Genomic DNA, 60,180 nt, shown 5'->3' on the forward strand with positions numbered 1-60,180 from the left:
TTTGTGCAGTTATGGAGGTAGGGCTCCTCTGCACTTAAGCCCAGTGAATATTTCTGGTTAAATTTATACCCTCCAATAAATACCTGCCACATCGGTGCAAGAAAAAGCAGGACCCAAATTTGTACTTATTCACCTCAGCCTTTTTCTATGCTCACACGTGGATTGATTTTATTGGTCTTTCCATCTTAACGGGATAATAGGTAGGTGGTTGTGTTGTACTCTGTGATGGTGATGCTGGAGGAAAACGACCACGTTTTGATAGTCAAATGGAATTGATGAACCCTTAATTATAATCGGTGACTATGACCCACCGAATTTAGTGGCATATAGTCCGTGCAGTATTGAAGTGTGACGTTTGCTATGTTACTCGTAGATCGGGATTTTAATTTGGTTGGTTTGGTTTGATTGTTACATTTAATTAACTTTAATTTTTGGTTTGATGAAACAGTTGAAATGGAAGACATTTGGGGGGAGGCAATGTGGGGAGCCGAGTCCGAAATCGAAGACGGGGATTTCATCTATGTATCGGAGATCCTTCGGGTTTCCAATTACTTACCGGAAGACTCCGACATTTTCCTATTACTAGAGAAGAAGCAACATTTCAAGGGAAAGGACACCTCCAAAGAGTCAACACTCGAGAGAAGGCTCATTTTCGACACCGTCACCGAAATTCTCGACCGAAACCGCCGATTGCCACCGTGGAAGGCGGTCTCGTGGCAAATTTCGTTGCCCGAAATTTGGTCGGAGCTTCGGAGAATCCGAGAGAGGGACAAGTCCGAGGACTTGTTCGAGGTCATATGCGGGGTGTTGAGAAAGGACCTTGCAGGCGACTCGATCAACGGTTGGGGAGATTGTTCGATCGAAATGTCCGACGCCGTTTTGGACATCGAACGGCTCATTTTCAAGGACTTGATCGGCGAAACGATCCGAGATCTCGCTGCTTTTCCCACCAACTATAGTAAAGTTTCGGCGCCTTGTAGGAAGTTGGTCTTCTAAAAGCATAAAGTTTCCATTTCGCGCGCTTTTTAAATTGTAATCAAAATTAAAATATCATCTTTTAGTTTTGAATCTTTTTTTTCGTATTTTAGATTAGAAAATGTTTGTCTCCGTTGTTAAAAACCAGGCAAAAAAAATCTAACGGTCGATCTGCTTTTGTAATCTGTAAAAAATGGTTTGTTTATTCTAATTTGTACTATTATATTTCGGGACATGTTGTTGAAAGTTGGAAGTGGGTTGCTCTCATGAAGATATTTTTTGCATGCCGAAAATATTGCATGATACACCAAGTAGCATAATACAAGTGCTTTGATACTTAAGAAAAATTTCAACTATTTATATTATGATATTTAATATATCGAATTATATTTTTGACCGACTGCAAAGTTTCTCGCTCTGGCATGTGAAAAAAAGGTAAAAAGTAAAAGTTGGGAGGGTGAAAAAATGGACAATGTTTTCCGCGATTGAATCAAAGATTGATTACACATGTTTTGTCTCAAGTGATGAGTAAACATTCCCATCATCATCATAATTCCACTCCCATCTTAATCAATAATCATTCCATACCCTAAAATTTTGGATCTTATTGTATAAAAAAATTCATAACGTTTTCCTATTGTAATACTTTTCTATTGCTAAAAATATAGAAAGAATTGAAAAGACTCGTTTACATCGTTACTCAAGTAACATGATGCTATGCGTTTCAAGTTTTTTACATTAAGTTGCATAATTGGTTAGAGTCTCTGTTAGACTCAGTCATGCACCATGACGTCTATATTTCATGTAATTTTTTTCTTGAAAATGGAACGAGGTGTGTGTTGAGTTGGCTCTGTCTCTTAATTAATTTGCGAGCTAGAGTTAGTTGCACATATTGATTATTGTTGTTGATAACGACGGATCTTGAAAGAACTCTAGGTGGAAGGATTAAGTCTGCACGCCACTGCAGTTAGCTGCTCTCGACTATTTAACCCTACCTCAACTTCTTTGAGACATTTTGTCTTTCATAGCATTCACGCTTAAGGTGAACATCAAATGAATTTTGAATAATTTCATGTGTAGAAATAGTGGACATTGAGAGAAACTGTGTACATTGATCGTTTTGTTGACCACCCCGTAACTTCTAATGCGTATAAGACGCCAACGAACATGATAAAACTATGCAGACATGCTCGCGACTGATCCTAACATCTTCCTAATTCGTTATATGGTCCAAAAGGAAGTGACTTAAATGAGGAAAAAAAAAAAAAAAAAGAGAAGGAATTAGATTGGACTATCTGGTTAGTAACAAACAAGCAACAACTAACAACTAACTAACAACAGTTAAGACCGTATTTATACCTATTTTTGCCTTTGAGCCTATGAAACCCATCTATCATTTACCTCATGTGTCTCCAGCTCCAATCTTTAAAATGCACAAACACACCATTTTCAGGACCTACTGAAAATGGTCCATCAAAAAGTCCTTATTAGAATATGGTCCTCAAATTTTGTTAATTATTATCTGGATCACATGCTTTTCTTCATGACTTCATTATTGTCACTGTTTGTATATACAGGTCGTGTTAATCTACAGCAACAAGCCGATACCCTATTCAATTATGTGGTCCATCAATCATACAAAGTCAAACAGTATTTTTCAACTCTTTATATTATTTTTCTGGTTTGCCAAAGTTTTGGACCGGCTGGTAAGTCTGCTTGATCAGACAAGTTCTCACATTGGCCAAACTCGGAGGAAACTAGGTTTATTGAGATCAGAGTCATATTTTTACGACTGGTGCTCCCTATCGATAACATGGTCGTTTATTCCTACCTAAGTTCTTCTCTGGTAGGCATGCACTTGTCAATAATGTAAAGGTTATCTATTTTCCTTCTCTTTCTTGTATTATAAATGGTACTTATTAGGTTCATATGGTTTGTGCATTGTATCATTTCAATTTGGAAGATATTTATAGAAAAAGAAAAAGGTTCGAATTTGGTGGGGTTTGTTAACACATAAGGGGGTGCCAATTTTTTTTCCCTCTCAAAATTATTGTACGAGCTAAGAGTAATATATAAATTCTGATTCATTCATACTGTATATATACACTATATATTAGTCTTCTGGTACTTTTATTCTTAAGGTTGGGAGACGGTAGATGTTTAAACTCTCCATCCACTAAAGTGGTCTATGACAATTTTATACGGTTTGATCAGAGTTTGGTCACCGTCACCTAAAAACGTTCTCGAATTTGATAAACTACTAAATCAGATGTCGAAACAACAAGAACAATGGATTATATATAATGTGAAGGGGTTTGTTTTGTCTCTCAGAACACACAAAAACACACACACACACACACACACACACAACTAATAGTGAGTGTGTGTGATGTGTTAATCCCACCAAACAACTCGTTTTCTTGCCTCTCGTATTCATTCCAATTAAATTCCCTTGCTCCCTCCCTAAGCACAAATGAATCAATCTCCTGAACCCTACGTACAAAGATATAGAAAAAAACGAAGGGGTTTTACTCAAAAACAAGGGAAAGATGGGGTCTTTGTCATGTGAAAAGGGCACAAGCTTATCTATGAATGTGTAAGAGATGTGGATGGGTGCTCTGGCAATGCCCACATGCCCATCATCTGCCATGGACTTCTCCATCATTTTCTTCTCTTTGATTGAGTGGTGGCTCTCATTCCCTCATAAATCCACCACATTTGCCCAAACTTACTTAAATCTGTCTGTGTTTTGGTAGGCTGTCATCGTCATCCCCATCGCTGTCTCCTCCCTAGGGTTCTTAGCAGATGCAAAATTTCTATTTTTCTGAAATATTTTGAGTAGGTAACGTGAGTACATTATTGGCTTTGGCTATTGAGTTGTACTTGTACACTACTGAATCTGCATACACCAATCAAGATAAACCCTAATACCAAAAGGGTCGGAGTCGTATGCGTAAAGTTCCCTTGGAATTCGTCGTTGGTTAATGTATCCCATCTGTTACCAATGTAATTGTCTCTACAATACTTTGTTGTGTATGTTTAGTCCCTCACAAGCTCATAATTGTATCCAATCAACTCATAGAATTTTAGGATAATTGCTCGTACAATGGAACCCAAGTTCGAAACTCACTTCCTCTAAATTAGATTAAAATAATGTCGTGTACCAAAAAAAAGAAAAAAAAAAGAAAAAAAAAATCCTAAATCTACTCTCTACCGATGGTTTTACTTTGGGAAAAGCCCCACTTACACAATAAACAGCAATAAAAAAAACTTATGCGGACTCCAATGGTGCCCATCAGGTATCGGTTGTGTACATTCGATCAACTCGTTACTTGCCCTCACGTCTAAAAAAAACATTAGAATGCGTTTATTGCATCAGACTAATTCGAATTGAATTAATTTTAAAGATTAAGCTAGACTAACTTAGGGCTGGTTTGGTATTGTTATGCTTTGAAAAAAAAAATGTTTTTGTTGTGCTGTGAGAATAAACAACTGTGAAATAAAGCAGCACAGTGTTTGGTAAACTTTTTTGTAAAAGTGTTTTGAAAAAAAAAGCAGTATTATAATGTTTGGTAAACTTTTATGTAAAACAGATGTGAAAAAAAAGCCGATTTTTCAAAGCTGAGTTTTGCAGCTTCTTGTTTTTGGCTTTTTTTCACTCAAAACTGTGAAAAAAAGCTGAAGCTGAATGTTTACGAAACACAAAAACAGCTCCCAGCTTTTTTTTATACCAGCTTTTTTTCAGAATCACCTCAGTACCAAACCAGGTCTTAGTGAAGCGTTTGGTGTAGTATCGGATTAAGAACTAAAATAATAAAAATAATAATATTTAATTCCATCTTTTACATTTTTTTTTCTTTTTCTTTTTTCTTTCACCTTTCTAGAACACCCTTTCTCTCTAGAATGCTCTCCATTTTTTTCTCCTTCACGTCCAACTGCCCGTGTCTCTCTTTTTACTTTCTCTCTCATCACCAAATTCCATTCTTTTTCACCACTTTCACCCTCATCATCAAATTCCTTTTTTTTTTCTTTTTTTTTTTCATTCATTCTCAACAAAAGCTTCTGATTTGTCATATGAGTTTTTTTTTTCTTCTGAATTTTTCACAAGCTTTTGAATTTCATTTGGGTTTTGGCAGATTGGTATTTTTTGTCTTCTGGATTTTGGCTGGCATCGTGGAGTTTGCCGACGATGTCCCAGCGGATGAAGGTGATGGTCAAGAGTGATATTGGGATGAGCAGAGGAGAAGCACTGCCTTTCGACAGCGAGCTCGGCGATAAACTCGAGATGTGCACGGGAAAAGCAGATATGAGGTCTCATGATTCTGGGTTCTGGGCAAGGAGAGAGGGAGAGAGTAGGAGAGAGTGAAACAGAGAGCGGAGAGAGGCAGTTCTTAAAGAGTCCCATGGTTTTCGGGGACTCCCGCTAAGAACCTCTAGTGATGCCTTTAGTCTAGGTGAGTCCGTGCTAGTCTCATTAACACTAATCCCGCATGATATCAAACACAGGACTGGACTAATAGTTAGTCCAGTCTAGTCCAATGACACTTAGTGAGGGCAAACAAACGCCCCCTTAGAGTACTAGTCCACATGAAAGAATTTTATTGTTTTTAATTTGCCTTTTTTGCTACTTAATACTACAGTATAATGTTATTTCTTTTCACTTGCGTCTAAGTGGGAGATCTTAGATTTGAATCTCGTGAATGACAAGTTCAATACCAATTTCTTCACCCCTTGTTGTAAGGAAAATACTTGTGCCCCTCCCATGAGAATCTACTTGTCCCACCAATTGAGATTAACGTATCTTTATCGTACGAACATCATAATGAGAATGATTTTCTTTTTCACCAGCTAAAGACCATCTTTGCACAAAATTATTTAGAATGTGATTTAGCCATTCATGCGTGTCAAACCAATCAACTCTTTTGATATAAATTTGAATCCTCATAATGAACTGTATATTTGTTTGTTGCACATAAACGACTGAACGATTTTCAAAATTGAATTATTTCTTCGTATAGATTATAATAAAACGATTCCGATTATGATATTTGTATGATAATAATACGTTGATCAATAGTGTAAAATATACCATTAAATAAAATTGCATTTTTTCATTATTGGGCCTCAAACGACCCGTTATTCATTTTGGTTTGGGTCTTTCTTTGTGGTTCCAGTATCTGGGTTTTTGTTCTAGAGCAAAATTTTGAGGTTTGTAACAACAGAAGGCACCATTGGCCCTGAGTCATCATGTTCCAACTATACACCAAGGTCCACCAAATTTTGGGCCAATAAAATGGGTAAGATAATTCCTCCTGAACCAGTTAAGCTTCACGATCATTGACCCCCGCTTCCAACTTCTCACCTCAGAAGATTGAAGAAATTAATCAGAGCTAAGCTGCCAAGGTTCTAATTCACCTACAGCATTTGTGAGCATGTTATTTCTTTCAAATTCTCGAATGAGTATTACTCTTTGAAATCGTTTGATTTTCATCTAGTTTGGGTGATGGTGAAAATCCAAACGATTGAAAGCGTATATTAAAACCCCTAGTCTTTAGCTTTATTTTGCTCTAGAACCCTAGTCTATGGTGGTGATGATGAAATCGTTTGCTGAAACTTGAATTAAAACCCTAGTCTTTAGCTTTGTTTTGATAACACGATATTTTAAGTACTCAAATTTATTTAGACGGAAATTTGAATTCGCATGTAGAGGGACGAATGAACACTGCTTTGATCGACTGACCTAACCCACGTCAGAGACCTTTAGCTTTATATATATCATAGAATATGATGGCTTAACACTGTTGAGGCTATGAGCAAATGGGGAGAGTGGGAGAAAGTGAATGACATTAGAGGGTGGATCCTTCTATTTCTGGTATTTCTTGATGATCCTTAAGGATTAACTTGTGTAGAAGTTTGAGATGCAAATAAGATGCCTCTTACTTGAATGACGTGGTGTGATTGAGATAGAAAATTGGACTTTTTAGGAGGAAAAAAATTATTTCCACCCTCAATTGACAGTGATAGTGTGCTAACACTTCTTTCATTTTTGATATTATGTACATATAAAATATTAATTTTCTTAATACCACTTACAATTACAAGTTGCCTATTTCGTGAAATCTGACTTAGTTGCATGGTGAAACCAAATTCCAACACCTATTGACAGAAGTCCATAAGTAAAACTTACCCTCACAAAATTGGCTTATAGAAAAATAGTACCTAAAAACTGTAAATTAGTATAGAACATCACTTGTATTAAAGAAAATGTGATATATAGAGGCCTAAAAATTCTTTAGTTTCTTTTTTGTTCATCTCACTAAGCTAGGAACATGCCTCATTCTTCTCCACCATCCTTCTAATACTAGACATCGGGAACACATGAAGAAAGTTCAAAGCATATTATGATGATGAAGGAATGAATTCCCCCTTCATCAGATGAATATTTTAATGGGTCAAAGATGGTCTCTTGGCACTTGGTTTTCTGTCTCAGTGAGATCGAAAAGACGGCAGAGGAAGTCTCCTCTGATGTTGAAGGTGGGGGACAAGACATTGCTAGGCCACCCTTTGCTCAACTTATACCCTACATTCCATCTCAACTCAAAAACTCCTTCTCCTCTCAGGGAAACCTAATTGCATTTTCCATTAGTAACTATGAAGCTGATGACACATCATCAAAATATTGCTATGATTACGGTGTAACAGTTGAATTTTGGTAATTATATCTTTGACCAGTAATTTAGTGGTTAAAAGCCCAGAGTATAAAATATTGCAAAATATACTAGAAAATTCGAGCAACGAAAACTTTAAGCAGATTACTATTACACAGCTAATAGTTTGAGGGTAAAAAAGTGAGATTTGAATTGTAACGCCTTGTCACGTTTGTACATCAGTCATTGTTCTTTTCTTCCTGATGCCTCATGGGAAGAAAATGAAGATTCAACTAGGATCAACAAATTCCATGAGTTGAGAGTACCATAACCTTTCTCAGTTGCTTGTTGGAGCAGCAAATTTCTGTGATTATTTACATTCTTGTAGTCATCCAGCTTGAACTTCTCCATCGCTGTCGAAAGAAGAGAAAGCGAACTGAGATGAATTTTGATTGCTTTAAAGATATTAAGTTTGATTAATATATATTCTTGTGGTCTAATATTCAATTATGATTTCAATAGCTACTTTGTTATAGATGCATAAACACATAGAATATAAGAAAATTAAGTCCTAATTCTAACTAGTTCAATTATGAGACAAACCTCAATATGTTCTTTATTAAAGAATGCATTTTCAACCGTTCTTTAATAGAGAATGGACGTGTTGCACATAGAATTTCTAGATTCCAATAGCTTAGTTTCTGCATACTTTATCCAAAATTACCTCTTTCTTTTTGCCATGGAAAGCATCCCATGGTGTTACTTGGAGCAGTCATTACTGTTGTGCCTTCTATTTACTTTGCCTGCATGCATCAGTTATGTATGAGATATATGATGCTGCATATTATGTAGCAAATAAAACCGAGTAAAACGATGAAGTATTACATAGTTTGTAGCATGGTTGCTTGAGTGCTGGATCGTTGGATATCTCTGGAGGATTCTGACCAAATATCATCTCACAGCTCATGTCATCAAAATCTGCAGTATTGAATAATACAGCAAATTAAATCAAAATTCAACTCTACTTGCTTGATTCAAATCAGATAGGTCACTTCGTCATAACAGTGGACGCTATCATAGCACTCAAATTCAATGAATTTCTCTATAAATTAGCTTAGGCGCTAGGTTCCAATTCACCGCCGACTAGCGCTTAACATCTTTTAAAATATTACTAATCATGACTGCAGTAATTAGCTGCCACGTGGTGTACGTGAACAACGTTGATATTGGGTTCTCTCATCATATTATGGTGACATTATACGTGGGGCAAAGATCATTGGTCTCATGAGGAAAAGGAGAGTTTCATATTAGCTTGGAAACCAATTAATCATGTGTATATATTTGATTTGTGGCTAGGAATTCTGATATCAACTCTCTCTGATGTTAGAAGTTGGTCGTTCCAACTTGCAGAATTTGCACCCTTTGTGGGTTTATGCATGGACCCTCCATTGATATCATGATCATGGCCCTCCACATTTGAACTTTCACCATCACTTTATCAGCAAGTCTTCTTTCCTTTTTTCCTGATCTTTAATAAAAATATTTGAATAGTAAATTAACTTTAAGAGGATATTTAGCATAGGTTTTGTTACCCAAAGCTTGTAAATTTTCTCCGAATCCTCAAACTTTTGTGACCATAAATTGTTAGTCTGCCTATGGAACAGACGTCCGTTCTTGTTACTACATAAAAAAGTACTTACTTGGAACCATGTTGACTGGAGTCCCAAGGGAAGTCTTGATGAAGCTTTGAGATGGCACCTTGCACATATTAAGGCACATCCCTACACAATTGCTTTCCTCTAAAAACCTGCAAATTTTGTTGGAAAAATAAGAGAGAAGAACAACTTATAAAAAAAATATCTTAAAACAAAAGTAAAAGTGGAAAAAGGAATTATTACAGCTCAAGATTATGCTGATGGTGATTAAAGTATGAGTTTTACATTGTGATGCTAATTACGTGGTGATGACAAGTAGATGATTAATGATGGTAATGCAGAAGAAAGGAGGGCAGGATTAGCACAATGATTGGTGCAGATTGTTTTCAAGCAATAGAGGTGTCTTAGGTTGATGTGAAGAAAATTTTTAATGTAACAGGACACAACCCTGTATTTAAGTGGTTAAAAAAAAATTCAAGTGTCCAATCACTTTTATATGACATTTTGCATGCCAAGCTGTGTTCCTGACGTACTAAAAAAATCTATCGGTTGGTGAGAAGGTGGGACCATTTTGGGGTAAAAATGAGAAGTGAAACGAGAGCCGTATTCCTGACATACTAAAAAGTCTCTCAATTGGTGAGGAGGCGAGACCCTTTTGGAATGAGAAACTGAATTATAGTGAAAGGTGAAAACAAAAACTTACCTGCATTTCTTGATGTACACTACATTTTTCTCTTTTCTTCCATTGATCTCCGATTCTTTTACCTTCAAGAATTAGATCACTCTAGTAAGAATTTTCCAATTCTCCATTTAAAACGCCAATCACTTGTGCACATGAGTGTTCCATTTGTGCAAGTGACTAAACCCTAATAAGTTTTCGTATTTATTTGTATATAAAATCAATGGCGTATGCTATTTAACTAATTTATTCGTTATTTATGTGCATGATCCTTACAATTCCCAAGCAAATACTCGAGGTAATGATATTCTACGACCGGCCATCCAAAAGGTCAAAAGGGAGCAGTTTAATGTAAAATAATTAATTATACAATAAATAGAGTAATACTTTTATTCTCTACTTACCTCACAGGGTCCCACCAACCAGGCAAAGAAAATGGTGGTGAAGATTGCGAAGTATTCCCTGGCAAATTTTGATTCTGGTAGGATTGTCCTAAGCTGTTCATCGGAGAACACAATTTTTAGCATAAGATCATAAAAAATATGCAAATCTAAACAAGATCAAGAAAAATTCAATGAAATAATTAACAAACAACAGGAAAAACAAAGTCACCGCAGGCAGCCAAGGAACCAAACACCAGAATACATGTTGATGGCAGGCGATAATTATGTCACTCTCTTCACAATGCCCCTCACAACCTAGCTAATTGGTTTTATCTTACTTTCTTTTCATTTTCCTCATTATATAATTTAATAAAAAAAGTATCTTTTGATATCTAATCTAAAGGATGGGATGTGGACGAAGATTCAAACGTAATTTGGTATATAAAAAAAATTCGATTACTCTACCTAGCAACTTGGTTAAATTCATGTCTGCTTAAAATGTCTTTTCTTTTTTCCGTTTAATGTGAAGTAAAATGAAAGTGGTTTGGAGGCTTCCTCTCTCCCAGCAAGTAAGATGAGATTACTACTTCTCTTAGTAATGAACTTCCTTGAATTCTATGGTTCTCGAAGAAAATAAAACAAAACACACACGTATGTGTAGATATATATATATATATATATATATATATTATGAACTTACCAAGGAAAATACTGGCTTTGGGAAGGCAGTATCAAGAGCTTGAAGAACTAGTTCTCTCTGTTTTTCTGGATTAAACTTCCTGGATGCAACTGTTGCTGCCTCCACCAAGCTTTCGTACCCGCTCTTATTGTTTCTCAACCCTACAAAAACGTTTAAATATAAGTAAATAAACCTCATATAAAGTCATTTGTGATTCATTTTTCTTTTTTCAGTCCATGAAATTATGAGACGAATGAGTGAATAAAGTGAGAGAACTTGTTGCAGCTTGGACATTCTGTGACAGATGATTAATGGCCATTCGATCGAACCAGTTATCTTTGTAGACTCTCTTCTCTTCTATTGCAGCACCTGCCGGTATTGTATCTGTTGCTATGTTTATGTTATCTGCCGGCGTTGTAAGCACCGCGATGATCGAACAACGCGGTAGCTTGTTGCGTTCATGTACATGCCTTGGCCGAGCCATAGTTGTCGTTACAAAGCCGCTGCCTTGTAGAAAATGTGATGCTTCCATGAGAGAGAGAGAGAGAGAATAAAAAGTGCATGGAGAGTATTTAAAGGAAAGGGCATATGAGAGATCCTATGGTTTTGGAATCTTGCAACCTTAAAACTCTTAAAGTATTTCACGGAGGGTTGGAAGATACCTTTTGGCTATGCATTTGTTTGTTTTTGGAGCCAATTTCCAAGTGGAAGTAAACTAAGGCATGTGGTGTGTTTTGAAAAACCAAAAACAAAATATAATTAATTGACAGTGACATCGACGGATTAGCATATATCTCTTATGTAAATTAACTTGGTTCAATTATTTATTTGTAATTATGATAAAAAATTATTATTGACACTTGAAAAAAATTATCGTACATAAAAATTTTAATATACTTGATATTATGAAAATATTTCTCGATATATCCATAAAATGGGATTGCCGATAATCACAATGGGAAGCAATATTGTTCTAGGATTTCTCCAAAATTTTGAGGAATATTGACAATTTCCATACTTCTTTCCAAACAAGTTTGAGAGATTTTAGAGATATTTTAGTGAAAGTTGGGTAAAGTTTGGTTGAACATCGGTGCAATTTTAATCATAAAATTCTTATGGTTGCTAGCAAATTTTAAATTAAAAGGCAATAAAAATAATTCTTTCAACTACCTTAGTTTTGTTCTTACTATCATTAAGAAAACTTTTCTCATATTGTTAAGGTTTCATATACTCTTATAAAGTACAAACAACAAAGAATAGGACATATTTATACAATGTAATTGTTGGGGCCAAAAAATTTTACCGAAGGCCCAGGAGGATTGAAGGCCCAAAAATTTTGAACGGTTGTACGAACTCATGCTAATCCCAATTGTATTATAGAGGTGGATTGTCTGCCCTTCCATTTCCATACTCTTCCCATGACCTTCTGTGATGTGCGATTACGGTTAAGCCACGTCACCATTTTATATTAATTTTTTTACAGAAATAATACAACAAAAAGTAATAGGATATAAAATGTTCACGTGGCTTAACCGTAACCACACAAATAGGAAGGCATGATGAGAATATGAAAATGGGAGGGCAGAAAATCCACCTCCTTATATTATATGTATTTATCTGAAAAATTAGGAGTTAAGCAAGGTTTTACACAAGTTTTAATTAATTATTGTCATGCCAAACAAGGAACTATATCACGCCATGAAGAATACATTCGTTGAAACTTGACACCTACCAAGCTCACAGCCTCACATGACCCAAAACATGTCGTTTCACGAGGCTTCCTAGAGGAGTTGAGGTGTGAAAGGTTACGTGACACACCCCCATCGAAATCAAAACGTACTGGCCGTCACGCCTTGATTTTGGTCGGGATGTGTCATTACGGAGGTTCACAAGGCCCGTAGAAACTCTTTGATAATGGAAACTTTAGTCTACTCGGGAACACCAAAGTCAAGCCCATTTTTTGGAGTGATCTCACGCTCGGTAAGCAAATGAAATAATTTTATCCATAGGTTACAAAGAAAATTCTATTCCATCCTTTTAGCCGTTGAAAATAAGCTATTTTTGACACCTCTTATTATTCATAGGACATAAGAAGGTTCCAATCCATCTATTTATTTGCTGGTGACTGGAGGCCTTATGCCCCTTATATCTGAGTTAGCGCGAACTATGCCTCGATATTGCTCTAAATTTAGACTAACGATATATCTATTGAAATTAAAACTTACACACTTGATCGTACACTCATCTCTTAGAAAAACATATAAACGTAGTACAAATTTGACTTTGAGCGGACAGTGTACAATCAAAGGCCAACAATTAAGCCACGTACACAACCACTTGTATTCGACAAAAAACCAAAGAATAAAATGGCAGGCGCTTGTGTTAAATCAACTTGTTAAATAATTTGTAATTGTGATACGAAATTATTATTAGCATTTAAAAGTCAAATGTCATTTTACATATTTTCTCTATAAATAAATAAGAGACACTATACTTTGCGAAATGCATAAAAAAATTTAAAGTTCTAATAACAGTTTTGATAGAAAAAATGGTAATTACATTGTTGTTTTCCCTTGACACATCTTTGTATAATCATATTTATTGTATTTGTTTAAATTGATAAATTTGATGGTCAAAAATACAAAAAAAGTACGTAAGAAGAGAAAAATAATACATGGTCATCTTTTTCCATTCCGATAATGCTGAAAACCCATGCATTGCATCGAATGGAAAATATGAAACATGTTTGAAAATAAAGTTAACAAAATACACAGTACAGATTGAAGTTTGAGTCAACAGTGTGCTGCCAATCTATGTACATAATCACATGCCCAAATTTTTAGCATTCTAAAGCATTTGTGTAGTCTGATAGTACTCTTCTTCACTTGTCAATGTAAGATTTTAAATTCCAATTTTGTAAATAACGAATTCGATATCAAATTAGGTTATCCATTGTATGACTTAACCAAACTTTCATTTCTCTTTAATGTAAATATATCGTTATCCTAATAAAAAAAAACATTTGTATGTCATTTAATTATATTTCGATGTCATTCCTACGTTGAGAGCACTCCTTGTCAACCTATTTAAATAGCTTTTCATTTTCATAGTAACGAACTAGGAAGATCTTTTGCTTCATTTCATCCCTATATATATATTGTACGGATTCGGATTGGAAAACACCTATTCTTTGACACATTTTAATATTCATTTTATAAAGCTCGTTTTGTAATATATTTTATCATCATAGATTATTTATGCAAAAAATTAAACAAATCCAAAATTGTTCATTCATTTCATTGTAATAAAGAAAGAATAGTGCTATCCACACATCTATTTTTACTTTTCACACCCCTCTCAATTTCTAGCCGTCATATTGAATAAATTGAAAACGATCAAAAGCCCAAAAATAACAAAGGTATCTGGATAGCAATATCCTAAAAAAAATTGAGCAAATGCAATTTTGTGAAAAAACACTACATTAACTATCATTTAATCTAACGATCATATAGTTTCAAATTTGAGTATTTTTTTATAGGCATGATCTTTGAAAGAGTAACTAAAATATAAACTATTCAGATCGTTGATACACATTACGAAATGAGCTTTACAAAATGGGTGTCAATTGCCAAATGGGTGTTAAAATGTGTACATCAATCATGGTCCTATATATATTGATATTAACAATATATTTAAACTAAGAAACGGGAAAAACAAATTGATTTCAAACTCACCATCAATAAAATTCAAACCTAAAATCTCTCATTAAAGTAACAGCACCCCTATTTATTTGTCCTTTGATTTATTATTGTTTCTTTCAATCCAAAGTACTAAAAATACGAGTGCAAGAGGAAAAAAAAATGTTGTATTGTAAACATTTTGGGCTAAAACGGCCCGAAATGCCAGCATATCCATCGGCACCACTCTGAAGCCAACAATATATTGGTCACAAGAATTAATCAAATTGTATGGCCTTGGATTGATCCATCAATCCATCTAAAACCATTCATCCTTCAAAAATATTTCAATGGAGAGAATGACAACTCTCAAAACTGACACATATATATGCACATAAAGAAAAAACCATTCATCCACCCCTAAGATGATAGCAACATCACCAAAGCAACGGTGATCGTTGACCCCAGACACCACCACATTAATAAGTTGTCTGTTGGAAGAATAACATCGACATAAAACCTTTCGATTAAAAGAAGGCAAATTTACAAAGATCAAATGCCAAACCAAAAACATACCATCTTCTCTTGATTGCTTAGACGTGATCATATATGATCGCCTACTTCAACCACAGAAGCATAGGAAGAATTTTATCAAAGCAGAAATTCTCTCTTTCACAACAATCATCATCTTAAACCAGAAGAAGAGCTTAAAAGGTCACATGATATAAATAAAGACATTGAGAATACCTGGTTAAACTATCCAACAAAACACATGAAGATGAACAGACATACAGATACCGGTTCAAACGGACAAGCACGAGATTGCCCATATGTACTACTAAATCCAGCTAACCTAAACAGCCACTAAAACACGAGAATAAAACAGTCATAATATTAAACGCCATTAGTGAATGCCCGTTTGAATCATCAAATCTTGAATCACTCCTTGGAGGTCTTGTTGATGAGGGACTTGTGGATGTGGGGGATGACACCACCTCCAGCAATGGTTCCCTTGATCAGAGTGTCCAGCTCCTCATCTCCCCTGATGGCCAGTTGCAGATGCCTCGGTGTGATTCTCTTGACCTTGAGATCCTTGCTAGCATTTCCGGCCAACTCAAGAACCTCAGCAGTCAGGTACTCAAGGATTGAGGCCAAGTACACAGCAGCAGTGGCACCAACACGCCCATGAGCAGCAATTCGCTGTTTCAGCTGCCTATGAATTCGACCCACCGGAAACTACACATAACCAAAATGCAAAGTCAGCACAATCCAACACAAATTAAACAAACCCAAATGCAAATTCATCAACAATAAGGCAAATAAAACCAATCCAAAAGCAGTTTCAGCACCAACAACACAGATTAAACAAACTCAAATGCAAATACTGCAAAAATGATGAAAATAATACAAAGCCATACTGCAATTTCAAAACAAGCAACACAAACTAGATAAACCCAAATGCGAATTCAGCACCAACGACACATTGGTAATTTTGAACTGAAAAACTGGAGTACCTGGATACCAGCGCGAGATGAACGAGAAACGGGCCTCTTCTTGTCCTTGTCCTTGTCCTTGTTAGCTGCTGTGGTTTTCGCTGCTATAAGCCCCTTCCCGCCCTTGCCCGCCATTTCTACCAGCAAAAATCCTTTTCAAATTTCAGAATAATATATATATAATAGTACAAACAGGAGACCCTAAAAGAAATTGAACGAAACAGGACTTCGCAGAACGTTGAAATTCAATTCCTAATAATAAAAAAATGTTATATTTTTTCCCAATTTGTTGCAAATCGGAAATGGAAACACTGCCGGTAGTGAAAAGGAAGGTGAATTTCGACCCAATATTCAGAAAAATTAATTCAAATTCAGTGGGTGAAGTCAACCGAAACCCAGATCTGTAAAAGTAACTTGCACATCCCAAGTGAGAAATTTCAGAAAAATCAAGTTGAAATCTAGCTTAAAAAATCGTACGAACCACAAACACAAAACGAAGCGTTATAGATCTGAGTCTTATCTTCCCTAGCCTGGAAATCGACAATTCCAAAGTAAACGACGCAACCCAAAGGAAATCGCGGCTAAAAAAACCCTAATCGGGAAAACCCACAAATCTTTGAGATCGAAAGTATGCCCAGCGAGAGAGAGATAGAGAGAGAGAGAGAGAGAGACCTGAAGAGTTCTTGGGAAGCTTGAAGACCGAAGGGAACCGTAGAGAGAGAGAAAGAGGGGAAAGCCAAATTTAAGAGGGAACGGGGAATTGGGTAGTTTTACCCAAACCCGGAAGGTAATATCGTAATTATGGTGCGGGGATTTTGGGTCCGTTTTGAATGCGGTCGGTACAAAAGGCGTTCGTTTTGGGTGGGAAATTAAAATTTTCACCAATTTCGATTTCAAAATTTCCCACTTTGTTTTCCCTTCAATTGAATCCCAAATCTGACCAAACTATTTTATTGCCAAGGTCTTTGGCATCTTACATACAACGCGTTGTGAGTTTAATTTTTTATATTTGTGAATCTCACAATAGTAACTTAGAAACGATTGAATGTTTCTGTAAATCTTTTTGACATTCGAAAAAGTAGAATGCTATTACGAAACCATCAGTTGGCTTTCCTTTTTTAGAGCGAAAGAAAGTCTTTGACATATTTGTTACACAAAGCACTCCACATCGTCACATCTCTTTTTGAAGACAAGGTAAATTGAGTAATAAGTTAGTATCACATGTTCTTGTAAAACTAGACGAAAAAAAAAACCCACCATCACCAAATACAAATGACAATATAGAATTTGCTCTATATAAGTCATTGCATCAAATAAATTGGAAAATAAAATGGTCTTTAATATGCGCTCTTTGTTTGATCTAATGGCTTATAAAGGGGTTTTTGAACATTAGTCTTTGCAAAAGATTAAAATTAAAAAAAAAAAAAAAAATCTGGTGTTAGATTATATATTCAATTTTATCCCTTGAGGTATACTTTCATCAAAATTTATATTCAAATTTTGTTATTTTAATGTGTATTTTTATTTAATCTTTGCACATTAAATTTCAATTTTATTAATATGCACATATTTAGTTCTTTAGTTATAAATGAACATAAATGAGAAAAATATTAAAAGAATTTTGTGATACAAAAATATATAAATATATAAGTGTACAGAAATGACTGTGCTGAAATATATAAAATTGACTTTTTTGTACCGAAATATTTGTACCTACGTGATTGTACTGAATATATTATAATGAATCTAAATGTATGTACCGAAATATATTATATTGAATTAATACTGAAATGTATGTACCAAAATGTACGTACCGAAATATAGTATATTGAATTAATGTACTTAAAAGTCAATAATCAAATGAAAGGTATTTAGGTCATCTCCAACCGATCCGGCCAGAGGGCTAGAGGCCAAAAATAGCCCGAAATGACTTGAAAATCATCTCCAATCGAAGGCTAGGCCAAAGGGCTTATGGGCCCTACCAGACCAAAAATACCAAATCAGGCCAACCGGCTAGCACAATCCAACCAACCAACCAGCCCCGGAACGACCAAATGTTTGAACTGCAATGGCTAGCTGACATCAACATGACACCAGCTAGCTGATGCCAAGTAGCCGTTGGATTTGTTTTTTTTTTTTTTTGGACAAAATTTCAAATAAATAAATAAATAATTCTAATTTTTTTTTTCCTATAACTACCTAAGCCATTAAACAATATTAAACGATATGGAAGATCATTAAATAACATTAAACAATATTAAAAAAAAAACATTTAACAACATAAAACTTAAACGTCTACTCCATGTTTCTTTTGGCCCAAAGATGTGCAACAAGATCCTGTTGTAGGTACTTGTTTGTGGCCCGCGAACGTATCATCTTATGGCGCCTCATGTACTCATTTAAAGAGATATCGACATGTGGCACTCGAAATCTAAGACGTAAATTATTGAGATTCCATCTCGAAAAATTATTGAGGTAGTTTAATTTAAGTAACCATATTAATTCAATTAAAATAATAAATTATGTTTGGCCTATGGCCCTTTAGCCCCTCTGTTGGAGATGATTTTTTTTTTTTCTACAGGGCTATGTTTGGCCTATGGCTCTTTGGCCCCTCGGTTAGAGATAGTAAGAAATATGGTCTGGCACTGTTCATTAAAATATTAATTTCTTGGAGGGCTATAGGGCTAAAAAGAGCCCTTTGGCCCTCCTTCGGTTGGAGATAGCGTTAGGTTCAAATCTCGTGGATGACGAATTCGATACCAAATTAAGTTATCTGTTGTGTGACTTAGCCGAACCCCCTCCCCCTCTGGGCCTTAGTGTAAAATATATCGTTGTACTAAAAAAACAACTCAAACATGTGTACCACAAAGTACATACCAAAATGCATGTATATGTTTGTATCAATGGATATACCAAAATATTCAAATGTATTAATATACCTAAATGAAGAACATACAAAATTGTTACCAAACTATACATTACAAAAAAAAAATTAGTTGCCTAAATGTAGACATTAAAATATATTATGATAAATGAAATGAAAATTAAATTTAAATGTAATTAATACATTAAAATAGGAATAAAAAGATAAATAAAACATCAAAATATAACTAATAAATGAGATGGTTAAATGTACTAGGGACTAAAATTGAATTTTAATCTTACACAAGGTTGTAGTCTAAAACTCATCTTTTTTTAAGGATTAAAATGAAGTTTTCTATATAAAGAACACCCTTACCAATCCATTATCATGCAGTGTTTAAAATATTAGTATTGCTAGAAATATCGATATGCAAATTTATAAAAATATCAACATCGATGGGTGTTTTTTATATAGAAATGTGAAAATTTGCTTAAAAACATGGACATTTAAAAGGAAATTTTAGGGAATGTCATATGACAATTTGTCGATAATTAACCGATATGTCGAAAATATTAACAAAATATATCGATTTTAGCCGAAATTTAAGAGGTACTATGATTTCTTGTGAAGTTTAGACTTCACGTAACCCCCCCCCCTCCCTCTCTTCCATATTTTTCTTTAATTTTTTGATATTTTCACAAAAAAATCAACGATATCGAAGAAATTTCAAACACTATTATCATGTAGCTACTAAAATTTTCCTCTCCTTGAAGTCCTTTTTTCACATTATTGAAGTCCCTTCTCTTCGAAGTAAAAACAAATTTATCAAAAACACAAAATAAAATACGAGTACAAAAGTATTAAGACCAAAATCCAACAGGCCCCAAATGGTTGGGCCACCAATATTGTAGTAAGGGTAACACATTGGTTTTTTAGGACATGGGGTATCTTTACTTGAGTTATTAGGCCTGATCTTTGTTTGTTGGGTTTTCTCCCCTTTTGAGGGAGATTTCACGAAACTTTTTTTTTTCTGTTTTTTTTTTTAACAAACGATATTATCTATACTAAGAATATGAGGTAATGAGCCAAGCCTTACAATTAGCTAGCACTAATGTGGTTCAAATTTTCCTTTGACGAGTTGTAAAGAATTTAGAAGAGTCGAGCTTTAAACTTGAAGGGACCAAATCCATTCATTTTTCACCACTTTCCAAGGTTTAGTAATCAAGTCTCGATCAGTCAGGACTTCATACCATACACGACATGTTACATTTGCATTCTTTTCTTGAAAGGATGAGCTTATTCTCCACTTACACTAGTACAAAAACATGTTTGCGCGACGGAAACTTGCGCGACGCAGAAAATTTTGTCGCGCAAAGCATGTTTGCGCGACGTTAAATTCAAAACGTCGCGCAAAGTAGCTTTGCGCGACAACACTTTGCGCGACGAAGGAATGCGTCGCGCAACGCGATTTTGCGCGATGAAGGTGCACATACGTCGCGCAAAACATCCTTGCGCGATGCATTCCTTCGTCGCGCAAAGTGTTGTCGCGCAAAGCTACTTTGCGCGACGTTTTGAATTTAACGTCGCGCAAGATATTGACGCCAAGCCAAGAATGTTTTACCGATTTTTTCCCCAACTTTAGCTCTAAAAAATCATCAAAATCAGAGTTAAAACTATTGTTAAATCGTGCTTTTTTGTTTATAACCGTCGAAAAGTTTTATCCCGTTACTTGATCTCTGAATGTTTGTTTTTTGAGATTTTTTGGCGTACGCGATCTCGGAGTATATACAAACATTTGACGGTTTGATCGTTGAAACTAGTTTCATAGAATGTGTTTCCCATCAAGTTCAATGGTATATATATTTAGAAAGTATATTTTAATTTATTTATCTTGTACTTATAAACAAAAGGACAAAAGAAAAGCCAAAAAAAAAAAAAAAAAAAAGCACTTTGCGCGACGCAGGTGTACCCACGTCGCGCAAAGTGCTTTTTTTTTTTTTTTTTTGGCTTTTCTTTTGGGGTTCTTGTATTGCTTTTTCTTTTGTGGTATTTACTTGTGTAAATGTTTTAAATTGACGATCGAATTAGTTCATTGTATTCATATAGGGTTAAAGAGTGTAGCTCTAAAAAATCATCAAAATCGGAGTTACAACTACCGTTAAATAGTACTTTTTCGTTTATAACCGTCGAAAAGTTTTGTCACGTTACTTGATTTCTGAATGTTTGTTTTTTGTGATTTTTGGCATATGCGATCTCGAAGCATATACAAACAAGTTTGACGGTTGGATCGTTAAAACTAGTTTCGTAGAATGCGTATCGCATCAAAACAATAGATTCACTAACACTTGGAGTTTATTAATACTTCCATTAGGTATAACATAAGATTTTGTGGTATCCACTTGTATAAATGTTTTAAATGGACGATCAAATTAGTTCATTGTATTCATATAGGGTTAAAGAGTGTAGCTGTAAAAAAAATCATCAAAATCGGAGTTAAAATAACCGTTAAATTGTTATTTTTCATTTATAGCCGTCGAAAAGGTTTATCTCGTTACTTGATATCTAAATGTTTGTTTTTTGTGATTTTTGGCATATGCTATCTCGAAGCATATACAAACAAGTTTGACGGTTGGATCGTTGAAACTAGTTTCGTAGAATGCGTATCGCATCAAAACAGTAGATTCATTAACACTTGAAGTTTATTTATACTTCCATTAAGTATAACATAAGATTTTGTGGTATCTACTTGTGTAAATGTTTTAAATGGACGATCGAATTACTTCATTGTATTCATATAGGGTTAAGGAGTGTAGCTGTAAAAAAGTATCAAGATCGGAGTTAAAATAACCGTTAAATCGTGCTTTTTCGTTTATAGCCGTCGAAAAGGTTTGTCTTGTTACTTGATATCTGAATGTTTGGTTTTTGTGATTTTTGGCATATGCGATCTTGAAGCATATACAAACAAGTTTGATGGTTGGATCGTTGAAACTAGTTTCGTAGAATGCATATCGCATCAAAACAATAGATTCATTAACACTTAGAGTTTATTTATACTTCCATCAAGTATAATATAAGATTTTGTGGTATCCACTTGTGTAAATGTTTTAAATGGACGATCGAATTACTTCATTGTATTCATATAGGGTTAAGGAGTGTAGCTGTAAAAAATCATCAAAATCGGAGTTAAAACAACCGTTAAATCGTGATTTTTCGTTTATAATCGTCGAAAAGTTTTGTCCCGTTAATTGATCTCTAAATGTTTGTTTGTTGTGATTGTTGGCATATGAGATCTTGAAGTATATACAAACAAGTTTGATGGTTGGATTGTTGAAATTAGTTTTGTGGAATGTGTATCCTATCAAAATGATAGATTTTAATAGAATTGTGACAAAAACATTTTTCTGAGCGACGCAAGAAATTTCGTCGCGCAAAGTATGTTTGCGCAACGATAAGCATACAACGTCGCGCAAATGGCCTTTGTGCGACGAAGGCATGCGTCGCACAAAGTGCAAAACAGCTTTGCGCCACGCATGCCTTCGTCGCGTGCAAGATTTGGCGCCAAACAAAGAATGATTTACCGCTTTTTTTCCCAACTTTGCGCAACGCAGGTGCACATACGTCGCGCAAACCCTCTTTGCGCGACGCATAGCTTCGTCGCGCAAGGTATTGTCGCGCAAAGGCGGTTTGCGCGACGGTTTATGCGTCGTGCAAGATTTTGGCGCCAAACGAAGAATTCTTTACCGCTTTTTTTCCCAACTTTGCGTGACGCAGGTGCACCTACGTCGTGCAAAGCTGTTTTGCGCGACGTAGGTGGCGTCGCGCAAAGCCAAAGACTTTTTTTTCTGATATAACCACAAATAGAGGTCTTTTTCTTCACACTCAACCTCTCTCTTTCAGATTCTCTATCTCTCTCAACCCTCACCATCTTCAACTTCAGGTATTGTATTTATTTGATGAATTAATTAACTATTTGTTGATTACATTTATGTTTGGATTTTTTTATTTTTGTGTATTTATGTTTTTCTTTAATTATCTTTGTCAATGCTTATTTTTAACAAGTTGAGTTTTGGTTTTGAACAATTGAATAAGTAGAATGAATGAGTAGGAGTATGAAGGATTTTGATAGGTTTAGGGAAACAAAAGCTAAGAAATTGCAAACTACTTAGTTAACTTGATCTAATTTAGGGATAGGTTGATGTGTGCTAAAAAATGGATAGATTTCATTTCTCACCAAATTGGGAGGAGGAAACTAGAATGTTAGAGATTTAGAGAAGAAGCCAGTTTACAACTTTGTCAAACCACTGTTCTATTACATGGTTAGTAATAATTTTAGGTGTAGTCTCTACACTTTACGATTTAGAATATATGGTCTCATCATATAGGTCCTTAAAAAATAATTTTAAGGCAGGAGTGGAAGGCATAAACAAGAAGTTAAAAAGTTAATACTGTGGAACATAGAAATTTTGGGTGATGTCAATATGGAATTGTCCTATTTTTTGGTTTAGAAGGATTAGTAGTTTGTAGCTATTTTATTTAGTTTCATTAATTATTGTGATTTAATTTATTTGTATGCACATATTTTTGTACATCAAGTACAAAATTGTTTTGTGTTTTACGAAGTTAATACTACTTAACTTCGTACACTTATTTCAAGAAAAGCTTAGTTTTCCGTTTGAGAATTAGTTGGATTTCGTGTATGGATGCGAAAGCATGACTGCGGTCCAATTAATTCTTGAATTGTCCCATTTTTTGAGTAGCCATAAGTTTTATGTTTCATGTTAGACATTTACAGCTTGAATTTCCACTAGTTTGCTCGTGTCACATCATATTGGTGTCTGATGGCTTTCGCTTGCAAGAAAGCCACTACCATGCTTGCTTCTTTTATTCCGATATCGCAAGATGATTTACTATGATTATCATTGTAACAAAGAAAAAATTATGTTCATAAGATGTGCATTTTTCTTTTTGAATTTGGTAGATAACATGTAAGCAAATGCGTTCGCTTATACACTATGTTTGGTCTTTCGGATTTGGTAGATAAAAAGATTTGTTTTCTGTTTAAAATTTCAAAGTTCTCATCTTGCTCCTGCGAATTATATTCTGTTGTAATTCGTTTCCAAGAGTTCTGATTGGTTTCCCCTGCATCAGCTTTAGGACCATCATGTAAATGGTTCTACCTCTATTGTTTATGTACTTTATTTTATGAAGATAGAGTTTTCGTCCCTTTATCTTTTCTAACTTATTTTAATATTTCTTAAAGTTGTTTTGTTTTATTTTAATGTGTAATTTTTGGGCATTCTTGCATGCACACTTGAATCTTTTCATTTTGCCATTTGTGGCATCAGCCTCTCATTGTTTTAATGGATGAGCATCCTATAATCGATTTCATTTCAGGGATGAGCATCCTATAATTCCCATCACTAAAGAGCATCGTACGTTGGCAAAACTCTTAAATTGTACATTGGGATCAATTTGTTCACTGGGTAGGCTATCCATGAGGGCACAGAAGTACACATTACATGGTCATTGGCTCCAAACATCAACAGCAACTGGTCGGCTTTCAATGGAGGAACCAAATCTCCAGGTTTGGGTTTCCCATGAGTTGATTTATTCTCTCCTCCCTCTGCTTCAGTTGTTAACAAGGTTTAATCGTGAGTTTAATATCACATTTTCTTCTTTTTTTATTTTATTTATGCAGTGTGTTGAACATATGGTTGACTTTAAAATGAATAAGGATGGAAATGGAAACAAAACTGATATTGATCAATTCAACATCAATGCTCATGAATACTTCATTCCTACTCAGGTAATGATCAACCTTTTCATTTCCTTGAAGGCCGTTTGTGTGTTATTGTTATATTTATACCATAAAAGTCAAAATTCTTGAGTAAATGAGGATGCGGGGGAGGGTTGAAACAGTAATGTCATATATTCAGATAGAGGACAGGAGAAGGGGATGGGATTTATGATTTCATGGTTTCCATTAGTTGATTTATTGTTGCTATTCTTTTGCAGGACAACTGGTTACTGTTAACTGCAGATTATTCTCAGATCGAATTGCGTCTGATGGCACATTTCTCTAAAGACTCTGCACTCATTGAACTCCTTAATAATCCCCATGGTGATGTCTTCACCATGATAGCAGCTAGATGGACTGGTATTTCATAAGAGTCTGTTAGTTCCCATGTACGAGATCAGACTAAAAGGTTGGTGTATGGCATTCTTTATGGAATGGGTGCTAATAGCCTTGCAGAACACTCTGGTATACATAAATTTTGAAGATATCCAACTGTTGACTATCTGCATTATTGTGCCCAGATACATCGAAACCCTTAAGGGAAGAAAGCGCTTTTTGTCAAAAATAAAACTAGGAAACAGTGGAGAAAAGTCGAAGGCTCAGAGACAAGCTGTGAATTCTATATGTCAGGTACGACTTTTTCCCTCCCTTCTGTGGGGACAAGGAGTGTGGGGGTTTAATGTTAATCACTAAATTGTAGTATTTTTCTCTGATGTCCTCCTTTTACAGGGATCTGCTGCTGACATAATTAAGCTTGCAATGATAAATATATATTCTGTGATAGTTGAGGGTGTTGAAAGGCCTGATTCTTCTTCTCATCCTGCAACAAAGTTACACATACTGAAGGGCCGCTGCAGAATTTTATTACAGGTCGGTTTCGGAAATTCTGTTTGTGTTAACGTTCTTTGGTCAATTTGAAGTGTAGAGGAAGATACTAATAACCTAAGATATTTAGCATCTTATTAGCTTTTTTATTTAAATATAATTTTGCTTCATTTACAATGCAACTCATGTAACAATGCTTGTTGGTGGTTTCTAACCAGGTACATGATGAATTAGTACTGGAAGTTGATCCTGTTGTGATAAAGGAAGCTGCTTTGCTGCTACAGACGAGCATGGAAAATGCTGTTTCGCTTTGTGGTATATTTCTAAAGTTTCTGGAACATTGCTCAATAGTTGATAATTTGAGGACATTTGTTTGCTGTACCTAATTTAGTTATTTGTTGTCCAGTTCCATTGCATGTCAAAGTGAAAGTCGGAAGATCGTGGGGTTCCTTGCAACCTTTTCAGTTCGACCAATATAAAGATAAAGCTGTTGTGCCTGCACAATAATTTGACCAAGGTATGTTCTTGCTGTTGATCTGAAAAAGTAGAACATTCATGCATTGAATGGTGGTGAGTGATGGCTTTACAACGAATCTATGTACTTCTTGTTGTCAAAAGAAATGTTATACGGCATGTTTTCTAATCCTGTTGCAGCTTTTTTTTTTAAATATGTTCCGATGATATACATAATACACAGGGAAATTCACTATATATTCTGGCTAAGCAATGCTTTCCTTGGAAAGATGCTGGACTGGACTGCATGTCATTCAAAATTCTTGAGGAAAATTTGCAGAGCTGTCGTTGGGGGTTATGAACTTGTGAGATCCTCTTTCTGTCACTATTCTAATTGTTAGTTTTCTTTTTATTTACTCTCTATTTTTCAATTAGGACTTCTCAGACATTAGTATGCATTCTCAGGGAATTCTTTTTATGGCAGTGGATGCAACTGTTGGAGATCACAGAAGAACCACCTGGAATAGAAACACAATGCTAACTGACCATGTAGAACTGACGGGTTCAAGGATCGTAAGCTCCTGATTTCTTAAACCAGACAATAGTGTCCTCGAAAAGAAAATGGCAGATGGCAAGGGTTCGTGGCGGAAATTTGAGAAATTGGAAGGCAAGGTGCTTTGGGTTCCATTTCGATGTGTCTGCACATGGTAGACTGCTACTGCCTTTGTTGGAACTTGTGTTTTATGTGGGACTTGGAGTCCCACATCGCCCAAACACCTATCATATTAAGTCTTTATAAGTGAGTTCACTCACTTATAGTTTGAAATGAATTGAGCCAAAGCCATGGACCTTGGGCCTTAGAATTGGAGAGTTTGGGTGTATATATTAAATGTCAAAGATGGGCCTTGGGCCTTGGGGCTCTTGGGCTCGGATGGACGAAAAACACAAGTTACGTTTTTGATTTTTTGGATTCAGTTTTTTCCGAAAGGAAATTGTTGTATAATATATATTGATTGGTATTAACAGCCTTATCGTTCATGTTGTCATCACTTTACAAGAAATATTAAAATTTTCCGAGTCTTCTTGTTAACAAAATATCTCTCTTGCATGTTCACTTACTATTTTTCATCCTTCAATTTTTCTTGGACAGGGGATGTATGGTTATCCAATTGAGATTCAAGCACTCTTATACCTTTTGAAGTTTTTGTAGTAAAGATGTCTTTATGCATGCATAATTGTGGAGCGGAAAAAAGAACTATGTATGTTACGCGTATTGCACCGTGATGTAAAAAAGACATTTCGCACGCGCAAGGCATGAAGAACACGTATGAATTTTTTTTGTAGTAAAGATGTCCTTTTGTTATTGCCTAATCACTTGTTCTTGTAACAATCATCTTGTTTATCCAATGATGGACCCTGAATTTCAAAGTTGTCTGAGCTAAATTTACCTTACGTACAATCAAGATATAAAGGAGAGGAAATTACTTTGTCACGGCTTGAACTGAAGGTTTCTCTATTAAGTTACTTCTCGTTATTTAGTTAAGTTACTTTCCAACCATTTGCGTTTCAAATCCTCTTCCTCCTCTTAGTCTAGTTTAAAGCAATGTCACTTGTAATAAAGAACAATATAAAACCCAATTAGTCAATATTTATGACATGTTTACTTCAAGTAAAGATACATAAACCGTTGGAGCAAGGGAATAAGCAAAATAAATCTGTTCAACTACGAATAAGCAAAATAAATCTGTTCAACTAGCCACCTAGTTTATATAATTCTTAATTTTTAGATATTAAATTATAAACTTTCAGGCAGTAGTTGTCCACACCTAAACGGATTTCATTTGCATTAAAACAACAAAATTTAAAAAATTAGAATGATTCGAATTCTCATATACATGTCATTAACTCCAAGGGGTTAGAGAGAGATTTGGTTTCTGGTTGTAGTGAATTATCTCATAGCCCTATATGAAATAAAGTTGAGTGAGCAATTTGCGAAAACTTAGAACAAACACAATTGGTTCCGTATGCTTCATCAAGCACAAGGGCAATGCAAAAGAAAGCAAAAGGAAGAGGAAAAAAAAAAAAAAAAATTTGGCGGTACCATAACAAAAAATAGGCGCTTGTTTTAAAATTTTCAAGAGTTTCCCGTAGACCTCACATCCCTATTTCCACCCTCTTTCCCGTGCAACTCTCAATTCCCATAGATGACCTCTCTATTTCCCATATATCTCTCTTCCTTCTCACAAGCTTTCCCGTAGATAACCTCTCACTTCCCTATTTCCCATAGACCTTTCTTCCCTCTTGTGTGCTCATCTCTCCCTCTCCATTTCCCGTAGATCTCTCTTCCTTCTCACAAGCTTTTGTCTTCAAAATCTCGAATCAAACGCGAATCTCGAAGCCGACGCGAATCAAGTCCCAAAATCAAGGTAAGGGTTTCTGATTTTCAATGGGTTTTTGTTATTTAGGCTCAAATTGCATGCTATTTAGGATTTCTGATAAAATTAGATGTTGGTTCTAGTTTGCAGAGGGGTTAATGGGTTGCAGGTAGAGAGAGGGATCTACGGGAGGGAAGAGAAGTCTACTAGCGCAGTGCCTTAACTGAAGGTCCTTCTTCTTCTTCCTCTTCATTCTTTTGGCCCTAAACTCCAATTTTTGTTTTGTTATATGCAAACAGGATTTCTGTAAACAGGGGTTATCTAATCGAGAGGTATTAATTTGGAATGGGTATTTTCCATTTGTGTAATTAATTAAGAATTAGTTAATCTTCTTGTTTGGATAATAATTATGCGTAAATGCGTAGTTGGTTAAATTAGGTGGGTTTTTGTTTGTTTAGGACTTTGATGGGTTTGTCAAGAATGCCGTTGCAATAATGACATCTGTTTTGTCTTTGAAACGTATCGGGAATACTGCTATGATTTTCTGTGGCTGTTAAACATGAATATCTTCATTGTACATTAGAACTATATAGTAAATTAATTAGAATAAGTTCAGTTGAATCAGCACTCTTCTTAATTTTGCTAATGATTTACCTGTTTAATAATAAAGAAAGGCTCTCTTGGGTGATATTCGAGTTTGAGTGGCTTATACATTCCTTGCGATGTATCTTGAGGGTTAACATTCATCAACATTTCTTTCAGCTGAGAACTTAAGATTACTGCTTGCACAGCAGCAATGTCTGCAATTACCTTCACAGAATCTAGAGAGAGAAAAATGCATGCATAATTACAATGTTAGCATCAACAGTACAGTACGAAAATGGTTTTACTATCATACTGATTAAATATGCAGGACGTAGCTGCTTTCCATACTATTCAGACTTGTTTTGAGACATTCACTGCAGCTCGTGGTGTGTTGCCTATTGACAAGTTATGTCATCTTTATTTATAGGGATGGGAGGAAAAAGAAGCTTGGAATTCAAGAAAGCATTGTTAGCGTAATGGGTTACGGAGTTTCATTATTTTGTTTCTTTTTGTTCCTTTGGCTATCAAGGTGAGCAGTCATCTAAACAAAATGAAATTTGCAAGCATCTTGGTAACAAGCTATGTTTGACATATATGATATGACTAAATTTTTGTATATTATTGGGATGATGTATGAAAGAATATCGAACCTTTTCCATTTGGAATCTCAGAAAAATCAAGTCTTAAAGTAAGCTGGTATCCTTCTTTTGCAGGTTCAACAATCTCCACAACGTCACGACGAATTCCCTTTACCATCTGTTTAGTATATTGTGAAATCCCATACGGACGCATGACTCCCTGGGAAAGGAGCGGGGTTGACACTGACAGGTAGATATAATGTGTATCTGATGCTGAAGACTGTTTTATTACACGAAAATCATCAGAAGAGATATCAAATTACCTGCTTGAAAAACCATATGATGAGGTATTTTCCACCCACACATTATTACTAGCTTCACATCTTCGCTACAATGTTTTAAATTCAATCTGTACACACTAAGGACTCACTTGGATATGGTATTCAACAGAACCGAATTCGTATAAGTGATGATCAATCTCCATGAAATTGCTGTCACTGTTATGAAAGCAACAATACTAATTATCAGAATGTGTTTTCGTTTGTAAAATATTGACAGCTTCAACCATCTTCAAGCTGGGAAAAAGCTTTTAGTAATTTATCATTCCATTATTAATTAAACACCACAGAAACAGCGCTGTTTAGGAATTCTTCTATTCAAGCAGCTTCGAGTTTGGACGATAAGATGGTGAACGTGACATTTCTCTTCAATTTGGTGAAATATGTAGCAGGTACAGGTTTTAGTGGGAGAACCATATATACAGGTTTGTGCTACCCACAACTCATTGCTGGACACATAATGCTTATCTACCTGGAAACCACAGCTCCCTGTCACCAAATTCCTACCATTTTCTCAAGCACAACCACTTCAACAGATTTCCCTTTACTTCTTTAACTCGTTTGATCATTTTTTGAGTTATGTACCTGTCCTTTTGTAAACAAAATTCCCACCTCCGTACAGAGTAAATTTGGAGAAGCACAAGCCAAAAAGCAAAGCAGTGCTGCATATAAATCCAAATTTGATATAAGTAGGAGACAGAGTTATCACCAAAGAAAAACCAAAGGATCCAATTCCAGAAATCAAGTGGGGGTAAGTTGATTGTCTTTTCATTTGTTGTGGCATGTGTCTAGTTGAATGACTTGTATGAAGTAAATTGTTTTTGTACGGTACTTTGATCATTTAGTCTAATGAAGTTTTGATACCTTTGATTGATTACAATGTTTGGTAATCCTAGTGTCATATTACCCTTTTTTTTTTGTTTCACTTGATGCACTTTTTTTTTGTTGGCTATGAAAATGGATAAGTAGTTTCCTCATGTTTTGAAATTAAGAATGTTGGTAACCTACTTACTTACTACTTTGGCTGCTAATTGATTAGTTTCAAATGCAAGAAAGGATTAGTTTCTAATGTTATAATTTTATGGTTCAAAAAGTGTATAGATGTCGCGGTTGATCACTCGTCGTCGGAGTGTGACCAATGAGCCTCCTGCATTATCAACATCTACTGCTCCAGGCGTGAGTGCTCCATTGATTGGGGAGCCTACACCCCTTACTGAGGCTACTCCTATGGCATCCCAGGTGCCCGTCTCATCGACATCATCAGTGTCAGTTCAGCCGCTTAGTGCACGACGGCCTCACCGACGCCGCCGCGAGCCGGAGCCTTCTGATCACACTTCCTCGGCATCCAGAGTCGAGGGTGAGGCCTCCCAGCCAGGTAGTTTTTTCTAATTCTCGATCACTACGTTGTATTTTTCTTTTATCATTTTAAAATTATTATTTTTATGATGGTGAAAATTTGCTGGAATATGACAATGTGATGGGGGTTGTGAATTACTATTTTAAGGTTTTGGGAAATGCTATACTATTAGGGGAGGTTATGTCGAATTTTCTGTAAATTTAAGCTTAGGGATTTCACCATTTAATTTTTTTTGGCCAGCTAAAAAAAACACCAGGGGGCCTAGTCGAATGTTGAAGGAGGCACAGAGCGTACGTTTGACCGGCTCCAGGATCAAGATTGAGTATGACCCGCGACATCGTGGAGCGGCTACCTCACAGCAGCATAACAGCGTCGCTAGTAGTTGTGGTGTTGTTATTAAACAAAGTTGTCCTATGCAGTCGGAGTCTTGGGCAGAAATTCCCGAGGAGACGAAGAAACTAGTGCGAGAAAACTTGTCGGTTAGTATATTAATTTTTAGCCTTTATCATTTTTTTAATTTTGTTTACAAATATTAAAAACCAAAATATATTATCTTAATATTATTAAATTTCTTACTATTATTTTATTATTTTTCATATTCGTAGGTCAATTTTGATCTTGACGACATATCTCTTGAGGTCATGGCCTACTTAGAGGATACCTTAGCAAATCGGTACAAACATTGGAAGAACTATCTTCACACGCATTTTAAGCGATGGGATGATCCGGAGTTTGCTCGCCTACATGGTTGCCCAACCGAATTGCAGGACCGGCCGGAGGATTGGGAGTGGCTCTGCAAACATTTTACGGACCCAAAATTTGTAGTATGTACATAATATTTTAATAATAATTTATTATTGTTTTAGTTATTTTTTTAAGCTTCCTTTATTAATTTATTTTAAATAATCGCACTAACATGTATATTGTGTGTTTAACAGAAGAAATCTATTGCTGGCAAGATAGCTCGGGACTCAAAGACACTTCTCCACCATTCTGGTTCGAAGCCCTTTTCGTATAGGCTTGAGGCACGACGTCAGGTAAAAGTATATTAATTTTGAAATTTTATACAATTTATTTATTATTTTTTATTAATAAAATTTTCTTAATGTTTGTTTCTTCAGGAGGGTTCTAAGTTCCCATAGATCGACATGTTCGAGGACGTTTACGTTCGACCTGGTGATGAGCTAGCTAAGCAGCTTCATGTAAGTATATGTAATTGTTATTATTCTTATATGTATGAATCGTTCAAATATTATTTATATTATGTTATGTTATTAAACATTATATGTTTTTTCCTTTATTATTACAGGATGCTATGGTGGAACAGCGCACTACTGTTCTCCAAGAAGCAACATCACAACTTCCCCCGGAGACCTCGATCGAGGACGCCACGATACCCGAGGATGAGGTTTTCAGATCCTGACTAATGTCATGGATCAAAACTTCGGTCGTCGTCCTGGCAAAGTTGTTCGGGGTATGGGAAAAGCGCGAGTTCGTGAGACGGGTGCCTCTTCTTCCAGATCAAACACAGGAGAGGTCAGTGTATTGAAGGAGGAAGTGACAACCCTAAAGGGTCAGCTTGCGGTCCAGAGTGAGCAAATGAGGGCCCGGGACGAGCAGATGAGGGCCCGGGACGAGCAGATGAGGGCCCAGGGCGAGCAGATTAAGGCCCAAGGCGAGCAGGTGAAGGCCTATGCCGGACACATGAGAGACCTTGTACGAGCCATACAGATGTCCGGCCTCCAAATCTCACTACCAGTACCTGATCTTCCTACACCTTCGACTTCTGAGCCACTTTGCCCTACCGATACCTAGTAGCTTGATGTATCAAACCTAAAAGACTACTTGTAGTTTTTTCTTATTTTTTTGTTTGGACATTTTGTATGTATATTTTCATATATTTATAACTAAATACTTTTCGTTGGTTAATTAATTATCGTTTAGAGTTTAATTAAGATATTTATTAAAAATTAAAAAAATATTTTTTTTGACCAAAAAAAAAAAAAAAAAAGAGGTTTGCGCGACGTAGGTAGAATCTTCGTCGCGCCAACCTCTTTGCGCAACACAAGACTCTACGTCGCGCAAAATGGCTTTGCGCGACGCACGACCTTACGTCGCGCTAAGTGGCTTTGAGCGACGCACGACCCTACGTCGCGCAAAGCCACTTCGCGCGACGCACGACCTTATGTCGCGCAAAGCCACTTCGCGCGACGTAGGTAGAATCTTCGTCGCACCAAGTGTTTGCGCGACGTAGGGGATGCGTCGCGCAAAGAGACTTTGCGCGACGTAGTAATACGTCGCGCGAAGCCGCTTTGCGCGACGTAGTAATACGTCGCGCGAAGCCGCTTTGCGCGACGTAGGGGGAATCTTCGTCGCGCAAACCCCTTCTGTCACTGCCTTGCCACGACGGTTAGTGCGCGACGAAGGTGCGTTGAGCTAAGTTTTGCCCGACGATTTTTGACTTTGCGCGACGAAGAACCTGCGTTGCGCAAAGTGTTTTTTTGTACTAGTGTTACATGACATACTTTCGTCATAGAAATTTCATAATTGGAACTGTTTAATTTTTTAATCTCCATTTGAAAATCATCAATAAAAAAATCATTCAAATCAGATATATCAAATAGATGGACACAAATAATAATGCAATAAATTTTTAATATTTTTAAAAATGAGGCACATGTTATTAATTATTCTTGGGTCAATCACTCGAAAAAAACAAAGGTTATGTGTTACATTATTACAAACTCATATCATATGATAAAAAATAAAAATAAAAAATAATTCCAACGCATCAGTTCGCGAATATTCTGTATGAAAATGCCTTAAATATAGTGTGATACTTTATGTTTTTATAAAGGTTTTTTTATCTAAAATGATCTCTACGATTGGTAACAACTCATCGTTTTGGACTCTGAGATTTGAAATTGATAGAAGTAGTCCCTGACTTTGTCTACAATCAATCGTTTTGATCCTTCTATGAAAATTTTCTATTAAATAAGGACTGAAATGACAAAAATTCCCTCAATTTAATAAATAATGGGCCAAAATGATATGACAAAATTGAAGGTATTTTTTTCATTTTCTCCTTATGTAATGAAGATTTTCACGGAATGACTAAAATAATTAATGGTGAACAAACTTAGGAACCCACTTCTATCGATTTTAAATTTCAAGAACCAAAGTGAAGAATTATGCTAATCTCAAAGACCATTTTGGCTAAAAAGCGTTTTGTAAGTAAACGAATGGAAGGGGTGAATGTAGGTTCTAACTTTGTTACAATCAACCGGGTAATTGAATTTCTTAAATCCTCATTCAACCTTTTGAACCCCGTGTCTGGGTCAATTTGTGTGGAAATTATGATAATTAACAAAGTTAAAGCAAAGCAACCCAATTAACTTTTCTATAAAGTCAAAAAAGTGAACAGCTATTGATTTGTTTACAAAAGTGATCGCAAGATAATCAGTGAGTAGATAGACCTTATGATGGAATTTGTGGCCCATTGTAAACCAATTTTTTATTCTAAATAAATACGTTAATTAATAATTAAATAATAATTCAATTATCAACAATTACGTTATATGGTTTACAAAATAATTAAATTAGAGGGAACATAAAAATAAGAAATTGAGATAGTTGCAGAGAGATGGTGAATAGAGAAGAGAATTTCTTTTTCTTGTTTTCCTTTTTTCCTTTGATTCTTAAATGTCATCATACAAGAGGGTAAAATTGGCATTAACTTTTTTATTTTATTAAAATGTTAGTGTGAGAAATAAGATAGTGAAGTAAGTTTATTAACACTCACCATTTGTTGAGATTTACATTAAACCCTCGTTTAAGTGAAAAAAAGTTATCAATGAGCTACACTGAGGACCAAACAATAAATATGATTATTGTTTCTCGGGTTTTGTAAAATAAATCTCTAAATTTTAAGGGGGTATTTGTTAAATTAGCTTAAGAAAATTACAAAGAATATTCACGTCGGATCTTAAATCCATACATATCAAAATGTAATATAAAAATAACTAAAGGGAAAATTTTCTTAAACCATACGCAAGACTGATTGTAATAATTTTTTAGTAAATAAAACCATATGCTACCATATTTATTTTGCGTTAAATGTCTTGGGTAAAGTGTTAGGGGTTTTTGACTAAATTTTCCAACAATGGACCTAAAAACTATGTCACTATACCAAACTAGTTTAGCTTATCTTCAATAGGCTTTATCATGTGCCAAAATGTCAATGGGCTACCCTAAAAAAAGTAGAAAGAAACTAGTCTTGTACAAGAGGAAAAGATTGAATAAGGTAAAGCAAACCAAATGGAGAGAAAAGATAAGAGATGATAGCTAGGTTTTCATGATGGTGATGATAGTATACAGGAAATGAGATTGAGACTTGAGTTGAAAATTGAGGTATATCGAAAACAAAAGGGAAGTAATCGATGGGGTCAGGTGGATGGACCACTCTTTTACGAGAACAAATCCTCTCCGGAGCTAAGCAGTGGGAGCCTTCTCATCAAACAATATGGGTCGCTGATTGATGTGCAAGTTAAATCAGGGCCGTTGGTTGTGTGTGGTGGGCCAGAAAAATGAATTAATAGAAACCGTTGGATTCAATTTATGTGGCCCAAATTGTTTGATAAAGAGCCTCCGATTGCTTAGCTCCGAAGAGGATCCGTTCTCCTCTTTTACAAACCCTAATAATTGACCGAAATGTTTGTGTTCTTTTATCTTGTCTTTTATTTTTCTTAATGTATGTAAAAGTAATTTTGTGGATTTGTAGTTGGTAACTAAAACTATTAAACTAATTGTGTTCAGTGAATCACCACGGGTGGTCTAGTGGTTGGAAATGAATTTCAGGCCTGTATTTTGCACAGCATGTCCTGAATTCGATTTATGGCGCTGGTGAATCACACAATAATAGTTAGAAAGAGGTTGAAATGCATCTATGAATCTTTGCAACCTCCAAAAAGGTTGACTTACAGGGCGAAGTCACCAGCTTCTTTTTTAAACAAAAAACTAATCGTGTTGACTTGATGTTTCTCCTTGTTTGTTTCCTAAAGAATTTCTTTTTTAAAGAAAATCTCGACGGTACAAGAGATAAAAAAGGAAATTGTTTCTTGAAGATAAATATATTACAAATTTCAGAAAATGATTTTTTTTAATTACCTACAAGCAATAAATATTGACACAATATTCGATTGTCGAATTCGATATAACGGATTAAACTGAATGATTAATTATTGTTAGATCAAATTCAGCGCTCGAACATGTGTTGAGACTATTCAAGAAAAAATGGCAAAGGAGAGCCAATAGATTCACAAAACCAGAGACATAAAATTCAAGAAATAACTATTGAACTCGATTGCTTATTTGACATGCTAGCTAGGAGAAAGATAACTTTGGTTATGACTTGGCATAATATGTCACAACACAAAATTAAATCATCTCTATATTCCTCATATACAATTCATGTTTATGGAAATGTGTATAAAGCGAATCCGTAAAAATTATTCAAACATACGATTCCCATTTTTATCCGTTATATTGTAAGAGTCAGATCTTGAAATTGTTGTAATCTTAATTCATTACTCATAAATTACCTAAAAACTTGTGTTTATTTTTTTTTTTTTTAAAAAAAAAAGGAGAATCAGCTAGTGACTTCGTTACGGCAATCCACTTTTCAGGGACCGGGAAGACGAACATAAGTATTTCAGCCTTCCCTTGAACACCATTGTACAATTCACTAGCATGAAGAATCAAACTCAATACGTGATGTGTGAAATACAGACCTGATGATTACTCGTTTATATAGTGAAGAACATTCATTATTTTACCCAAAATTATGTGTGGTCCCAAAATATTTCACTTGCAATGGAACAACACAACAAAAAAAATGTAATAGTAAAAACAAAATGAAGGTACAACAATTTGATAATTCAGTTACCACCACAATTTTATTACTACATACACATCGGCGAAAATCAAATTCAAAGGGGAAACGAAGGCCACCATACACGGCATGTCGTTTGACTCGATGGGATTTTCGGGACAGAGCACTTTTATTTGGAGGCCCACCAGTAAAAGGCATTGGGTGTGTGGGACCCATTGACCCTAAGACGGTTGTCCATCCCTCTCTGTGGCCCACAACCGAAATCCAGCCCGAGGAGGAGGCATTTATGCGTGTGTGTTTGGGTAAAGCACATCATCAGGACTAATTGTGAAATATATAGGGAAGTGTAATTCAAAAGTTCATTTTTACCTCTTATACATCTTTGTAAATTTCTGATCATCAATATTTTTCAATTTATTTAATCTGATGATCAAAAATTGAAATATGTATTTGAAAAGTAAAAATAAGCGTATGAACGACACTACCCAATATATAAACGGGTTTAACTAGCAAACAAATATTTTTACGCTTTTTTTTTTTTTATACTTTTAGAATTTATAATACCTAAAGGTCCTAATTAAGGGAAGAGGATTCTCTCTAGACCTAATCCCACTGGATCCTCTAGATCCTTCTTCTTTAAAGGCTGACTCGGTGTCGTGGCCTCTTGGAGCTAGTTATTGGCAACGTTGCAACAGTCGTCGACGACTAGTGATTCTAAAGTTTCCCGATAAACAGAAAAAAAAGTGAAGAAGAAGACTCATAATTGAAGAAGAAAAGATTATTATTGAAGAAGAATTGAAGGAGAGGAGGAAGCACAAGAAATTGCAGAGAAAAAAAAGAAGAAGAAGGAGGATCCGGAGGGTTTGGGTTCAAAGAGGATCCTCTCCCCTAGAGCAATATAGAGACTTTTAATCATTAAATGACGTGAACGATGACAAAAATTATAACACCAAAAACTCTCACGTTATTTCCAACTGGGTTTCATGGTTTGACGTTAGAGTATTATTTTTTCCTTATTTTTCAGTTTAATTTTATTAAGTTTTTTAAATATATATTAGTATATTTAAAAAAAATTATAATTCATATCATCATCTATGTCATTTAATGATCAAAAATCTTCACAACACTTTTAATTAGGATATTTGGATGTTATAAAATTTAAAGGTTAAAAAGGAGTGTGAGCTTGCCCAATCCCCTCTCATTTGGAGGAATATTCTTGAATTCGATTTTTTTTTAATAGACTGCTTTAGTAGTCAGCAAAAAGATAGTACAAAGGATAACAGTCTATTATCCGTACTCAAACATGAATATCAAAAATTCAAACTGCATCTTTAAAGAAATACGCCGCTTGATTGCCATCATGGAGAATAAAATATAGTAACTCACCAACAATCCTAACTATATACAAAAGCAACTAAAAAATAAAGAGGCTGCAAGCTAGACGTTGGGTGTCAATGATGCGAGCCTCGATAAAAAAAGCCTTCCAAAAAAATCCAATCTATTGCAGTTTTATTGGATTAAGAATGTGATTGTATAAATTCTATTTTGTATCTAGAAGTATCTTGTATATTCCCTTTAATAGTTTAATTCCTATTAGAGATGTAATCCTATTAGGGTAAGGATTCTATCTATCATACTATTCTAAATAAAGGCATAAATGGGTGATACAATACACACCTTATAATTACATATCTCTCTTTTCTCTCTGTTGTCGCCGGCCCCTCTCCCTCTATGTCCTTTATAAAGTTAAGTCAAATAGGCTTACAACACGTTATCAGCATGCTTTTGCCAGAAACTAAGGAACTGAAGGATCGTATGAGGAGATTCTCTTTAACAAAATCAAAGGCTTTCAATTGCTTTCTGCCAATCAGGTTCTTCTAAAATAAATTAAGATATTTGAAAAAACCTTAAAGCATGAAAACATTCCACATGATGCGTGAACCCCTTATATTTATATTTTCCCTTCAGTGTATATATATATATATATTGTGTATATGTTCATATATTTTGTAAATATATATACTTGTTCATGCAATACGCAATTATGCTATGTGGAATTTGTGAGTCAAAGTATCGAAATTGCTTAGATTTCAAAAAAAAAAAAAAAAAAAAAGGGATTTTTTTTTGCTATTGGGCCACGACATCCCAGCCACGCCACCATTGGCACCACCGCCGCCATGCCTCGTCGCTAGCCTGAAGCCCAGTTGCGTGGACCACCTTGGGACATATCATTCACATCAACTTTTTGGGCTTGCTGCCTCTTCACGCGACAACCAGGCTTCGGCTTGAGTTAAGTTTCACACAGGCCTGAAGCCCCCGAGCCCATCAGCAGGCCTGCAGCCTTGCTGGCCCGATCTACTAGCAGCCTTTGTACTTGTTAGGTTTTGTCCGAGCCCCGGCCCTCAACCAAACAACCAGCTCAGTAGGTTGGGCTTATTCCCTTCGTCAAAAACCAAAGCTAGCTTTGTTGGGCTTCACGCGCACCCACATCGCAGGCTAGCCCCATGCTTGGCCTATGCCCCTAAGTCGTTTTGGCCTAAACACCAACAGCCTTGTTACTGCGCCTCCCATCTCTCAGCCCGTGGCCTGTAGCCATGTATTAGGCTGCTTCTGCAGCCACCCGAGCCCACTAAGCCCTTTAGGGCTTTGCCCTACTCACGGCACCCAAGCCCAATGTTATTGAGCCATGGTTCTTCGAATCCAGTGCTAATTTTTGGCATTTTTAATAATTTTAACCCAAATGTTATTATTATTTTTTGCTTCAACGATCGACCATTTATGGTTCAATCTATTGAATTAATTAAAGTGACCAGCAGTCCATTAATTTGACAATTAATCCAAAATTATTAGCTTGAAGTCATTTTTTTGGCATTAACGATTCAATAAATTATTTCGTTTCTTTGAACCGTTGACTATCTTTCGTAGTCTCGATGCATTCACAATTGGGTTCCTAAATCAATCCACAAATTCACTACATTTTATTGTATATTGTATTCTGTGTTTTTGCATGTACCTCTATATGAACTAAACATTCATAACTAAATCGAACATGTAGTTTCAAATTTAGTGCCTTTGAAACTCGAAGTTTTCATTCAAAACTTACCACATGAAACTTGTAGCTTTCATGCCTAAATTAAACCAATACATGTTTATAGAACCCAAATGTTCTACAATGCATGTCTATGGATTTCCATATGACTGACCACGTTTTGTTGTACCCTCTGTTTAAGGACATGTCGAACTTGAACAAGCTCGATTTCACCGCTCTAGAAATCTCTGGAAAAAACTACCTGAAGTGGGTTCAAGAAGTGAAACTCCATCTTACTACAAAGAGTCTTAGAGTTACAATCAAAGAACCAATCGACAATAAACCCATCGACGAAACTCAAAGGGCTGTTGCTATGATCTTTATCCAAAGACACATCCATGATGCACTGCAAACCAAGTACCTCGTAGAGGAGGATCCACGTACCCTCTAGCTCGTTTTAGCGGATCGCTTCGATCACTAGAAAGACATTTACTTGCCTGAAGCAAGACACGACTGGTAACATTTACGCTTCCAAGACTTTAAGTATGTAAATGAATACAACTTTGAAGTTTGTAGAATCTGATCACTGCTTAAGTTCTTTAAAGAAGACTTAATCGAACATGATCTTCTGGAGAAAACTTATTCTTCAATGCCACCAATATTACCATGCAGTAACAATATAGGGCACAGAAGTTCACCAAATTTTTGGATTTGATCTCTATTTTACTTCTCATTGAAAAGCAGAACCAGCTTTTGATGAAAAATCATCAAGCTAAACCGACTAGCTCGAACGCCATGCCTGAAGCGCATGCGACCAATTCTAGTAGCCACAACCGACGGAAACCCTATCGTGGCCATGGTATAGGCAGCAAGGCCCACCACGGGCCTAAGGTTTACCAAACAGAGGCCCACCCAAGAATCACCCAAGGGAGGAAATTTGACCCCTTGCCCTTAAGGTCCCAAACTTCAAGAACAAGGGAAAAGTTATTATTCAATCGATTTCCATTGAACTGAACATGTGTTACCAATATGGATCAAATGATCATTGGTCACGAGAATGCCGAGCTAACCCAGAGGCTATTGCCAAGTATCATTCCCGTTGTGAGTCTAACTTTGCGCTTGTAAAACTTCCCGAAGATACTACTACAACTCTGGAGGTTTCAGATTTTCAGGAGACATCCGCTCCTATGGAAGAATAAAGTTTTATTTTTCTAAGACATGTTAAGGGCGTTCGAACCCACTAGGAATGGCCGAACCCCCCTTAAATTTAGGACTATGTTTTAATTTTTGGACAATTTTTCTAAGACTTTGGAATTATTTGTTTGGTTTTGGTTTGTTTTGAATTATGGATAATTATTTTATGGATATTATTTTTTGAATTGATTAATTGAATGAATGAAATTATCTTTATTCATATGACTGATTCAATTAATTTATTTCTAGGTATGACTAATGGGGAAGTTAGTTATCTTGCTGATAGTTCACCCACGCATACCATATTGCATGAGAAACACTATTTTACTAACTTCGTACCTAAGAATGCATCTCTGAAAGCCCTCTCGGGCCTATCCAACTTGATAGAATGATACAGAAAGGCTCGTATAATGTTGTCCAATGGTATTGAATTAACCATTAAAGAGGTATTCTATTCTCCACGTTCCAGAAGAATGTTGCTAAGTTTTAGAGATATTCGAGATAATCAATATCATGTTGAAACCACTGAAGAGAATGGTACTGAATTTCTTTGTATCACTTCTTACGAATATAGCCGGAAGCATATTCACAAGAAGCTAGAATGTCTCCCGAGTAGGTTGTACATAACAACTATTCAGAGCCCTCGAAACACACCATGTGGCCAGCTCTATGGTTGGTTTCTAGGACACTTAGCTACTTTAGCATGATCGAATGGGACACCCCAGATAAGATATGATGCACCGTATCCTTAAAGTATCACATGGGCATCACTTGAAATCTTATCCCGGCTATCCGCTTGCAAAGCATGCTCCATGGAGAAGTTGAATATTCACCTTTAATTACAAAGATTATTCACAACCCCCCTAAGTTTCTTAAGAGGATTCAAGGAGATATTTGTGGACCTATCCAACCAACATGCGGACCATTTAAATACTTCATGGTGTTGGTTAGTGCATCGACGCGATGGTCACATGTCTGCTTATTGTCCACATGCAATGCTGCATTTGCGAAACTCCTAGCATAAATTATTAAGCTTAAGGCTCACCACCCTGATTATCCGATTAAGTTGATTCAACTGGATAATGCTGGAGAGTTTATGTCACAGACTTTTGACGATTATTGCATGTCTGTTGAGATTGATGTAGAACATCTTATACCCCATGTTCACACCCAAAACGGGTTGGCAGAAGCTTTCATAAAGCACCTTCAAATGATAGCTCGAACTTTGGTTATGCGAACCAATTCGCCAGCATCTGCCTGGGGCCATGCAATATTGCACACAACTATGTTGGTCCGCCTAAGGCCCACCACTATCCAAACTCATTCACCGTTGCAGTTGGTTACTAGATATGAGCTTGACGTCTCGTATTCACGTATGTTTGGGTGCGTAATCTATGTGCTAATAGTGCCGCCACTACGTACCAAAATGGGTCCTCAAAGAAAAATGGGAATCTATGTCGGTTATGATTCTCCATCCATTATTCGCTACTTGCCTTTGACATGAGATCTCTTTACCGCACGTTTTGCAGTCACTTCGATGAAACAGTCTTTCTGTCGTTAGGGGGAGATAAAGTCACTAACGTTCCTGTAGAATACCGCGACTTGTCATGGCTTAATCCCACTATGTCTCATCTCTCTGCACCCCTCAATCTAAAACTGAAATGCAGCGTATTCTAGATTTTCAGAGCATCACTCAAAGCATGTCAGATGCTTTTACTAATCTAGCAAAGGTGATGAGACCACATATACCCGCTGTAAATGCACTTGCAAGGATGGACGTACTTAACGTACGTCGTAACACCGCCGTGGAAGGCCGGATCAACCCTGAGGATGGGACAGCCGTACCTCCTACACGACAAGGTACAATGGTGGCTAGCCAATCACTTGCTCTAACCTTGAAGCATGGCAGGCTCCCTGGTTCAAAGATTCACAACCCTAGAAAAGGAAAATGGCACAAACTTGTGACCCTAGTCTGAATCCAACCATTGCTTACTCATATGTTCCAACACATGTGTTATTCTAGATTATGGTGATGTCTTAAACGAGACAACCCGACCTCAGGATAATCGTGAGATTTCTGTCCATTACGTAGTATTAGATGAGGTATGGAATCGGAATGAGATGATTGTCGACAATGCAGTTGTGTATACAGTTGCATCTGACATCATGCTTAGTGATGACATTGAACTATGTTCCGTTGATGAATGTCAACGTAAAACGAATTAGTCAAACTGGAAACAAGCAATCCAGGTCGAACTCCATTCGCTCGCAAAACGTAAGGTGTTTGCGCTTGTAGCTCCTACTCTACCACATATGAAGCGTGTGGGCTACAAGTGAGTTTTCGTGAGGAAGCGTAATGAGAAGAATGAAATAGTGTGATACAAAGCACACCTCGTAGTGCAAGACTTTTCTCAACGCCCTGTGATTGATTATGAGGAGACGTATTCCCCTGTAAGAGACGTCATAACATTTCGTTACCTTATCAGTTTGGTAGTTTCTAAAAAACTGAATATGCAGCTTGTGGATGTGGTAACTGCGTATCTTTATAAGGATCTAGATACGAAAATGTACATGAAAATTCCAAAATGACTACCATTGACTGGTTCAAATAGTTCTAAACCATAGAACACTCTCTGGATTAGATTGAGGAGATCACTTCACGAATTGAAATAATCCGAGCATATGTGGTATAACCGTCTGAGTGAATATTTGACAGGTCAGGGTTATGTGAACAACGAACTATGCCCATGTGTGTTCATTAAGAAGTTACATTATGGATTTGCGATCGTTGCAGTTTATGTCAACGACATGAACCACATCGGGACTCCTGCAGAGCTTAAGGAAATTACCGCGCACTTGAAATTAGAATTTGAGAAGAAAGATCTTGGGAAAACTCGATATTGTCTCAGCCTGGAGATTGAACATTGTTCGGATATAATCCTAGTACATCAATCAAAATACACCCAAAAGGTGTTGCGACGTCTTAAAGAGGATAAAGCGAAGCCTTCGAGTACTTTTATGGTTGTTCGAACTTTAGATGCTAAACGAGAACCTTTTAGTCACAAGGAGGATGAGGAAGAGATTTTGGAGCCTGAAGTTCCATACCTAAGTGCAATTGGTGTTTTATTGTACTTTGCTCAATGCACTAGACCCAACATCTTCTTCGCTGTTTATCTTTTGGCTAGATAAAGCAACGCCCTTACACTTAAACACTAGAATGATATTAAAGATATTTTCTGCTACCTCAAAGGTACAATGGATTTGGGCTTGTTCTACGCCCACGAATCCTCGAGAGGAGCAACTGCCCCCTGGGTCCTCGAGTTGATTCTTGCCTTGTTGGTTACATAGATGCTAGTTATCTATCTGACCCACATGGGGCAAGTTCTCAAATGGGTTATATCTTTACTGTTAGAGACACGACTATATCTTGGAGGTCTACCAAGAAAATTCTAGTTGCGACTTCTTCGAACCATGCTGAGATTCTCGCCTTGCATGAAGCATCGCTTGAGTGCTTTTGGTTGAGAGCAGTCATGGAACATATTCGAAGCACTAGTGGTCTTTCTTCCGTCGTTGACCTTCTTACGACAATCTTTAAAGACAATGCAACATGTATTGAGCAATTAAATAAGGGATACATCAAGGAAAACAACACAAAGCACATAGTGTCGAAGTTCTTTTACTCTCACTAGCAACAACAGCATCAGAACATTAAAGTCAAGCAAATCCGTTCCCAGGACAACCTGGCCGATCTCTTCACCAAGTAATTGCCCAAGTCTACTTTTCAGAAGCTCGTCCAAGGAATCGGTATGCGTAAATTAACTGAGTTAAATTGCTTGTAGTTCTCTTATTTGGAAGTTATGTCTAACTCAGGGGGAATATCCTGAAGCATATTCACTTGATCTTAATGTACTCTTTTTCCTACAACTAAGAGCATTTTTCCCACTGAGTTTTTGCTACCTAACGAGGTTTTCATGAGGCACCCATCCTGGGATTATCATACTCCATTGAGTTCACTACTTTCGTCCTATTTGACATTCGTTTTGGACATTATGCATATTTCTCACTTTTCTCCTTAGTCTGTGGGTTTTACCATAGCGAAGTTTTATGAGTTTTACTACCAATGCATACTTACTTTCTTATATTTGAGACTCGCATTCACCCGTTGTGCTGACGACTTCATCAACTGTTCTACCTCATTTGCTGAAGATTTGATGCGATGTTTTGTTTGAGTATTTACACACTCAAGGGGGAGTTGCAGTTCAATTGGATTAGGAATGTGATTGTGTAAATCCTATATTGTATCTAGGAGTATCTTGTATATTCCCTTTAATAGTTTAATTCTTATTAGAGATGTAATCCTATTAGGGTAAGGATTTTACTTATCCTACAACTATAAATAAAGGCATAAGGGGTGATATAATACGCACCTCAGAATTACATATCTCTTTTTTCTCTCTCTTGCTGCCGGCCCCTCTCCCTCTTTGTTCTTTATACAGTTCAGTCAAATAGGCCTACAACACTATCCAAATTTTAAGGACAAACTCGTCAATTTCCATTGCTTTTTTAACGCCCAGTGATATTGATTAGAGTATTGTCTCTGTTAGGTTATTCATGTTAGTTGTATATCATTTTCATGAAGGATATTACGCCATCCATTCCAATATTAAATCGAACAAGTATTTTACCATATTTCAATTGCATTCAATTATTTTTATGCTTGGTCGAACACTTTCAAATTGTTTTAGGTAAAGAGCTAGCTTTCTATTTCACTTGTGAGTCGTTCTGCATGGAAAAAGTTATGTAATAAAAAATTAGAGTTAGTATGGAAGGGTTTTATAAAATTACTGAAAACGGTTTTAGTAAAATATTGTTGGAACTAATTCTTAGAAGAAATGCAAGCAAATCCTGAAGAAGCATTTTAAGTGATTCTGGAACCTAAAAATATTTATTTTAAAGCAATTTCAATCATTTTAAAAACATTTCCAAACGAGTCATTAGTCTCTCTAGACTTGCAAGATAAAAATAACTACTTGATTTGAAGACAAAGATCGAAAACCTTCATATTTGAGTCTAAGCAAATGCCAAATAATAAAACCTTCAAGTCATTAAGACCTTACAAATTAGAGAGATTTTTCAGTGTGCTCGGAACACGAGGAGGTATATTACAATGTCATTATACAAGTGGATGTACGCTTAGAAAATAAAACTTCCCTTCACTTATATAATAACATGTGGTATACCACTCTCTTTATCGGGCACACTAAGAAATTTCTCCACAAATTGGAATAAATTAGAGAGAAATGCTAAGAAGACACTCTCAAAGTAGGACTCTAATAGACTCTCCGGCTCCTCATGTTTTTGGCACAATGTCTCATAATGTTGGCACGATAATTGTGCCAAAACATGAGGTGGCGAAGAGTCCATAGAGAGTCTCACTTTTAGAGAATCTCCTTATAAAGCGGAGAGACACTTAAAAAATAAAACTATCATCTTCTTATGTACTAACATATTGTGTACTATCTCAATTCCAAACACATTAAAAGATTTCTCTACAAATTGAGAAATAAATTAAAGGGTGATTTTGTATAAAATCAACATAAAGTTATCATATTGAAAGTAGGTCAACAATATTTATGTTAATTATAAATAGGTCAATCATGTATTGTGACATTTAAATATAAAATAACAAAATCACAAAATCTGCCATTACAGTTGACACCCACTTCAACTGACACCCCATTTCTCATATTTTTTCATATTTTGGAATAGGTCAATATGAATCAGACACTGGAACGCAGTGTCTGTTTCCTGACTCTGTCTTTTACACTTGGATTCAAATACTGCATTGCAGTGTCCGTTTCCTAGTTCCCTTTTTTACATCACTCACACGCCTTCTATGCTTCATTCTTCGCGTGACTCTTTATTTTTACATTTGGATTGAGACACTACAATACAGTGTCTGTTTCCTGTTCTGTTTGTCTTTTTTTACATTTGATTCAAAAACTACAATCTGTTTCCTATTTTTTTTTTTTTTTTTTTTTTTCCTTCTTACATTTTGATTTAGACACTGCAATGTAGTGTCCATTTCTTGGTTCTTGTTTTTACATCTCTATTCAGACACTACATTAAAGTGTCTGTTTCTTGGTTCTCTTCTTCTTCCCGTCATTATTTCCTCATTTCACGGAGTCTTTCTCAACCCATAAAATTACTTCTTTAAAAAAATATAAATTTCATATCATAGAACAAAAGGAGATATAACCCATCAAATTAATCAAAACGCAAAAAGATTTCAAACCCAAAAGAAGAAAACATCAAAACTTATAAAATTCAACCCCAAATTCATCCCTCGCAGATGCTCATCACAACTTTACCTGTTTTGGGCTCAACGAGAAGGCCTTGCTGGTGAAAGATGGCAGCAACGAGGTGTATGTATTGAAATCAGAGCTTTTTAGGTCTAATTTCGGGTCTTTTTTCTCCTGCAGGTGGTGGCGGTGGTGTGGCGTCGTCAAACAGTCTCACCAAGAACAAATTGCTAGATCGGGAGTGGGAGAAGGCTAAGAGAGATCGACGTGGTGTCTTGGCGAGGGAAAACGGAGTGCATGTGACGGCTTGATTGCATATTTCGCAAATCTGGTTAGCAGGTAGTTGTGTGGTGGAGGAGAAGGGTCGGGCAGCATGTAATCACAATTTTTTTGAAAAAAAATGAGAGAGAAGGAGAGAAGGGTAAAATTCTAACTATGATAATGCCTTAAAGCCCATGTAGCATTTATCATTGACCTATTCCTAATTAACAAAAATATATCATTGATTAAGTCCATAATAAAAATATGTCATTGATATATGACTAAATAGTAAAGTTTTTGTTGATCTTTGACTAAATTACCTTAAATTAAAGGGAACTTTAACGAAAAGCTCTCGGTACTGTTCACTTTAACGAAAAATCACATTTTAACACTAAAAAGTCAATCCTGGTACTATTCACTTTACCTTTTATTTTGTCCTTATTGTTAAAACTTAAAAAAATTTAAACCATTTTCATTAGTTTTTCTCAAATTAAAAGCCCATGTCGGAAAAGCAAACAATTAGGTCGTGTACATAAAAGGAAAATAATTATTATAATAGTTGTAATATCTGAAAAAGGTCATGCACGCACAAATCAAAGAAAAGCATCACCTTTGTTCCATCCCTTATCCTAATTAAGCAACAGGTTAATAACAATTAGGGCAAAACCTTACTTCAAGGAGAAGCATAAGCTTTGTCATGCCTACCATTAGTTATGGATAATCCACTCACCCTTTCCCTTGATGCAGGTCCAATGCTTTCAAGCAATCACCTTATGGAGGAAAAATACAAGCAAAATAGTATATCCTTTATCGTTCATATTGGCCACACTATGACATTATGGGTAATGTGTTATCTGTCCGGATTCAAAGTGTTTAGTCTGGTCCGTCTTTCTCATCTGACTTCTTATATCATACATAAATTCAATCACATCTCCTGTGTTAACGACAAGACTTCAATTCTTTTCATCCATTCTCTTGAATATACGTAAGCGAATAAACATTTTCGACCAATGTGCCTAAAAGTTTATTCATCAATTTTGAACAAACGATTTTATCTATACTAAGAGAGTGGGGGAGTGGGCTAAACCTCACAATAGGCTAGAAATAATGTGGTTCAAATTCGCCTTTGGAGAGAATCGAACCTAAGACTTCGCACTTACAAGTGAAGAGGAATACTAATATACCGTAGTACAAAGTGGCAGTTTAGCAAGTCAATTTTAACTTCCATATTTTTACATTGTTGTTAACCCTAATTAGGGATCCAATATGACCTTGCTTGAAGAACTAATATTTCCTTAAAATTTTGGATCGAGTTGAAGTGTGAAATCCCATATAGATACACATCATAAATTAATAAGTCACTAACCATTTGTCACTTAGTACTACGATCTAGTGGTATTCTTCTTTTCACTTGTAAGTGAGAGGTTTCAAGTTCGATTTTCATCAAAGGCGCAATTGAATCACATTATTGCTAATTGATTCTGAGACTTAGTTCACTCCTCACCTCTTTAGGGTAGATAATATCGTTTATTCAAATAAATAAAAAAGTGCTAACCTTTTCTTCACGTCATAACTATAATTAAATACGATGGAAATTGTTGTTATAGTACAAACCTACAAATTATGATGATTCGATAGGGAACGAAAATTAGGAATGCTTGACTTCTCCTTAAGGAATCGCATTTCTTTACATTAAAGTTGACCAAAACTCCCATTTACATTAACATATCGTATTTTTTTCTGACTATATGATAAAAAAGAGAAACATGATAAAGTAAAACGAATTTTTAGTTTTAAAAAATAAAATAACGACTTTTGAGTTACTAAAGACAAAATGAGATCAAAATCGACATTCAGAAGATGTAACTAAAAGTAAACCTAAAATGATTTATGAATTTAATTGAGATTCCATTTGGATGCACCCTCCTCAAAGCAAAACATTAGCATAATAATAAAAAAAATCTCATCTACCAAATCAATAACAAACATTATCTATACTTTATACCTTATTCAAACCCACAAGTAACAACAAATTCAATAAAGAAGTTCCACCGTTCATATTAGTTCCCCAACTATATAAAATAAACAAATTTTCGAATATCGTCATCATGTTAACAATTTGACAATGTATGGTAATTGGTCATTCAAGTCTGTGTGGATGAGATACTCGTAACGAATTGAGATGCTATCACAAGCATACACTCGACAGATAATATCAGAACATTCAATTGACTAAAAATTCCAAACACTATTCAAAGGTTGCTCCCACGCGTAATGGACAGTAAATTCTCCATGCTTTTCAAAGAGGCGAATGCTACCACCCATGCACACTCGATTGCCGCTTGCATAACACATTTGATTCGACATATGCTTTCCACTTTCATGTGGATCCTCAAAGTACACCCGACGACATTGCGGAATCGCTAGTCCTCGAAGTACACGTACTAAAAGCCCTAAGAAAAAAACCCTCGGAGACTGATTGGTGTGCCCATTGGGATAGGTGCGACCAATTAAAAAGGATTTGAATCGAGTTCGTTATTTGTTGTGTCAAATATAAGATGAATAAAACTAGAAATGAGGGTTATGAATTCATAATACGATGAGTTACTAATCTATTTCTATACACTGAATTACAAATATTGTTTTACAAAATCTAATATATTCTTAAAACCCAATCTTATCCGACAGGTCCTAAAATCTTGCAGAAGCATCCTACGTTTTTGTGTGGATAAAACACAAAGGACTTGTACTCATCAAATGGTCACATCAGGTGGCATTATCTCTCTTTCTTGAGAGTTTGTGATAAATGTAAATATTTAAGTCCTACCCACTAGGGCCACTACAGACTGATATTGTACGTAATTTGGTGGGACATATATGTCATTTCAGCAGTGTTTTTGTGGGTCCATTTTACCTGAATACCTACCTCTTTCCTCTTCAACCCACTTTTGTCGACATGCAAACTTATGGGCCTACCAGTACTAACGGGCTCTGGAATCTGGATCCATAGATCCGAACCCGATTTCTCTCAACGGTAATTGTGAGGATTCAAATTCTGTAAGGGGGGTAGTTGGTGATTTGGCAGTCAGCCGAATTAATCCAACGGCTATCACCACCACTTACTGCACACGTGTCGAAAGATTACAGAAAAGACATAACGTCCCTAATGCCGCGTGCCTTGCTAAAGAAAAAGGATCCAGCGAGTATCATTTTCTAAAGATTTCGTGATCGTGACCGTTTATAGTATATCGTACAATTAAAAATTATTTTAAAATTTAAAATTTAAAATTAAATATAAATAGTATCTAACAAATACTAACTGTACGATATACGATCACTATCATGAGATCTCTAGGATCTTTAGGAAAATGATCCGCTTGCTAACGACCCTACACAAACGGCTTTGTATAAATTAAAAGGAAAATTCCCTGCTTTCCCAAGTGAGAGTATCACCAAGTACTCAACGGTCATCGAATATGGACCCCACATCCTCCAACTTTGTTTTTTGGACCCCAAATTTTAGCTTTTTTTTTTTTTTTTCAATTTTCTCTATAGCTTTCACCATCACTGGTTGGTTGCCCAATCTTTTCAAAAATTTTACCATTTATAAATTTAAAGTATATGTAAATCTTAGGTGGAAGAACATTGGTCTATAATTTGATGTTTAATCAAAATTATAGATCATCAACCAAATTATGATGCTTCAGTTACAATTTACAGACCACTAGTTTCCGAAACAACGTATTTTTTTTAAGATGAAAGAGCATATCTAAAACAAAAAAGTAGTTGAAAACGAGAATATAACCTTTACCTTGTATACAATATTGAAAAAACAAAGTTGGAGGAAAAAAAATTTCAAAAAATAGGGTAGTATGAGGGAACAATTGTTTTATGGATTTCATTTTCGCAAATATCGAAGGGAGACACAAGCATCACTAATTCGCTATACGATCACTGTTTTGTTAAGCAACACCTTGGTCACATGGGCACAACGCACGTGTCTCCCATCCCGAAGTTAGCTTCGGGTCTATTTGTAGTACTATAATGTTGTATGTAAGTTATGCAAAAATGTGTAAAACGTATATTACAATTAGAAATTCCTTCTTAGTTGAATACTGAATAATTTTTTTTGAGGGTCCAAAAACTATTTTACCATTACTATAGGGGTACTTCCAGAAAATACTCCTAAAATGGACCACGTTAATTCAGGTTTACAAAAGGGCCTTTCTGTCATACAAGGCGCGCCAACCACCCCAATTTCAACCTGGAAGTTTGATGGACTAAACTGACGAATCTGCCCTAATGCATACCCAATCAAACTCTTATCTCCACCCGGAGGAGGACTTTTCAGTCAAAACAAGTTAAGAAAAAAAAAACCAGAAAACGGATTGTTTTTGAAACTCGGAGCACGCCACCAACGTAAGCAGAAATTTTTTATTGTGATCGGAATACAGATGATATACTACATGTTTTCATATAAATAGTGAAAAATTATATTTTTTAAGTTATTAACATTTCAATATACATATTCTACTATTTATATAGTAATATGTTGTGTACCACTTCGTATTTCGATCATATTGAAAAATCTCTCTAACGTGAAGGCGGTTTTGGGATTGAGAGCGCCCGTATCACGAGAGCCTCCAAAACAAGCACCGCACACCAGTAATATTAGCAAATCCCGAGGGTGTTTTCGACATAAAATGCGGAAACAAGTCGCCACGTAGCCACAAAACCAGTACGTGTCAGCACGAAACGGCGACAGCTTAACGAGCCCAGTTCGCGCTTACGACACGTACCCTCCCTCGACGGATTGAATGCTTTGCCACGAAGGATATCCACGTGGAGGATCGAAGTCTTAGTCAGCAGCTGCTCTTTTTATAGGTCACACCTTCTGCTCTTTTGCCTCCGTAACAACAAAAAACCATAAACAGAGGAAGCAGCTCTCATTTCGTTTTCACCTCTCTCTCTCTCTCTCTCTCTCTAGAAATTTCTAGGTTTTTCGCAGGCGAACGGGAACAGGTAGCGCCGGAAAATAGAGTTTCCGGCGGCCGATCGTCTCGGAATTGAGGATACCAGCAGCAGCATCATGACGTTCTCGTGCCGTTGCTTATCTCGGGAACCCTAACCGCATTTCCAGAGAAAATCCTACGCAAAAGCGACTTTTACCTGGCAGAGTTTTGAAGTTATTCCATACTTTGTTTGGCAAATTGGAGGCAGAAGAAATATATAATATTGGATATTAAAAGGTACTTGCTACTTGTTTTTCATCTCGCTCAGGAGCCTCGAATTTAGCTTTATCCGGATTATTTTTTTCCAATTTTTTTCTTGATTTCTGCTTCGTCGATCTCAGTTGCGAGAAGATGCTGTGGAGTTGTCAGTGAAGGTGTTTGATCGATGTATCGGCATTAGAACCCTCTGCCTTTTGCTTTCGGGGTTTGAATTTTGTAATTTCGGTTTTTTTTTTAAATGTAAAATTTTAACTCTTTGTTCTCGGATTTTGAACTTGATTGCGGAGAGAAAATTGATTAGTATAATAGGTAGAGAATTAGGATTAATTTTTTTGATTAAGCTTGAGAGGAAGCTTTAACCTTGTGGAAATGGAGGGACCATGTGAAGACGATCGGAGGTTCTGATTTCTTTTTTCTCGTGAACTTGATCACGCCGGTCATGCCTTTTTCAATGAAAATCCAACCGATCGATTTTCGCACGAGTCCTGAAGACCTGACTCGGTTCGAGGCGGTCAAGCCGGTGGTGGCGAAGTCCCGGCTCAAGCGGCTCTTCGAGCGGCCGTTTACGAACGTACTGAAAAACTCTGCAGCGGCAGAGAAGGCCGGCCTCGGAAGCGAGGAGCCGCATTTCAACAAGGAAGGCGTCGTCGGAGGCGGCAGCGGAGGATCGGCCGAGTTCGAGCCGAGTTCGATGTGCTTGACGAAGATGGTCCAGAATTTCATCGAGGACAGCACCGAGAAGCAATCATCGGCTGTGGCGCGGTGCAGTCGGAACCGCTGCAACTGCTTCAACGGCAACGACAGTTCGGACGACGAATCGGAGCTGTTTGGCGGTTTTGGCGACTCCAACGTGGCATCCTCTGCCGAAGCATGCGAGCTTCTCAAGGTAAATAAAGTATTTGATTCTCCGGAGTTTCAACAGCCAAAAAACGACTTCGTCTTGATACGAAAATGTTTATCCACAGGGTTTGGTTTCGTGCCAGAGCGTGAGCGAGAGGAACTTGCTAGCCGACGCGGTGAAGATCGTTGAGAAAAACAAGGCCTGCTGCAAGCGGAAAGACGACACCTGCAGAACGGTCGTTTCTGATAGTCTGTTAGCTCTCGGATACGACGCGTCGGTTTGCAAATCTCGTTGGGAAAAAGCTCCTTCCTATCCCGCCGGTACTTCTCTTTCCGCCTTCCAAATATATCGATCCATACGACGCCGTCTTGGAATTGTTGGAATTTATCAGGACTAACATTTACTGAATTTTTTAACAGGAGAATATGATTACGTTGACGTGATCGTCAAAGGAGAGAGACTGCTGATCGACGTCGATTTCAGATCGGAATTCGAGATCGCACGGCCGTCGAAGAGCTACAAGGCGATTCTCCAGACGCTTCCGTACATCTTCGTCGGGAAACCCGACCTGCTGTGGCGGATCATCGTGGTGGTGTCGGAGGCGGCTAAGCAAAGCTTGAAAAAGAAGGGGATGCACGTTCCGCCGTGGAGGAAAGCGGAGTACATCAAGGCCAAGTGGCTGTCTCCTCACAGTCGAGCCACGCCGGCGCCTTCCGATTCGACTCAGGCTCCGGTGGCTGGCGAGTTGGGACAGAGTCAGGGCGAGAACTCGCGGGAGGATGATGAGTTGGGCTGCGAGTCGGTGTTTGAGATGTCGGCGAGTTCTGGTGAGGAGGAAAATGCGGTGCTAGTGAAGGAATGGAAGCCGCCGGAGCTGAAGCCCAAGAGATCGTCAGTGACCGGATTAAAGATCGTGACTGGTTTGGCTTCCGTCATGGAAGATGAGCAGTAAAATTTTGATAATTTTTGGATTTTTCTTGTACTTTTACTTTTGACTGTTAGGTTAAGTGAAATATCGTATATGACCCTATAATGGTAGAGCATAACAACCGTTTGATCCCTTCCACGTTTTTGATGTAAGGGTCGGATGTACTAATAGCAATAAAATAATATTTTTACTAAATTATTTTGCCCTTTGCTTTTCTATTATCTAGGAAATTTTAATATTTTAATCTGCGAAAATAAGGAAAAGAGAAAAAGGTAAATATTTTATGGTTTATATTTTTCAGTGGCTTAATGATATTATTATTTCAAAACTCTTTGTCGAAACTCAATTGTTTATTGTCTTTTTTCTTGTTTTTAAAGGAGAAGGAGAAGATGGGCAACAAAATTCGATGATGAAAGACTGAAGAAAACTTGGTATATACTCGCGCTGTCTCGAGAATTGCGACGATCTCTTGGGCTTGTGTGATTTTGAATAAGTTGGTTAGAGTAGTATGTTCGTGTTTCAGTCAATGAGTTTTAATTTCCGTTGTAACTTGAAATTTCTGCTTGCTTGTAACTTTCGTTACATGAATCCAATTTTCATTGCGTTCGAAATAAGCCATCTTTTTCTCTATTTTCATTGTTTTGATGAGCAATTTTATCTTCTAAATTTCAGAATCTAGTGTGGTTCAATAATGTGGCATATGTTTACTTATATTCCCAATTTTTACCGTTGAATTTCTTGAATTGGTAGAGATGGAAATGTGCTTTAACAATCTGGTACTGATGGTGGATATGAAACCGGAAGTTTCATTTAAAAGTGTGGGGCGAGCTCTGGCCTGTCAGTTACTGACATAGTTGCGGCATCAATAAGTTTTAGAGCTGGCTTCTCTGTCCTCTCACTTCTTATACACTCTCATCCTCTCCTATTTTGTACGGTCAAGGTTAAGTCACGTCAATATTTTATATTGATTTTTTTATAAAGATAATAAGACAAAATAATAGTAGTATAAAATGTTGACGTGACTTAACCGTGACCGTGTAAATAGAAGGAGATAAGAGTGTATGGAAAGTGGGAGGGCAGAGAAACCAGCTCCATGAGTTTTATCTCCTTCGCTCATGAAAAGTCGACAAGAGATTTTGTCATATAACCGGTTTTATATCATTTCTGATCATCGAAAATCTTAGGTAGATTCGGAACTGAAAAAATGAATGATAAATAGGCCATATAAAGGAATGGGAAGGCTGGTATACACTCTCGAGTCAGTAAGACATGTTTGAAGCATGAACAATATATACTATTGAACCGGAACGCCTGATAGTTATGTACCATTCGACGTATTGACTCAAGTGACATTTTTCAGTTTAAAAAGAGTTGTTTATTCATAACATCACGAGATAGTATAAAATTCAAACATAAATTTTCACATCTTAAAACATACGCTAATGAAAAACTCGGCAAATGTCAACACGGCAATAAAACCAAAGAGTCGGTGGCGCCAACTTCGCTTGGAAAACGTCCTAACATCATCTTCAACCCTTAGCTTAAAACTTAAAATTTTTAGCTTAGAAAATTTAGTTTTTAACCTAGAAACAGTTTTTCTATCCCAACTCTTATGACCTAAAATTTTAGTTCTAGATTATTAAAGAATGAATTTAGGCTAATTTTTTTCTTAAAGTAAATTATGTAGATTATCCTAATTTAATTTTAAGAATATTTTAATCTAAAAATATTTAGATTCTGACAAATACTGAAAAATCACTAACCGACATCATAAAACTCGTTAATCACTATGATACATGCAAAATAATTTACCTACAAAATAAATAAATAATTTTTATTCAAGATTAATTAAATACCAATATTTTGCAATATATATATATATATATATAAAAGAATTTACCTACATGCAAAATAATTTACATGTCGATTGATTGCACACTCTATAATCATAACAAAATATGGCTAGTATATATGTATTATCACATGAAAAATAATTTACCTACAAAATAAATAAATGTTTTTAGCCAATTGATTCAAAATTAATTAATTACATATTATTTTACATAAAAATATAGATAAATTATTTGCAAGCATATATATAATTTTAACAAAATGTGCCTAATACATACATGCAAAATAATTTAGCTACAATGATTGTCAAACAAATAAAAGAAATGAAACATATGATGGTAAGAGAAGTATAAGGTAGATAATTTTATAATAATAAGGCACTTATTTCCCATAATTATGGTGGATAATTAAATTCATTAACATAATTAGAGTGTTGTGGCACAATTGTAAATAGTTTGAAAATAATAGGTATTTATTTGTTTACATGGCAGTCTACTTCAAATTTGGGTTTTATTTGGATGTTTAAAATGAGACGGGTATTTGTCAAGGAAATAAGTATTGCATGAGCTTATATCTAAGGGACCCTTAAAATTATACAATTTGGAAGAGAGAAATAGTAAGAAGACTCTTTCAAAAATGAAAATTTTCATGAATTTTTTGATACTTTATATCTATGGTATAATATTTTATAATGTTGATTTGAAAAATAACGTTAAACTGTGAGTTGACAAAGAATTCATGAAGAGCCTAACTTTGAGAGAGTCTTCTTCGCCTTTGTCGAGAGAAGATGTTAGACCTAATCAAAACAAATTTTTTTGTTATTCATTTGAGAAATGTTAAGGCGACTCTCTCAAAAGTGTAACTCTTCACGAACTCTCTGTTACTTCACAATTTCACATTAATTCTCGTGTCAACATTATAATACATTATCCAGTACTACACAGTGCTGTGATTGTTACAACGTACAATTCTCCTAAACCAACGTCCAATTGCTTGAGACCAAATACTAGGGCGACTCTCTCAAAAATGTAACTCTCTAGGAACTCTGTGTCACTTAACAATTTAACATCGTGTCAACGTTATAATACATTATCTAGTACTACGCAATGGTGTGACTGTTACGCTGCAAAATTCTCCTAAACCAACGTCCAACTGATTGAGAACAATGTTTTACTTTGTGAAAGGAATCCACCAACTTTAGTTAACTCAGTCGCAGATAAAATTTTGTTTTTGGTAGCTTGTCCTTGAAATATTGGGTAACTTGTGGGATTAAGCTTGGGACAAACTAATTTGGTGAACTTGCAAATAGCTGTGATTCTTTGCTTAATTTAAATCTTAGTCGCGTTTGAAACTCTCTTTTATCCAAAGTTTTCCCTTTCAAAGTTTCTCACACTTAACCACATGTGCTTTTACAGTTTAAGCTAAATTTTTTCAAACTTAGTTTTTGGGTCCAGATGTAACTGTCTCTGTTTAGCTGGAAAATGCTTTATGTTATATTTTATAGAGCTTGTTTGAATGTGCTTTTAAAATAATTGAAAGCGTTTTTGGTGAAAATATTTTTGGAACCAATCCTCAGTAAAAATGCAAGTAAATCCTGAAACTAAAACATTTAAAAATGTTTCTTTAAAGAAGTACATAACTGGTGCTTCTTGAAGAAAGCACTTAAAGTGCTTTTGGAACCAAAAAATACTTTCTCTAAAAACACTTTCAGCCTTTGAAAAAAAATCCAAACGAGTTCATAGATGACGATAATAATATATATTCGTAACAAATTTATTATGTAAGTGTCGATAGTGTAGTTGTGAATCTTGTGATGATGGAATTTTTTCCCCGTGTATACGTTGTGGAAGTGTATATATTTGCAAAAGTCACAAGTTCAATTTATGTTGTGGAACCTGAAATAGTTGTCGTTTTGTAACCACATTAAAGAATTATTGTCTGTTCAGGTATTTAGAATTATAGTCATTCGATACCCTTTCGATCAATGGCTGGTTCTGCCAGAGAACGCTGGAGTAGTGCTCAAACATAAATAAACAATGAAAAAAATTGAGGTTTTAGTATAAAAGTAATTGGTAATATGAGAAGTACTTTTTTATAAGTACATGCAATGTCTCTTCTTTCTTGATGTGGGCTTTATACACTCAACACGTTCCCTCATGTGTGACGACTTTCAAATCTAATACGTAGACAATATATATTAGGTAACATGAAGTATGTGTGGCCGTTGAATTTAACACATGTTCTAACACTATAAAAAAAATTAAAATTTCATCATAAAACGAATTAACAATATAAAAATAATCGAACTATTTTTTACCACATGCACTTTTTCATAACGTGGGATTGAAACTTTCAATAAATAAGCCAAGGTCTCTTTATATGAAGCAAGTTTCGAAAATTTTGAAATGCGGAATGGCTTTTGTATAAAGTAGTCGGTCCTCAGGTTCTGGTGGAGTGTTCAGAGGCTTTGGGATTCTACTATTTTAAGCTATCTCCAACCGAAGGATCTAGCGGGCCGAAAATAGTCTAAAAACTATTTTCAACCAAGGGTTAGGCCAGAGAGCTCGTGGGCTCCACAGAATCTGAAAGGGCCAAATGGCCAACCGGCTGGCCCAATCAAGCCAGCCCCGAGCTTGGCCATAAATTCTATCATTCATGTCGGATATAACCGACAGGAATTCTAGGCCAAATTTCAAATGCAACGGCTAACTGACATAAGCTAGCCGTTATTTTTGAATTGTTTTTTTTTTTTTTTTTTTACACAATTTTTTTCATATAACTTCTATTTTTTTCTATAACTTCCTATAACAAATTTGTTTTATATTTTTTCTAAATTATATTTTTTTCCTATAACTTCTATTTAACAAAATTTGTTTTATTTTTTTTTCTAAATTATATATATTTTTTCCTATAACTTATATTTTACAAAATTTGTTTCATATTTTTTTTAAATTCTATTTTTTCCAATGCTGACGTGACTTAACCATTAGATTTGAATTTAAGTTGTAGTTTTAAATAATAAATTATGTTTGGCCCTATGACCCTCGATTGGAGATGGAGGTAAATATGGCACTTTACTGTTCATTAAAATATTAATATCTTGAAGGGCCAGAGGGCTAAAACGAACCATCTGGCCAACGTTCGGTTGGAGATAGCCTTATAAGACAAATAAGGCCCTCTGCTAGTTGCAGTCTACTATGATTTTGTCCTCAACTTATAATTTTTAGGGTTGATTTGAGAATTGTTTTTAAATGGTTAAAAGTGATTTTGAAGATTTTTTTTTTTTTTTTTTTTG

The 60,180-nt window shown here is 35.9% G+C and overlaps 7 protein-coding genes and 2 long non-coding RNA genes across 11 annotated transcripts in view; 6 read left to right on the plus strand and 3 right to left on the minus strand.

Moving 5' to 3' along the window:
- The window catches only part of LOC103960078 (protein LONGIFOLIA 1), a 3,954-nt gene extending 2,751 nt beyond the window's left edge, over positions 1 to 1,203 (plus strand). Inside the window, exon 4 of the mRNA XM_009372469.3 lies at positions 449 to 1,203. Within this exon, the coding sequence (XP_009370744.2) occupies positions 449 to 996 (548 nt within the window). The 3' untranslated portion in view covers positions 997 to 1,203. The remainder of the gene's footprint in view (positions 1 to 448) is intronic.
- Positions 1,204 to 8,466: 7,263 nt separating this feature from the next.
- LOC103960077 (beta-carotene isomerase D27, chloroplastic) lies at positions 8,467 to 11,550 on the minus strand. Its single transcript, XM_009372468.3, has 6 exons — positions 11,295 to 11,550; positions 11,040 to 11,179; positions 10,361 to 10,453; positions 9,981 to 10,042; positions 9,323 to 9,429; positions 8,467 to 8,600 (listed from the first exon to the last, which is right to left on the minus strand). The coding sequence occupies exons 1-6, from the start codon at positions 11,548 to 11,550 to the stop codon at positions 8,467 to 8,469; spliced, it is 792 nt and encodes a 263-aa protein (XP_009370743.2).
- Positions 11,551 to 15,365: 3,815 nt separating this feature from the next.
- On the minus strand, positions 15,366 to 16,998 carry LOC103960076 (histone H2A variant 1). 2 transcript variants are annotated; one of them, XM_009372467.3, is made up of 3 exons: positions 16,861 to 16,998; positions 16,210 to 16,325; positions 15,366 to 15,931 (listed from the first exon to the last, which is right to left on the minus strand). In XM_009372467.3, exons 2-3 carry the CDS (start codon positions 16,321 to 16,323, stop codon positions 15,635 to 15,637), a joined length of 411 nt encoding a protein of 136 aa, XP_009370742.1. In that variant the 5' UTR covers positions 16,324 to 16,325; positions 16,861 to 16,998; the 3' UTR covers positions 15,366 to 15,634. The 2 variants fall into 2 exon arrangements, with proteins under 2 accessions (XP_009370742.1, XP_009370741.1); XM_009372466.3 differs by having other exon boundaries at positions 16,210 to 16,329; positions 16,861 to 16,975.
- Positions 16,999 to 24,498: 7,500 nt separating this feature from the next.
- LOC125477962 (helicase and polymerase-containing protein TEBICHI-like) lies at positions 24,499 to 25,302 on the plus strand. Its single transcript, XM_048585500.1, has 3 exons — positions 24,499 to 24,635; positions 24,750 to 24,857; positions 25,067 to 25,302. Exons 1-3 carry the CDS (start codon positions 24,546 to 24,548, stop codon positions 25,217 to 25,219), a joined length of 351 nt encoding a protein of 116 aa, XP_048441457.1. The 5' UTR covers positions 24,499 to 24,545; the 3' UTR covers positions 25,220 to 25,302.
- Positions 25,303 to 25,349: 47 nt separating this feature from the next.
- LOC125478068 lies at positions 25,350 to 26,843 on the plus strand. The gene is made up of 6 exons (XR_007258892.1): positions 25,350 to 25,478; positions 25,578 to 25,718; positions 25,892 to 25,988; positions 26,080 to 26,190; positions 26,371 to 26,491; positions 26,592 to 26,843. It is a non-coding gene; the product is annotated as an uncharacterized LOC125478068 (long non-coding RNA).
- Positions 26,844 to 28,940: 2,097 nt separating this feature from the next.
- On the minus strand, positions 28,941 to 30,328 carry LOC108866821 (actin-related protein 2/3 complex subunit 2B-like). Its single transcript, XM_048585831.1, has 4 exons — positions 30,095 to 30,328; positions 29,737 to 29,944; positions 29,156 to 29,322; positions 28,941 to 29,051 (listed from the first exon to the last, which is right to left on the minus strand). The coding sequence occupies exons 1-4, from the start codon at positions 30,146 to 30,148 to the stop codon at positions 28,956 to 28,958; spliced, it is 525 nt and encodes a 174-aa protein (XP_048441788.1). The 5' UTR covers positions 30,149 to 30,328; the 3' UTR covers positions 28,941 to 28,955.
- Positions 30,329 to 30,629: 301 nt separating this feature from the next.
- LOC125468072 lies at positions 30,630 to 31,945 on the plus strand. Of its 2 annotated transcripts, XM_048585425.1 has the most exons (3): positions 30,630 to 30,753; positions 31,097 to 31,377; positions 31,600 to 31,945. In XM_048585425.1, the coding sequence occupies exons 2-3, from the start codon at positions 31,104 to 31,106 to the stop codon at positions 31,893 to 31,895; spliced, it is 570 nt and encodes a 189-aa protein (XP_048441382.1). In that variant the 5' UTR covers positions 30,630 to 30,753; positions 31,097 to 31,103; the 3' UTR covers positions 31,896 to 31,945. The 2 variants fall into 2 exon arrangements, with proteins under 2 accessions (XP_048441382.1, XP_048441381.1); XM_048585424.1 differs by lacking the exon at positions 30,630 to 30,753 and having other exon boundaries at positions 30,770 to 31,377.
- Positions 31,946 to 31,989: 44 nt separating this feature from the next.
- LOC103953651 lies at positions 31,990 to 32,762 on the plus strand. The gene is made up of 4 exons (XR_007258772.1): positions 31,990 to 32,183; positions 32,298 to 32,396; positions 32,481 to 32,561; positions 32,669 to 32,762. It is a non-coding gene; the product is annotated as an uncharacterized LOC103953651 (long non-coding RNA).
- A 20,188-nt stretch (positions 32,763 to 52,950) lies between these two features.
- Positions 52,951 to 55,229, plus strand: LOC103960075. Its single transcript, XM_009372465.3, has 4 exons — positions 52,951 to 53,283; positions 53,388 to 54,151; positions 54,231 to 54,426; positions 54,526 to 55,229. Exons 2-4 carry the CDS (start codon positions 53,705 to 53,707, stop codon positions 55,056 to 55,058), a joined length of 1,176 nt encoding a protein of 391 aa, XP_009370740.3. The 5' UTR covers positions 52,951 to 53,283; positions 53,388 to 53,704; the 3' UTR covers positions 55,059 to 55,229.
- Positions 55,230 to 60,180: the final 4,951 nt, after the last annotated feature.

The sequence above is a fragment of a genome, unplaced genomic scaffold, assembly GCF_019419815.1.
Source record: "Pyrus x bretschneideri cultivar Hongxiangsu unplaced genomic scaffold, Pyrus_bretschneideri_v1 Contig23, whole genome shotgun sequence".
Lineage (NCBI taxonomy): Eukaryota > Viridiplantae > Streptophyta > Magnoliopsida > Rosales > Rosaceae > Pyrus > Pyrus x bretschneideri.

Bases quoted from the DNA above. Each gene is read 5' to 3' on its own strand.
- LOC103960077 (XM_009372468.3), bottom strand. From the start codon at position 11,550: ATGGAAGCATCACATTTTCTACAAGGCAGCGGCTTTGTAACGACAACT. The intron at 11,180-11,294 runs GTTCTCTCACTT...ACGTTTTTGTAG, and splicing joins GAATGTCCAAGCTGCAACAA to GGTTGAGAAACAATAAGAGC. The intron at 10,454-11,039 runs GTAAGTTCATAA...TCCGATGAACAG, and splicing joins CAAAGCCAGTATTTTCCTTG to CTTAGGACAATCCTACCAGA.
- LOC103960076 (XM_009372467.3), bottom strand. From the start codon at position 16,323: ATGGCGGGCAAGGGCGGGAAGGGGCTTATAGCAGCGAAAACCACAGCA. The intron at 15,932-16,209 runs GTACTCCAGTTT...GGTTATGTGTAG, and splicing joins CATCTCGCGCTGGTATCCAG to TTTCCGGTGGGTCGAATTCA.
- LOC125477962 (XM_048585500.1), top strand. From the start codon at position 24,546: ATGAGGGCACAGAAGTACACATTACATGGTCATTGGCTCCAAACATCA. The intron at 24,636-24,749 runs GTTTGGGTTTCC...TTATTTATGCAG, and splicing joins TGGAGGAACCAAATCTCCAG to TGTGTTGAACATATGGTTGA. The intron at 24,858-25,066 runs GTAATGATCAAC...ATTCTTTTGCAG, and splicing joins AATACTTCATTCCTACTCAG to GACAACTGGTTACTGTTAAC.
- LOC108866821 (XM_048585831.1), bottom strand. From the start codon at position 30,148: ATGGAGATTGATCATCACTTATACGAATTCGGTTCTGTTGAATACCAT. The intron at 29,945-30,094 runs GTGAGTCCTTAG...GTAATAAAACAG, and splicing joins CTGTTGAATACCATATCCAA to TCTTCAGCATCAGATACACA. The intron at 29,323-29,736 runs GTTCGATATTCT...TTCTCTCTCTAG, and splicing joins TGAGATTCCAAATGGAAAAG to ATTCTGTGAAGGTAATTGCA.
- LOC125468072 (XM_048585425.1), top strand. From the start codon at position 31,104: ATGTCGCGGTTGATCACTCGTCGTCGGAGTGTGACCAATGAGCCTCCT. The intron at 31,378-31,599 runs GTAGTTTTTTCT...TTTTTTGGCCAG, and splicing joins GGGTGAGGCCTCCCAGCCAG to CTAAAAAAAACACCAGGGGG.
- LOC103960075 (XM_009372465.3), top strand. From the start codon at position 53,705: ATGCCTTTTTCAATGAAAATCCAACCGATCGATTTTCGCACGAGTCCT. The intron at 54,152-54,230 runs GTAAATAAAGTA...GTTTATCCACAG, and splicing joins AAGCATGCGAGCTTCTCAAG to GGTTTGGTTTCGTGCCAGAG. The intron at 54,427-54,525 runs GTACTTCTCTTT...ATTTTTTAACAG, and splicing joins AGCTCCTTCCTATCCCGCCG to GAGAATATGATTACGTTGAC.